This window comes from Pelodiscus sinensis, chromosome 1 (assembly GCF_049634645.1).
Source record: "Pelodiscus sinensis isolate JC-2024 chromosome 1, ASM4963464v1, whole genome shotgun sequence".
Taxonomy (NCBI): domain Eukaryota; kingdom Metazoa; phylum Chordata; order Testudines; family Trionychidae; genus Pelodiscus; species Pelodiscus sinensis.
Window position 1 is genome coordinate 148,187,092 of NC_134711.1, and position 72,089 is coordinate 148,259,180.

General features: G+C 44.1%; 1 protein-coding gene across 4 annotated transcripts; it reads left to right on the forward strand.

The window, feature by feature from the left end:
* The first annotated feature begins 15,146 nt into the window (after window positions 1–15,146).
* Window positions 15,147–42,207, forward strand: CD200R1 (CD200 receptor 1). 4 transcript variants are annotated; one of them, XM_006112221.4, is made up of 7 exons: window positions 15,148–15,446; window positions 28,254–28,370; window positions 31,158–31,475; window positions 34,309–34,548; window positions 35,179–35,293; window positions 39,034–39,085; window positions 40,839–42,207. In XM_006112221.4, the coding sequence occupies exons 1-7, from the start codon at window positions 15,359–15,361 to the stop codon at window positions 40,965–40,967; spliced, it is 1,059 nt and encodes a 352-aa protein (XP_006112283.2). In that variant the 5' UTR covers window positions 15,148–15,358; the 3' UTR covers window positions 40,968–42,207. The 4 variants fall into 4 exon arrangements, with proteins under 4 accessions (XP_014433433.2, XP_006112283.2, XP_075762990.1 ...); XM_075906860.1 differs by lacking the exon at window positions 15,148–15,446 and adding an exon at window positions 19,939–26,875; XM_014577947.3 differs by lacking the exon at window positions 28,254–28,370 and having other exon boundaries at window positions 15,147–15,446.
* The last annotated feature ends 29,882 nt before the right edge of the window (window positions 42,208–72,089 follow it).

Here is a 72,089-nt window from a genome sequence, read left to right on the forward strand (position 1 = left end):
GGTTGCACAGGCAATTGTAAGTCTGGCATTACCTACCTTTTGAGTGCTTGACTTTACAATCTTAGTAACATTCTTGTAATGATTTTGAGGTAATATGGTAATTAGTTAATGACAACATGAATAAGTATTGAGACATACTTCTTGTGAAAAAAGCTTGGGATTGCCCCTAACTTTCCTCCTACCAAAAAGGAATCGAGATCAGTAAGTTCCAAGCCTACGCCCTTCCCCCCCATGCATGCTTTAATCTAAGAGACTGCAGACATCTGACCACAGGTTCTTATTCTTTGTCATTTGGTGAAACCGTCCACCAGAATATCACAGTGTAATCCTCCCACATCCTGTGAGCATATAGGATTTCCTTAGGGTACTGTCTCCAAAAAGCTATGTGTATATTTTTTCTAGATAAGGTACTTACTTACATTACCTCCTTTCCCTATCAAAGTTCTTCAACAATCTGTAAAGTGTTTATCCTCATAACATCCCTAGGGTGGTCTCTCAGGCATCGCCAGAGTACAGGGCATCACCACAGTGTGAGGTCATGCTGCAGTGAGCACACTGTTCCATCCTTCTGGCATGGTGGTGCATGTGAGAACATGTATTACAATGGAATATCAGAGAAAACCCTCTGGTTTTATCTATTGGTCCTACACAAGGCACCAGTCTTGCAAAAGCAGGGTTTTAAACTGACAAATAGCTGCGCAAATACCATTGTGCAGTAGGGCAGTGCTATTATCCCCACTGAACAGTTGGAGAACTGATGCACAAAGAAACTGAGTGATGTGCTCAAGGTCACACATTAAGTTTGTGTCAGAGAAAATGAATAAACTCAGGTCTCCTAACTCCCAGGATTGCATCTTAACTACTTGGCCTTCCTTCCTCTTGCATTTGTGGTGTTAGTCATAGAAGACATCAGGGAAATTGTTATGAAGCACAAGGGCCTGCTTTTACATAGGGTATCTCGTGATGGCAAAGGAGGAACATAAAAATGGAACCCCAGATCTATGATTTTAGGAGGAAAAGAGTTTTCGCTCTGACCGAGCTAAAGTCTAACCTTTCAACCAGATGTTGAGTATCAAAAACTGCTTTTCAGAGTTGAGCTGTTGAGTGTAGACAGGGTTGGTAAAACACCAACTATTACTACGGTGATCTGGCACTTCCAGTTATAGCACTCTGATTTCAGTTGCTTATAACATGACCACATTTTAACAGTGTGAGCTGAAATTTTCCATGCCTGTCCCATGTTAAACGTTTCAGCCAAAATGATTCAGTTGTTTCTGAGAAGGAGGCTACATTGTTTGGCCATAAAAAATATTTGTGTCAAACTTCTCTTTGAAAAGTTATAGTTCCCACCAGGCTATAGAGCAGAGCCTTGACATTTGGCAAGGGCGTGGTCTTCATGTCAGAGGTATGCCTTTTGCCATCCCTGCACAGAGCAGCTTTAATGCTGGCATGTTCTGATCTCTCAGTGCTTGACTTTGCAACCTTAATAATGTTCTTTTAATATTTGGGAGACAATGGGGGGAATGAGTGACATTGAAATATAATTAAAATAGAAGGGGTATGTTATAAACTTCTGTCTGTTAAATAGGGCTGGGCCCTCTCTAAGGCTAGGTCTACATTACACCCCTTTGTCAGCAGAGGAATGTAAATAAAGCACGTTGAAAGTGCAAATGAAGTGGGGATTTAAATATCCCGCCCTTCTTTAGCATAATCACGTTCTGGCGTCGTTTCTAACAAGTGCCATTTCGAAACTGAAACCGCAGTTTAGATGTGATTCTGCTGACAGTGGGGTGATTTTTTTGACAGAGCCTGTACTCCTCAAAAAATGAGGAGTACAGGATCTGTCAAAAAATCACCCTGCTGTCGGCAGAACCGCCTCTAAACTGTGGTTTCAGTTTCGAAATGGCACTTGTTAGAAATGTCACCAGAACATGATTATGCAAAAGAAGGGCGGGATATTTAAATTCCTGCTTTGTTTGAACTTTTGATGTGCTTTATTTACATTCCTCTGCTGACAAAGGGGTGTAATGTAGACCTAGCCTAAGTATGGCTGAGTGAGTATGATGGGTGTTCTCTTTGTTCTTAGTTCCAACTTGATTTGGCCCTTTTAGAAGAAGTGAGATTGTCCCAGAATCGCATGTCTCAGACTACCTATGAACTCGCTGACTGGGTGAGGGTATGTCTACACTGCATTCCTCTTTCAAGAGAGGAATGCAAATGCAGACAACTGAAATTTCAAATGTAGCGCAGATTTGAATTTCCCATGCTTTATTTGCATAATCGCCGCCGGCTGCTTTTTCGAAATATCCTATTTCGAGATAAAAAACACTGTGTTGATGCGGTTATTTCGAGAAAAAAACCTTCTTTCGAAATAACCCTTAAACAAGAGTAAGGGATATTTTGAAAGAAGCAATTTTGGAAATTCAAATCCTCGCTTCATTTGAAATTTCGATTGTCTGCATTTGCATTCCTCTCTCGAAAGAGTAATGCAGTGTAGGCATACCTTAAGTGTTTAGGCTCATGGATTTTCTGGGCTCAAAGTTACTGGAATGAGAAGTTTTTCATTTGTATAAAGGTGACCTAATTGGACCCCATTTGGTGACCCTAGCCATCTCAGAAGAGGAGTGCTCCAGTCTGTTTCATCAAGAAACCCCTGAGAAGAATTCCAAAGCGGGAGGAACACACTGGGTTTCCTGATCTGTAAAATGGAGGTTAATGACACTTTCCCATTTTGCAAAGTTGAGATCTATAGATCACCACAGAATTATTATTTATTATTATTATTTACAGGGGTATTGATTAGCCCTTAGGCATATCACACACATAAACCTCTCAAAAATCTGCTCTTTAGATGGTCAGTCAGCAATGTTACTTGGGCCTGCATACAGCATTCAAATCCTATGTAGGAGAACTGGCATTAAAAATCCCCCCACCCTATGCTCACACTTTTCAATCTGCTGCTATTTGTATTCCCGGGCCTATTTATGTTCCTGCCTTTTTTCACATTCTTGCTATGGCTGAAATGACCTTCTGCTTCCTACGTACCATGCATCCTTCCTTGCCATCTCCCTTACTTTGCTTTGCACCACTGACTTTATCCTGCTCTAGAGCTGGCTGTTTCTCTCCCCTTCCTGGATCATCATCTTAATTTTTAAATTTTTAAAGTAACAGAACATGCAGCTCACCATACTTTCATCAGATGCCCCTCAGGTCTGGCCTAATGAGCTGCATCAGGACAGAGACCTGTGGGCTTGTTTCTCTGAAGCTTGTGCTGACATTTATACTAATGCAAAGCAGGTGTGAAGCACTCCCCCAAACTGGATAGTAGCATTTTACACCCACTTAACACCCATGCAAACACCAGCACAAGATGCAGAGTCACATAGAGCCAGGAGCCTGATGTGTTATGCTTTCCCATGTACAAGGTGCAAGCAGATACTTTTGGCCTGTGTTACTTATTTTAGAAGAACATGAGAGAACAAAAGTAAAGTATCCAGGAGAGAACTCATTGCTGTCCTTTGCAATGACTTTGAATGCTGAACTGAATACACAGTGGCCACCCTTCTCTTTATGCAGAGAAAACAAAAAGTGACACAGTCAAATAAGGCTAGGAGGTTTAAGGATAAAGTGTACACATTTCATGCTGAAACCTTCCTTTCTGCTTTGATCGGGGTGGCCAACCCACAGCTTGCGAGCCGCATGCGGCTCTTCTCTCCCAAAAGTGCCACTCCTGCGCCCAACCCAATGGCCCCCGCCTGCCACTCCCCTCCCCCCCACCTCCTAGGACGGCGATTCAAAATGGCACCCATGATGGTGGCCATCGACGGGAGGGAGTCTGATATGGCCAAAAAGCCTAAGCTTGTTTCTTAAAGGGGCAGCCTCCTTGATAATTCTGGGAGGCTTTCCTTTTTTTTTTTTTGCTCGACAATCCTGGAGCGGCTCTTTGCATTTTTTCTGCTGCCGTTTCGGCTCTCTTTGTTGAATGCGTTGGCCACCCCTGGCTTAGATCAACCTCAGCTATACCTACAAACGTGCACAGCAGGGGTGTTTTTCTCCTGATTAATCCCATCTGAGCAACAAAAAACAAATAAATTAGAAAATCAAGCTAGGGCCTGGAGGAGTGCACATTCAGCACTTTTTAACCAAAGTGATTGTTCCCAGATTAGGATAGAAGCCCCACGTTTTTCAAACCGCTTTATGCACGGTTGCCATCTGAGAGCGTGCCTCTCATCATTGTGTTTCCACTCACTGTACAAGACCAATGAGTGGTGAAGTACTTCTGTCTGGGGAAGGGGGTGGGGCTGGGCAAACATCATATAGGCTCTTTTCATTCTCTTTGGTCAGCAGATTATTAGTTGATTATTTTTTGTCAAGGCCCAAATTTCTTGGTCAGGGATAGTAAAGGTCCAGGCTCAGGAAAAAACAACAAAACAACAAGTAGTAGTTAAAATATAGGGGATCCCATTGAAAAGCATCTGGCAGTCCAGAGTTGACCCGCAGTCTGCTTGTCAGATTCTCTCAGCTTGTAACTTCGGTGAAGAACATGGAGTTACAGCACAGAGTGATCTGGCCCATTAAGTGGGCTATTTTTGGAAGTGCCCAGTTACGTTCTTCCTATAGGCTTTCTGCTACCTAGCTGCCTCTTTCTTTCTTTTTTCTCCTGTTATTCTCATATTTGTTCCATTCATAAGTTTATGTGGCATGCTAACAAACATGCTCATGTAACACTACAGGTGAGATTTTAGTCAGACAGTACAAATCAGGAAATGCAAAATTATGGTTGCCACAGCAACAATATCTCACCCACACCGCACATTTGGCTCATAGTTATGCTACTGTAGACCCAGAGTAATTACACTAACTACAATAGATTTACACTGATGTGATAAAGCAAAATTTGACCCTATGTACCAATTAAGTTTTATGTCTAAACAACTTGTACAAAACAAAAATTAAGAACAGAAAGTTATCCGGTTGTACTAATCTGTCTACACTGCATTACTGTAGAATTCATCTGGTCTTGCTTGCAGAGACTTAACTGTTGGATTAAGGTTCATTTCATATACCTGCTTCTGAGTGAATGGTAACAATACAACTAACACCTAAGAAACTTTGGAGAAATGAGTGAATTCTACCTGGAGCGTCTCTTTATCCCTGCCTCATAATACAGGAACAAGTAATTATAATGTAGCCACTTCAAAACAAATATAAGGAAATAACTTTTTCACTCAAAGCACAGTCGAGCTATGGAACCCTCTGCCATTTTAGGTCAGAGGCCAAAGTCTTAGCAAGATTCAAAACAGCATTGGATATGTATGTAGATATCAAGAATATTCTGAATTATAGTAGTGCAAACAAACAACTTGGAAGAGATATTATACCTTATGCATTAGGGTTTTCTTAAACCCACTTCTAGCACTTAGGGAATGAGAGGTTTCATATACTTTCCTCTGAGCATCTGGATATAGCCACTGTCAGGGACAAGATCCTGGACAACTAGATGGATCTGAAGTCTGATCCAGTCAGGTAATTCCTGTGCATGAAATTTAAACTGCCCAAGAATATGAAGAGAAAGTTCAATGGCCAGTGTAGAAATTTGACCAAGACACTAGGGAAAATACCCTTGGAAAAAGTGCCGTGAGATTTTTAGTAACCAAACTTGGTCAGGACCTTGGTATTATATCAGACCCTCTAATGTGGTATTGGCTCATCACTGAGCCAGAGAGAAGAGTACTATACCACTGCCTGTAGCACCCATGTCTTCCTTTCAAGCGCTGGCCTAACCCAATGCTCCTCAGCTGGGGAGAGTTGTTAGGATCACTGTATTAAGGCTACAGTAACCCTGTATAATTCTAGCAGGTGGCAGAGCCAAACAATTGTCTTAGATAAAGTAACTGTGACTTTTCTGACTTGTGTGTCATTAAATTCCCATCTGTTTTTCTCCTATCATCTCCCACTATTTAAAATGATGAAGCTATGTCCAAGCCACTAGGATTGTCTTCTCTGAGCTTTAATGCTGCCCTCTGGTCAAAGGCAGAAAAGAAAAGCAAGAAAAAATACATTAAGTAGTAAGAGGAGTTCAAGCCCACACCAACCAGGAAGTTTGGCAGATAAGTCTCAAGGCTAGTTTAGCCTTAGATAGTAGCATGCAGGTGCAGCACGTCATGGAAGATCACCCAAGATCCTGAGACCCCTGAATGCTCACATATAATATCATTCCATTGACTCCCTTTGAATTACAGAGTGATGAATCTGGCCCAGAATTTCTACTTTCTTCTTTGGTTGTTTCAAATTGGAGAGCATAGACCAGATTTGTATTTCAGGCAGTGCCACAGAAGTGAGTGCAGAATTTGGACCCACATTGGTATGCTTTCCTTGCAATTCATGGGGTTTTAGCCACCTGATACCCAGTTAATGTTCCTGAGAGTTGCCTGTCCAAATGTCAAGCTGGAGAGTTTCATTTTTCATAGCACAATAAAAGTTAGCTTGTCCTCACCAAGGACATAGATATGGCATATCCCCGTTGAAAGGGAATTCGTCTCAGGAGCCATCAGTTGAAGAAATCCAGATAATTCCATCAAGCAATGCATTTGTATTTCTTAAGCTGTCGCAGAGAGAACCTGAAAGATCTTCATCTTCCTTCTGCTCCTGTGAAATCAGAGCTATACATTTATTCTGGTAGGCATCTCTTGCATGACTCTCCCCGTGAACAGCGGAACAGAGCTGGCTGTATGTGTGTCAGAGACCCAATGACAGAAGCAGAGGAACTTACTAGAAATAGCACCCCACTTCGTTTCTCCCACTATCCCTTCATCTCAGCAACTCATCCAGCTTTCTCTGAGTCATTCCCACTCCTGAAAGAACTTCACTACTCAGTCATCGGGCACCTTTCTCTCCAAATTTGCTCAGACCTAGCTCTCAGTTAAGCCATTGAACTAGAAAACAGGATCACTGGGGTGGGTGCTCTGCAGGAAGTAAGAGTAGAATCATGAACTGGAAGGGACCTTCAGAGGTCATCAAGTCCAGTCCCAGCACGGCAGGACCAAGCACTGACTAGATCATCCCCGACAGGTGTCTATCTAACCTGCTCTTAAATATCTGCAGACATGGAGATTCCACAGCCCCCCTAGACAATTTATTCCAGTGTTTAACCACCCTGACAGTTAGGAAGTTTTCCCTAATGTCCAACCTAAACCTCCCCTGCTGCAATTTAAGACCGTTGATTCTTGTCCTATCCTCAGAGGCCAAAGAGAACAATTTTTCTCCCTCCTTTTTGTGACATCCTTTTAGAAACTTGAAAATTGTTCTCATGTTCCCTCTTAGTCTTCTCCTTTCCAAACTAAGCAAGCACAGTTCTTTCAGTCTTCCCTCACAGGCCTCCAGTTTTTCCACATCTTTCTTGAAATGTGGTGCCTAGAACTGGACACAGTACTCCAATTGAGGCCTAATCAGCGCATAATAGAGCAAGAGTGTCTTGCTCACAACACTCTTGTTTGCTTAGAAAGGTCCTTTGTAATTTGACCTTGTTTCCACTTTTTATACAACTCCGTTTTGATTTTAGATCATATAAGATCTCCCAGTTGATCAAAGGTGGTCTCCTGCCACACTTTCTGTCTTTCCTACATAGTGGAATAGTTTGCTTTTGAGCCCTTAATAATGTTCCTTTAAAAAACTGCCAACTTTCTTCAGTTGTTTTTCCTCTTATTCTTGCTTCCCATGGAACCTTACCTACCACCTTTGAATTTACTAAAATCTGCCTTCATTAAAATCATTGTCTCTGTTTTGCTGTTCTCCCTTCTACCATTCTTTAGAATCATGAACTCTAGGATTTCATGGTCACTTTCACCCAAGCTGCCTTCTACTTTCAAATTTTTGACCAGTTCCTCTCTATTGATTAAAATCAAATCAACAACAGCTTCCTCCCAGTGGCTTTCTTAGCCTTCTGAAATAAAAAATTGTCTCTAATGCAGTCCAAAAACTTATTGGATAATCTGTGCCTTGCTGTGCTAGTTTCTCAACAGATGTCTAGATAGTTGAAGCCCCCCATCACCACCCAATCCTGCGCTTTGGATGATTTTGTGAGTTGTTTAAAAAAAGCCTCATCCACCTTGTCTACCTGGGTAGGTGGTCTGTAGTAGACCCCTAGCATGACATCACCTTTATTTTTTACCCCTTTTAGCCTAACCCAGAGACTCTCAAGTCTGTCTTCCATGTCCATCTCCACCTCAGTCCAAGTGTGTACATTTTTAATATATAAGGCAACACCTCCTTCCTTTTTTCCTAGCCTAACCTTCCTGAGCAAGCTGTACCCTTCTATACCAATATTCCAATCATGTATTATCCCACCAAGTCTCTGTGATACCAACTATGCCAATAATTGTGTTTATTTATTAGCACTTCAAGTTCTTCCTGCTTATGCCCCATACTTCTTGCATTTGTGTACAGGCATCTAAGATACTGATATGATTTACTACTAGGGCAGAGGTCCCCAAACTGTGAGGCATGCCCATAGATGGGGAAAAGGAACATTTGGGGGTTGTGGCTGGGTCTAGGGCCAGCCCCCCCAGGGAGCTGAGAGGGAATGCCACCCAACTCCGCTCCTGGCCCCGGCTCTGGCTGCTGGCCTCAGTTGCCAGTCTCCACCTGAAGTTCTAGCAGTCAGCCTCAGGCCCCCCTCAGCCCCCAGACAAAGCTCTGCTCCCAACACCACCTCCACCCCTATCCCCACCCCCACCCCCAGCTATGGCCTCAGCCCCTTTATCTCTGCCTGCACCCTCCCTCTCCTGAAGCAGCAACCTCATTCCTGCATCTGGGGTGGGCACACATACAGGGATAAGAGGGCAGCGTGAGGTAAAAAGTTTGGGGACCACTGGACTAGCGAATCCTAGTGATCCCTTCTGGCTTTAAAATTAACTTCAAAGGAGCTATGCGAATTTACATCCATTGAGGATTTTGCCCCATACATCTTTGAGAAAGCAGGTGTATATACACACACACACACACGGGAATGTAAACCTGTACACACACACACACACACACACACACACACACACACGGGAATGTAAACCTGTACACACGCGCACACACACACACAAAAGGGAATGTAAACCTGTAGGTTCAAGTTCAGAACAATTCTGGTTCTTCATTTGGAAAGAAAAGACTATAAAGGTACCGAGTCGGGTCTCAGTAATTTCAGTTTTGATATTAAATAAAAGCATTTTTTGATATGTGCAGGTGCACTCTGACTCTGCCCCTCCTACCCTCTGGCAAGAGTCACAGAAGAAACCATATTCTCATCAGGACTTTCAGTTGTGTGGGTGTTTCCAGGAATAAACAATACCTACTAACCACAGAGCACCTACGAAGTTGCTTCAGAAACAGCCCTCACCCCTTTACAACAACATTCTCCATGTTTCACTTTATCACTCGGTTAGGGGAGCTGGCTGGTCAGAGTTTGTTGTTATTTTGCTGGCCTGAAATTATATAAAATGACCACAGTGTTACATCCTTTATAGAGCACTAACAGGTCAAGCTGAAAAGCCTCTTACTGTAGCTGCCTTCACAGCCAACTTTCAGGTTGGTTTGCAGATTTGAGTCAAACTCTTTCTAAGACTTCAGCTGGAAAACCTGGGGGGCTGAACTGAGAGGCATTGGCACAGCTGCTAGGGCTCAGAGATGGAACAAAAGGAGTGGGGGGGGGGGGCCTGCAGGTCAAGATTCAGGAGCACTGGCAGAGTTGTCTGGGAGGAGCCCAGGGCTATGAGAGTTGTAGAGCTGCCGCTCAGGAGTGAGGGGCACTGGCAGAGCTGTTTGCTGAAGTTTGTACAACCTCTGCCCACAAACAAAAATCTCTCTTATCTAAGGCTTGTGGTCATTCACTTTCATGACCACAACAACAAATCCATCAAATTCATCTTTTTTTTTTAAACTTATGGGGGGAAAGGGCTAAAAAGGAAACAAGCAAACAAGTTATTTAGTAAAATTAACAAAGGTGGGGAAATTCAATATTTTAAAATCGCCGATGCAAATCATCAAGAGATAAGAAATGGGGACTACTAGGCCTGACTCTCCAAAACTGTTATTGTTGGTCAGGGAGTTAAAGGTTCTTTAAATAGATATAGTCTGAGAAGCAGCGCACCATTCACTCGAGTGTAAGAGCAACCTTTCTGCTACATTCATAGGCAGGAAGGGACATCACTGATGGGACATCCTGTGTGTTCTGTGCAGTCTGGTGAGTGTGTCAATAGCCGCGGAGATTAGCTCCCTTGATTGATGAGACTTTTTGCATGTATCTATTAATGTCCAGTTTACTTAGACACAGCATCACTCATTGTGTCTCAGGGCCTAGGATTCTGGGATGCTAGGGTTGGCACAGGAGGTTGTCGATGTAACGATGCCCATTTACACTCACCAAGGATCTGTCAAAATAACCACTTATCAATACTGAGTCATTTTACTCCCCAAAACTTATTTTCGATCTGTACGTTAGTAGTTACAATGTATCTTCCCAAATCCCGCAGCTGCGCTGTACATTGAACAAGTTATTATAGCAAGTTCTGTTGTCAGGAAAGGCTTAAGTCTGAGCAAAACCACTTCAATCAGAGCAGATCACAGACTGTGTATCTTTCAAATAATGTTTGATAACTATGAGAGACAGTGGATCTAAAGTAACTCGTTCAAAACCACAATGGAGAGCCCACACTTCAGCTAGGAGAACAGACAAGAGCTGGCTTGAAATTGCCAATCTGACAAATCTGCATCCTATTTCAAAAAAATGATCCTCGGCTTGACTCTTTGCCATAGAGCCATAGTAAAGCCATGCAACCCCACCGAATGTGTGCAGTTTGAGATGTCTCAGGACTATTCAGTGCATGTAATTCTACTGCTGTCAGTACTGTACTGTTGTCAGAAGGGATGCTGTCAGAGGAAATCAAGCCCACACCCAGTATCCTGGCAAAATTACACACCACACCTAGGTGCCTCCGAGAAACAGTGCTTCCCCACTCATAAGTACAGCCTGAATGTAGAAAAAAAAAACTTTTAAGGGAAGAAGGAAAATCACCTGATATTAATTAGGGAAAATGCCACAAGCAGGATCATAATCAGAAAGCTCTGAGCAGGATACCCACTCCTGAGTGCACAGGGAAGTGTTCTTGAACCTCATTCTACAACAAGAAGTTCCTTTTCTTTGCCCCTCTCTGCTCCCTCCCCACATCACACTCGCAGTGGTTGTCCTCAGTCAGTGAGGACCCAGGCTAGGAGGAGCATCTGTGCGTGTTCACCTCCCACTCGGGGAAGAAGGCACCTTGCCTACTCCACCATCCGAGCACTTGTTTTTGCTTCCTGCCCTGCTAGCCAGGATTCCCGTCTGTGGGCCACTCGTTCACTCATTTGCCTCTCTGCTGTGACCTCTGCACATCGGTCTCTTAGAGCACATCGACACAGCAGGACTAACGTTGAATTAAGCTACGCCACTTGAGCTATGCCAATTGCTCTAGGTGCTGTTTGCACAGCAGAAAGTCGAGGGAGGAAAACGCTTCCTTCCACTTCCCTTATTCCTCGTAAAACGAGGGTTACCAGGAGTTGGCGTAAGAAGTCCTCCAGCTTGCCATTATGTCGAAATAACGGCTTGCTGTGGAGATGCTCTCTTTGTTCTCTCAGAATAATGTCAATTATTCAGAAATAACACCACTGTGTAGACACAGCCTGAGTGATTTTTTCAGTTCTTTGCAGACTGGGCAGAAACACAGGCCCGCCACAAGTTACTTCAGTTTCATTTGAGCACTTTAACATAACAAAAGATTCCTAATGCAGCCTCTTTCTCCTCCCATTTGTCCTCTGTTGCTGACCCTCAGGACTCAGTCCTTGTCCATCTTCTTTTCTCCCAGCTGCACTACCCAGAGGTAACCTCATGCAGTCTCATGGCTTCAGTTACTCCCTTTAGAGGAGATGGCTCTCGGGTCTACTCAGCTCCCTAGCTTTCCCCTCTTTATTCAGACTCATCTTGGATAACGCACCACCAGCTCAACCCCACGAAATTCAAATTCATCCCATTTCCCACCTGACCTTTCCTCCTTCTTCCCCATGCCCTAGCCCTAGCTCAAGTCTCTGCATTGTTTCAGGCATCACAATCTACTCCCCACTCCCACCCGTCTGGTTTCCCCACATTCCTGGTGTCAATAAATCCCCTCAATTTTCCCTTCTACATGACCTCCAAATTCCATCCATCTGCCTCCATTCACACTTAAACCAGACCCTGATCTCCTTTCACCCGGACTTCTACACCCTCCTCCTCACTGGTGGCCTAGAGGTACAGCTCTTCCCACCTCCTCTGTAAAGGAGCCCAAGCTCCTCTGGTGTAACAAATATGCCCAGTCTCTGGTTGAGAAAAGACAAGGCAGCTTCATTCTCAGGAGTGCAGCAACAAGAGAGAAAGTAGGTTCCACCCGAGTCATTTTGTGTTTGGGTTCCCAGGCCCTTTGTTGTCTTTTTATAAGAACAGAAAGCATTCCAAAGCCCAGCAGGCTCACTATGTCTAAGCTCTGTAACCTAACACCCTTGCTCTGCACTGGCTGGCCTCTCGGCCTCTCCCAGAAAAGATGAGCAAGTTCCATCACTCCTAAGTGGTAGATAAATAGTGTCTACCTCCCCTGCCAAACAAACACAGTTGCTTAACCCTGTTTCTCCTAGATAACTTGCTGCAGTCAAAACAAGGGTAGCAGGCATTCGGTCTGTCTGTCAGTTTGGGGTGGAAGCTGGAAGGGCCCCTCCCCTGAACCTCCTCCCCCACTACACATGCAGGGTCACTACATCTCACTAGACCCATCAATCCACTCAAAGAATTTCCACAAAATCACTTGTCTTGCCTGCCTTTATGTCCTTATCTAGCTTCTCTTCAAGTCCCATGGGCTTCTGCATCAAATTCAAGCTCCTTTTCCTTCATGAATAAGGCTCAGTACAACTTCTAGTTCTCTTTCCACCTTCGTCTCTTTGGGTACGTCTACGCAGCAGGGCTGAAGTCGAATTAAGCTACGCAACTTAAGTTACGCAATTGGCGTCGCTCAAGTCAAAATAGCTTAATTTGGCTTTTGGTGCGGTCTACACAGCAAGAAGTCGAAGGAAGAACACTCTCCCTTCCATTTCCCTTACTCCTCGTGAAATGAGGGTTACAGCAGTCAGAGTAAGAAGTCCTCCAGCTGGACGTTATTTAGAAATAAGGGCTTGTAGTGTAGGCGCATACTATGTTATTTCGGAATAATGTCAATTATTCCAAAATAACGCCACTGTGTAGACGTGCCCTTAATGTGTCTGCAATCAACTGCCCCTTTCCTGTTCCTCTCTCCCTCTGTGAGATAATCATGTGATCTGCTCACATGCATTGCTGGTTTCTAGAATAAAGGTAGTCCCCCTTGGGAAATGGTCCTGAACAGCAGTGGGGGAAGCTCAGTGAAAAATGCTGCTCAGTGCAGAGTGGATGTCTAAAAAGCAAACAAAATGTTCAAATGTTTTGTTCAAATGTTTAAGGAGTGGAATGGAAAATATTATAAAATACCAGTATGTCTTCCTGTGCAGTACTGTGCTCAGTTCCAATCACTCGAGGATACAGCAGAATGAGAAAGGTGTCAGAACAGATGGGTAAAATGAGTCAAGACCTATTTGTGAAGAAAGACTGGGACTGTTTACACCAAAAGGAGTTGAGTAGGGATATATAATAAAGGGACCTGTGCACAAAATAATAATAGTATAATTAGAGTGTACATGAGGTGTTCGTATTTACCTTCTCTCATAGTACTACAAGTGGCATTCAGTTAAATTACAGTTAAAACTAATAAACATTTGTTAATATAACACAGTGTACCCAAAGGAACTTATTGCCACATGATGTTATTGAGGCCAGGAACTCAGGACTAGACCTGCTTATGGGTACTGAGAATATACATCATAACATTGGACAGGACAAAAACAAATTTTAAGTGAGATAAATTGTCTTGCTTCCAAGAGTAAATTAACCCTCTCTAGCAGAGATTAGGAAGAAACTACTTCTGAGGTCAGGGTAATCTATAATTGTTCATTACGGGATTGCTTGCACCTTCTTCTGAAGCGGTTCGTACCAGATGGTATTGTGATGGTGGACTAGATGGACTAGTTTGATAACTGGACTGATCTGTTACAGCAGTTCTTATGTTTCCGGCTCTTTTCTCTATGTGAATCTGACACTTGGGACCCACTCTCTGGCCTGATCGGTCCTGCCTCTACTTCTCCTCCCTTCAATAAGCCCCCAATTTTTCCCAGGAGATCTATAAACCCTGACCCTGCTATCCAAGAGATGTGAAAATAACCACAAAAATACATACCATGCTGGCCTCTCTGCTCAGTCTGCTTTTTGTTACGTCTCCATTGCTCCCTTTTGTCTTCAAAGTCATTCTTGATTTCAGATAATTTGGGCTATGCATTTGATCACCTAGAAGCCCTGACAATTCTGCAGCACCAGAGAGTTCTGCATGTGAGAAGCAGTCAGCTTAAGAGAGAAGTATTCAACCCTGAACCTGACCTGGGAGAGTCAGTGAGAAAGAAGAGAGGTGGAGCCCTTGTCCTAGCAAACAACCAAAAATCTCTGAACCAGTGAGATGAGCCAGAAATTGAGCTAGAACGGGAAACAGTCACCAGGCTTGGAAGGGTAAAAAACTTGTGTCCAAAGATAAGTTAAAAAAAATAGGAGCAGTCTTCACACACACTAATATGTTTTTTCTCTCCTCTGAGATTTGAGTGGGCTTCTTTGTTTTAGGAGCAGGATGAAGGCCCCGATCCTAAAGGCCACCTCCTGCACAGCAGCTGTTAAAAGAGGTCTTTGTATAGACAATCTTTGAATGGAAGCCCTTTCAGGGACTGAACTTTTCTTGTCTGTAAAGCTCCGAGTGCACGCTTATTACTGCACGAACAGTATGTTAGCACCAACTCCCTGCGATTAACATGTTCATATTCCCTCTCTGACAGTAAGCCCAGGTTCGGAGAATAAGCTTCATTTTTTACTCCATTCCGAGCTCTGCTGTGGAGTTTTATCTTCACACATCAGCACTGCGAGGAGAGCCAATGAACGGAAGGCGTACCGCTCAATCTGTTTCCTCAATGTTTGCTTTGGCTCTCGGTACAGGAAGCCTCGTGCTATGAAAAGGCATAAGAAGGACTCTTCTCCACCTCCAAGGAACTAATCTGTCAGGAGCAGGCGGAGTTGGGGTGGAGAGGTGGGGAAGTGGAAGAGGGAACGGAGACACTGGCAGGCAAGGGCGCGCTGTCACAGAGGGACGCGCTGCAGCTGGGCTTGCAACACAATGGATGGGACGAGCAAGCTGTGTGAGCGATGACAGCAAAAATGGACATGAATTTTGTTGGGAAGACTTTTTGTGCCTTCATTCTGCTGACCGTCGCATTGGCCATGGTAACGAGGGGTAAGTCTGACTTCTCTTTGGGACGTAGCATGGGTAGAATGCCAGGGGGGATGTGCTAGGATGTTTCCTTCACATAAAGGCTGTATTTTTCAGTGCTGCTTTCATTCAAGGACACTGTTGATTATGTATTACTGGCACCTTTAACCTGCTCTTCATGCATCTGCCCAGGATCACCTGGCCTGTTGTCACTAGGGCTGTACCATGTATCTGATTTACCAAGCAGTCGGGACTGATTCATAGTTAATATGATCAGCTCCCAGAAGACTCTTCACCTATGTCTTTAAATTCCTGTCATCTGAGAGACTGAGTTCTTTAACAAGCTCTAGCTCACACAGAGAATGGTGCATGCAGCCCCATCTGTGCACCCAGTCTCATCCAGGGTGTCTCTTCTGGGTTTCGTTGAGAAGGCTGGTGGTAGTTCCCAGGCGGCAGGGTGAATATTGTACCTTTCATTCTGAGTGCTGGTAGGAGATCCTATGTTGGGAGTGGCGAGCAGTCCTGAGCAGTGCCCCGGAAAGTTGTTTTCTCATGCGGTCACTCAGGAGAGAGCCCAATGCCACCCAGATGAGTAGCAGAGCACCCACAACTAGATCTTTTATTTCTGCTGGTGGTGCACATTCGCACATACTTTGGTACACATCATTTATTTGGTGCATGGATGGAAAAAATCTGCGCATGGATGAAAATGGATTAGAGGGAACATTGGTTCCGAAGATCCACTCTGAGAGCTTGGGGGAGTTTTACTGCCAGGCACACCTTTCAGTATTTGATCAAAACTAGCCTCTCTAATAAAAGCCCTATCCTCTATTGCTATGCTGCCTAGCTTCTTAGGGCAGCTGTTTATATTAGCCTTTTAGCCATGCCAGCTACTGCCCACCAGCTCCCACCTCCCTGTATTTGTAGAGCTCATGGCCTTCCAATCCCCATGAGTGCAAGCTCATCCCACAGAACTCATAACTGAAGCAGGGAGAGGCAGCCTCATGCATAAGTCACAAAAGCCTGATGTGTTAATACTAAATATACATACTGGCAGTGAGCTGCTGTAATGTGCTGAGTTATTCAAATGTACACTCCATGGTTTCCCATCTCTAGTGCCTTCCACCAGAGAAGTTCCAAACACATCACAGCCATTGTTTAATTCAGCCTCAGCTCCTCGAGAGATAGGTTAATATCTTGTCCCCATTATACAGGTGAAAATACCGAGACACAGGAGTATTAAGCAGCTTGCCCAAGGTAGAATAGTAATCTCATAGAAGAGTCAGCATAAAACCCCATGGTCTCAAATAGAGCTGATCAGGAAATGGGGATATTTTTCCTAGGAGAATTTTGACATAAAAGGAAAAAAAAAAGATTTTGTTCAAATTTTGTTCAGAAATTTTCAGTTTCTGCAAATCTTGCAGCCACAACCCAAACCTTTTCAGCCAGAAGATTGTTGAATTTTTTTGACAAAAAATGAAAATTTCCATGGAAAGCAGATAACTTTTTACAAAAAACAGTTGTTTAATCAAAAGCCCAATTTTACACAGAAAAAAAAAGATGACAGAAATTTCCCACCAGTACCTACCCTGGAATGCCCTGTTTCCCAGACCAGACTGCTTCCCTCTCTACATTAAGCTGAAGGCAGGAGAGTGCACACAATAAGACCAAAGAAACTGCTCTCTAATTCCTCCATTTTGGCCTACGCTCCCAGAGGCCACAGATCTACTGGTGTAGTTGGGTCCAGGGGATCTACACCCTTTATGCTACATTTGTCCCCACAGAGTAGCAAAGTTATCGGGAGCTCAGAAAGCTTCTGGGGGTCCAGAGCGGCTGCAAAAATGAAATTATGACATTTGAAAATTCATGCATTTTGCATACTCAACTAGAGCCTAACTACATTAGTCCTTTTCTTAAAATTTCCTACCGCTGCATTATCAGCTATGTGGCTCCACTAATTTTAGTGACAACGGAAACACTAGCTTAGACAAGGCACTGGCGGTTTCACAGCTATGGTGTCTAGTCCTGCTCTGAGCTGTTTTACATGACACACAATTTTAAATGCTGGCAGCTAGAGGTGCTAAAGCAATTTGTATAGAGGGGGTGCTGAGAGCTATTGAATCAAAGCATAAACCCTGTATATAATGGAAAGCACCTAAAGCCAGGAGCTGAGGCAGATTCTCAGGACTCCTAGTTCCAGCACTTATGTTGGTGGCTGGTCTATAACAGTGATATTACCATTGCAGCCAAGAGAACTGCAATAGATTTATGGAAGGAACCTCAACAAGTCATCAAATCTAGTTTTCTGCACTCATGGCAGGACCAGGCACCATCTAGAGCATCCCTGACAGGTGTTTGTCTAACCTGCTCTTAAATATCTTCAATGGTGGAGATTCCACAACTTCCTAAGCAATGTATTCCAGTGTTTAACCACCCTGGCAGGTAGAATGTATTTCCTAATGTCCAACCTAACCCTCCCCTGCTGCAATTTAAGACCATTAATTCTTGTCCTATAATCAGAGGTTAAGGAGAATAATTTTTCTCCTTCCTCTTTGTAACACCCTTTTAAATACTTGAAAGCAGTTACCATGTCCCCTCTCAGTCTTCTCTTTTCCAAACAAGCCCAATTCTTTCAGTCTTCCCTCATAGCTCATGTTTTTTAGAAATGTTAAGAAAAGTGCCAGTGCATGGACAGTCATGCAATGTCCCCCAATGTCTGCACATGAATGTCAAGGGAAGTGTGAGCAGTGAGGGGAGGTGTTGCATGCGGAGTTCTTTTAAGGTTCATACAATGAATTTCTATCCCTACTGGACTGTAGGAATTGCCATTCTGGAAGAGATCAGCTGTCCATCTCGAACACTATGCCGTTGGCGGTGGCCAATGACAGCCAGTTCAGAGGACACTGCAAGAAACCATATTTGGCAGTTCTGGGGCCTGATTCATCACTGAGTTAACCAGTGGTGTTACACCAGAGTAAAAGTGGAGTAAAACTGTTGACTAGTGTAAAACTGGAGTAACTCAGGTGTGAATGGAGCTCATGGGGCGATCTGCCCATACTGGAGGTTTATTTACATATGCATATCTGAATCTTGACTGCAATGATTAAACTTTTTTCCTTAATACATATTGTGGATTCTTATTCTTTGATGCATGTTTTCTTGCCCTATCTAATACTTCCTATCTCCTGCCATTCTCCTAACCGCTGGCAGTCATTTATGGTGCAACTTTATGCCTGAACTTCACAGAAGGAGGGAAAATATTTTGATAAACTGCCTTTGTTTTCATCCCACTCTTGCTCGTGTGCCCCCTTTGTTTATGGCATGGATACCCTGCTGTTTATTTTAACACTGAAAAATACATATTAAAAGGGAAAAATGTTTGATTATTTTTCTTACCCAACAATTTAAATAATGTTCTTTTTTTTATTAGCTGAGACTTTTACAGCTGATTTCTTCCCCCTTCCCTCGCCACACACAAATTCTTTAAAGTCAGATACTATATTAGGACTTCAGAGTTTACATTTACAACACTCTGATCCAGGACTGTTGTGCTTGAATGACTGTCTGAAACCCCAGCAGTAAGGAGATTTGAAAACAGCCTCCTGACCACAGACAATATTGTATTTTCTGATATCTGCGTGTGGATGTACGCACTGTTGAAAACCCACAGCTGCTATTTTTGTTCATTTGTTTGGTTTTGAATATTTTGTTCACTTGTTTGTTTTTGTACATTCACATGTACAAAAAGGATCAGAAAGTCAGAGCTCTTATTTATGTTTTTCATACGGCAGATTCATTATTAGAAAAATCCAAAGAAATATTGCAAAAAACCTGAAAACCCAACTCCAAAACAATTATGACTGAGATTTTTAACTACAGTACACACAAGTGAAGATGTCAAGCATTAAGAACAGTATAGTCACCTTAACTCTCCCAAACTATACATATACATCACAACAGGTATTTCTTTAAATGATCACAGAACACAATACAGAGTCAGACATAGAAAATCCTACATTTTCATTTTTGATTCCCGGAGAAGGTGCAACTTCCCCATAAACAGAACAAAATGCATTTTAGTCCTCTTCTACTGAGGGATAAAACTGAAATTTAGATTGAGCCTATGAACATCATATAAAATGTCCAATGTCCATTTCCTCAATGAGAAAAATATGGAAGGTCCTTTGTAGCTGTTTGCTTGGTAATATGTCACATTTAATCCATGTGAGGACTCCCCTATGTGGAGAAAATACTCATTTACCTGCGTTAGTGCTCACTGCACCACTGGAATGACACTTCATGAGGACTGGAGATGTAGTCCTGTAATTCTAACTTTCTAGACGTTGATTCAAATGGCAGCCTCCATGGATTTAAAAAAAATGTTCCCTGCAAAATAAAAACACAAAAAATAATTTACCATAAAAAATGTATTTCAATAAGTCTCTCTCTCTCTCTCTCTCTCTCTCTCTCACACACACACACACACACACACACACACACACACCCTACCTTTTTATAAATGGCCAAATTTCTAAATGGAAGGAACAGAGTTCTTCAAATCTTGCAAATGGTGGGTTTTTTTCCTATACTAACATCAGAGAGATATTTGGGGCTTAATGGGAATAGTTTCTGAACATGAGCCAATACAAGTGCTATCTTAATTAGAACAATAAAGGGAATGCTGAGGGTAAAATTCATGAGACAGACTGGAGTAAAAGCAACAGAGGAGTTTGCACACTAGGACTGGTTGGGTCCCCACCTGCATTTGTCCTTGCACACTTCATCTGCGCAAAGCATCACTAAAATCAGCATTAGTGCCATAATAAAAGCATACATTCAAATTGCAAAGCCTGAAGTGGGCAGAATACAATGAGGTAGCCAAACGAGCAAATATCAGATTTATTCTTGAGTTCCGTCAGCTTGTTTGATGACATACAAAATATGGAGAGACAGACCTTGCCATATAGAGTCTACAGCTTAGGGGACAGATCCTCACCTGGTGTAAACTCTTAACTCCATTTAATTCAATTCAGTGATGATTCACCACTGAGGACCTACCCTAAGACTCATATAGAATGTACAGTCCAATCTGTGGCTTTATATGCTGTCTGTCTGAATGACTGACTTGTCTTAAATTGGGGCTCTGGTCCTTTTTTCTTTTAGGCGGTCTCTAGATTCAAACATAGCCTACCTGTTCTAGCCTAGACATTGCCTGAGTGTTGAGTTATGTGCTTCTTACATTGCTGAAGTATCATGGAAGACTCCACCTAATAAGTGAGTTTTCAGAGAGGATCCGAAGGAGAAGAGGGAGATTCTGTAAGGCCCACGCAAAAAGAGGAAATTCCAGGCATTTGGGGATGGCAGGGAAGGAGGTGTAAAGACAAGAAGAATGAGGCATGGGGAGTTGAAAGGAAATGAGACGACGGAGGAAAGAAATAAGAGCTGCGTTGGTGCAGAGCTGCATTTAGCCTTGAAGATGAAGACAAGAAGTCTGGATGTATGATTTCACATTAGTCAGGGCACCCAATACCAAACAGTACAGACAACTGAAGTCAGTCCTTGGCCTAGAGAGCTTACAAGCTAATGATAAACACGTCACGGACAGGCCACTAGAGGGAAAGCAGAAGTGGGAATGACTTAGCAATTTACCAGTAACGATGAGAAGACGCCATCTGGGGCGAGGGAGGGATGACACCAGAGGAGTGCCATGGTAACAGTGGCAGAAGCAGAAGATGATTACAAGGGAATTAAAGGGAAAGCTAGGAAATGAGACAGCAGGAAGTTTGTGTAATGGAAACAAGAGATGATTAAACTGACTAGGGTTAGCATGATGGAGATGATGTGGGAAGCATGGTCAGTTGGTGAACCTAGGGCAGAGGGAGGCAACCCTTCAACCCTGCCTCTTCCACTTGAGACCCCCGCTCCCTTCAGGGGTCAAGCCCCCACCACCACAGGGGCAGGTCTCCAGCCACCCCTTACCCCCCATAAGCCTCCCCAGCCATGGCGCATGGGGAAGTGTGCAACCCCAGCCACCCCAGCTGTGGAGGGCGGGCAGTGCGCGTCCTCAACTTCAGAGTAGCTGACGCCCAGGGGCAGCCTGGGAGCCATGCTGAAGCAGGGGGTGGAGTGTGGGAGCAGCCATGCTTGGTAGTTTGGGAAGGCAATGCCTACTCCTGCCTCTTAGCCCCGCCGCCCATGGTGGGAAGCGTGGGTTCAAAGAACCTGCCAGAGAATCAAGAACCTGGATATAGAGGTGGGAAGGGAGAGCTGCAGGGAGCACCAAGGTCTGAATCCAGACTGTCCTTATTTGTGTGCGATCCCTTCTGCAAGCAACTGAGCCCTTATCACTGTATCTACAGCGGCAGGGACCCACTCAGCAGACTAACTTGTTTTTCCTACTACAGGCTGAACCTCTCTCAACCGGGACTCCCTGGTCTGAAGGACCTTGGATGTTGCTGGACCAGAGAGACTCGGTGGAGGATCAGAGGCAGGAGCGCTGTGGGGGCTGGGAACCCAGTCAGGCTGGCTGCAGGAAGGCCAGCGGTTAGGAGTCCTTCTGCGGGAGTGTGGCTGCGGTGGTGGCAGGGTAGTTCCAGCGGGACAGTGGTCTGCTGCAGGGGGCCAGGAGCACCAGCGGTGGGACAGCAGTTTGCTGCGGTGAAGCTGAGAGCCCCAGCCATGGGACTGTGGGCTGCCATGGCAGGGCAGCAGGGTTCAATGCACGTGAGGAGCCTGCTAGGAGGCAAAGAGCCAGGTTGGGGGGGGGGGGGGAGGCAGTCCAAGGGGGGCAGAAATGACCTCAGCTGGTCCAGCAAAAATCTTCAGGACCACTCAGGTCCCCAGGGTGCAGGACCAGAGAGGTCCAACCTGTACTTACATACTTACTCTTACCACTGAAAAAATCGTGCTGGTGTTCAGAAGAGAAGTGTATTTCATAAACATTGCAGGCCATGCTCTAGGAAGAAGTGTTGTAGAAATGGATATAAGGGTCAGAGTGGACCACAAGCTAAACATGAGTCAACAGCGTGACACCAATGGAAAAAAAGCAATATCATTCTGGGATGCCGAAACAGGAGTGTTGTGAGCAAGACAAGAAATAATTCTTCTGCTCTACTCTGCACCTATTAGGCCTCACCTGGAGTACTGTGTCCTGTTCTGGGTGCCACATTTCAAGAAAGATGTGGAGAAATTGTAGAAGGTCCAGAGAAGAACAACAAAAATGATTAAAGGTCTAGAAAACATGAATTATGTGCGAAGATTGAAAGAGTTGGGTTTGCTTAGTCTGGAAGAGAGAAGACTGAGGAGACATGATAACTGCTTTCAAGAACCTAAGGATTTTACAAGGAGGAGGGAGAGAAACCTCTGAGTATAGGACAAGAAGCAATGGGCTTACCATGCAGCATGGGCGGTTTAGATTGGGCGTTAGGAAACATTTCCTGTCAAGTTGGTTAAGCACTGGAAAAAATTTCCTAATGGGGTTGTGGAATCTCCATAACTGGAGATCAGGCCTGGCCTTAGGCCGAATCGGGCCCCGGCCCTGAAGCCGGAAGTGTGCCGGGCGTGCTGTGGGAAGGGGCGTTGGCCCCCGAGGAGTGCGGCAGCTGCCTGCGCTGCAGGAGGTGTGAGTTGAGCGCAGGGTTTCCCTGTGCCGCGGGGGAGAAGGGGAAGGAACGGTGTTAGCTACCTCCGGGGTTTGGCGGGGGAGGTAGCTGGGGATTTTTTGTGGGCCTTTTTTTTTTTTTGCTCAACCAAAATTTCTGCCCCCTTCTCTTGAAACTTTTGTGTGCGTGTTTTTTTCGAATTGTTCAAATTGAGCCCCGCACTTCCTAAAGCCAGCCTTGCTAGAGATATTTAAGAGCAGGTTATACAAACATCTATCAGGGATGACCTAAATCAAGGATGCTCACAGCTCCCATTGGCTCTGGTTTGATGTTTCCAGCCAAGGGGAGTCACTAATCTTCCTCTTAACATCCCTTCTAGTCCTTGTTTTCTATGATTCTGTGATTCCTGGGGTAGCTCTATTCACTGCCATTGAGTTATACCAAGTGTGTGTCTGGACTACAGGGTTTTGTCGACAAAAGTGGACTTTTGTTGACAAAACTATACCTGTGTCTACACTGCTGCTGAGTTCAGAATTCTGTCAACATAATGTTGACAGAATTCTGCAGTTTTGTTGACAGCTATAAACTTCATTCTATGAGGAATAACGCCTTTTGTCGACAAAGTTCTGTCGTCAGAAGGCATTATTGCATTTACACTGTCCTTTGAGTCTACATTGTCATGTCGACAAAGCGGCTTGCTTTGTCGACAGAACTGGATGTTGTCTAGACGCTCTTTGTCGACAGAAGCTTTGGGGTCCATTAAGTTGTCTGGCTTTTATGTTCTCCCATTCCAGCCTAGCTCAGTATCAGAGAGACTCAGTGACATATAACAGAAACAAATAAAAAACTATGCATATTCAGCATTTTACACCTGACATCTTTCAAGCAGCACGTATTGTCCCGTTGAATTGCAACATGCTGTGACTCATGTAACATTCATTCCAGGATGCAATCAGTCAGTCATCTGCTTGCGGTATATGAATTACGAGTTTGTTACACCACTAATTTTAATGTGTTATAATCCGCTGCATGTGGGGGCCATGCACTGAAAAGTGAAGAAGGGTTGCTGCTGCAGGAAATCAGCGTACCACAGGACTATCTCTGTGCAAAATCATCAATTTCTTTAAAGGACAAAATCTTTTAAAAAGCTGCAGTTTCTTAAAGAGGCTATTAAGGAAAATTAAGTAGCCTGAAGGCATGAGACAGAAGTTTAATCATGGATGTGAAACTAAGCTTCACCAATTTGAAATCTATTCAGTATGAAAAAAGTTTAACATCTTTTCAGGTTCTATACCTGCCCCCAAGACTCCCTGTGATTTTACAATCACATTTTCCTATTTTTAAAAGTGTTTCTCTCTCCTTTTGCTGCGTGAATGATTCAAAGAAACTGGAGAAGATGACTAAATCACTGATTATATATGAGAACCAGTGAAACTGTCAAAGTACTGTCAAATGCACAATGTAAACAAATGAAAAAAGGAGAAAAAATATTTTTCCCCCAATCATTTTCATTTACAGTAATCTTAGGTTTTGCATGGGGCAGCTGACAGATTTTTAAGACACATACATGACTTCTAAATTGACTGTGTTTCTTTGAGGGAAAAAACCAAAGAGAAGAGAAAATGGCCTATTTTAAACAAGAAAAGGTGTAAAGAGTGGTGTGCCTCTAAGACCTATACTAGGACCAATGCTACTAAACCTTGTTAAACATTTAATGGCACTGTTTGTTGTTATTAATGACTGGCATATAGTTGAGCAGAGACGTGGCAACATTTAGAGATGATACAGAATTATTCAGGTAAGTGAAAGCATGGAAAATATTGAGGAACTTGAGAGGTTTGGAGATTAGGGCTCGGCCTGGGTTGGAGGGGAAGTGGTAGTACTCTTCCAAGCACCATCCATAACATAAGCTTCACCCACCCATGTCCATAATGAAACACTTAGTGGACTAGATTTTGTGTAGCTCAAAATATGATTGGGCTCCTTGAGCTTGACTTGACCTCAGTGGGGCCCTTACAGGCTCTGCTAAATTCCTGGCGTTGGGCTCCTTCTGACTGAAGACAAAAAACTTAGCGACAATATCTCCAAAACGTCACGGACATGTGGTAGAAAAGTGAGAAACGATTCACCATAAAATGACCCCGGCTCCATTCTTACTAAGGGAATGAAATAGCTAACATTCAAATGATCACCCCTGAGTGAATGCCTCACTGAGATGAACAGGCCACTTCACACCTCTCAGACATCATGGCTCCCTGCAGACATCTTTATATTGATTACGCACAGGAAGCTCTTCTCCCTCCCACTCACTGCCTATTGCACGCTAGAAGTCCAGCAGTGCTGCAGGGCTATGGCAGGCTTCCTACACCTGTCCTGGTTCTGCACCACTCCCAGAAGCAGCCAACATGTCTCTGTGGCCCCTGAGGGGGAGCCAGGGATCTCCATGCACTTCTCCTGCCCCAAGCACCGACTCTGCAGCTCACATTGGCCAGGAAGTGAGGCCAATAGGAGCTGCAGGGCCAATGACTGAGGGAAAGGGCAGCATGCAGAGACCCCTCTGGCCCCACTGCCTACGAGCCACTGCTAGAAGGATATACTAGTCACTTTCAGGAGCCACCTGAGGTAAGTACCACCTGGCCAGAGCCTGTACCCTGCACTATCTCCTACACCCCAATTCCCTGCCCCAACCCAGAGGTGGGATTTTGCACCCAAACGCCCTCCCAATGCCCGCAGAGGCCTTTAATAGCAAACACATTATTACATTTACTCCCAATTTAAAGTCCCTACTAGAGTGGTGTAAATTGGTCTAAGGGTGCATGAGATTCATGTCCAGAATGTTTTAGATTCCTGCTTAAACTACCTTGCCCACCTGATATCCTACTCATTAAAGCAGGACAAGAGAAGTTCAGCACTCGTCTTACAACATTACTGCAAACCTACAAAAAAAGATTTTACACAAACATTATTCAGCAGCTTCCAAGCTGACTGATGGGGCTTGTGGACTGTGAGTGACTTGTACCTGACTCATTCCTGGCTATTTGTGATAGAAGCTGATGGAAAGGTGTAGCAAAAAGCACCAGTCACCACTTCTTCCTTTCTTGCTGCTGGCAAAGAACAGCCATTATGTTGGGGGAAACTACTATATCATGGGTGGTTACTTAGGAAAGGAGGGTCCAGTAGGCCAGTAAACTGGTGTCCCACTTATTTGTCAAGAAAGGTGCACACAATTATTACGGTCAGGCAGTGCAAAGCAGCCCAGCCATCACCATCCACCTGCACCTGTTGACATGCTTAGTCATGTTTAGAGGAGGCCAGTGGAATGGATGACGTGGCCCAACACACCGATGGGCCTGACAAAGATAAGTCAGACAAGGAAGCTCTTTGTACTCCAATTCATTTTAAGAGACTTTCACAGAACACATCATGAGACATTCAGTCGCTCTCGTTTCCTCTTCTGGTGACTTTGAATTAGAAACAACCACTCCAGAAGTGTTTTTTTTTCTTGAAATTCACTTACTCAGAACAATTCACATATATTTCAAAATAAAATGAAAAACAACCATCACCTCCCCTCTCATTTTTACTACAGTGTTTGTGTAGTCAGAATGTTGTAGTCGGTTTCATAAAATGGGCAAAGATTTGTCAGAGGGATTTTTTTCATATATTTTAAAAATACTATAAAATGGGTACCAGAAAATGTTATATTTTGGATTTTCATCTTCAAAATACTTTTAAACACAAACTAATTAATCCTAACATCTCTCCTTAGAGGGGAGATAAAAATTATCCTCTTTTGTCAGTAAAGGAGACATATGGGAAGTTCCAAAGAAATACTTAAACTACCCTGCCCAGGTAAGGCACCAGTAAAACCTGTGAGAGTTACATATTTGTTTGTCACTGTCTGAGCTGAAGCAACAAGGTAATGTTATAAGCAGGGTGCAGTTGCAATTGTATCTGTCCCCAGGACTGGCAGGCTGTGGTTTTATCTTGGGAATTTTCTGTTCTGCACCTTCAGGTTATATATTAGGACTCTTCTCCAAACACTGAGAAAAGGCACAAATGCACAGGTAAATGTGTGTAAAATCAGATAAAAATTGAATGAATTGTATTCACTTTGCAAGTTACAAATCATTCCCAGAGGATTTTGGTTTAAGAAAAAGAAAAAAAAGTGGTCCTAATTAGATAGCTTATTTTTCTGATTCTTTAAGCACAAAAACATTGACTTTGAACAGCATTACATAGGATAAAGACAAGTGTTTAGCCATATAGGTGAAGTCAGCTACAGCTGTTCCTACAGTCTGATGATAATGGTTTAATAGAACGAGTCATACTTTGCATTGATTTATCTTTTTGTTCTAACCCTGCCTGCCCCATCATGACCATTGATGAATTAAGCTAAACAACATCCTGTGGAGATGAGTATTATCCCTATTTTACGGCCACAGCTGTGCTAAGGGGACTATAGTCATACAGCTATAGTGCCATAGCTGCAGCAGCATAACGTCACAGGGTAGATGCAGCTTACAGCAACAGAAGGGGTTTTTCCATAGCTGTGGGAACACCGCTTACCTGAGCAAAGGTGGTTAGGTTGACAATTTTTCTGCCGACCTAGCAGCATCTACACAAGTTTTGGTTTGACATTACTACAGCACTGAAGATTTTTCTGCTTCAAGTTAAGTGTAGCCCAGGCCTAAGCAACAGAGAAAGTGATACATAAAAGGAGTAAAGGATGTGCCTGGGCCAGTGTTTCTTAAACTTTAAGACCAAGGAACACCAAACAATTTTTTTTAATTTTTTTATGAGGAACACCAAAGATTTTTTGTTGAGAGGAAAAAACCAGAGAGTTCAGGGGGAAAGTTATTGAGGAAAAAAAAGGGCTGGGAGGGAAGTTATTGAGCCCTTTAAGGGCGGCCATTTTGAATTCTATTGTTCTCTGTGTCACACCTCCAACTGGAACACAGTTTAAGAAACACTGTCCTAGGCTCAGAGAGGAAATCTTTCCCACAGTCAGGATTAGCACCCCCAGAGTCATGCCTCCTGGTCCTTTGCATGCGGTCACATTCCCACTCAGCTGTCCCAACGTGCTGGGCATGAAGCACCTCTTGGTCATTTTGAACAAATTGTGAAGAGGTGGATTGTCAGAACCAACTGGGCAGAGATTCTTTTTGTTTCCCCACTGAGTTAGCGAGCTGATTTGAAAGAGATACTCCAATTTTTTTCTTATAAAAAGGTTCTCAGGCAAGAAATTCCACTGGAGCTGATACTAAATGCTGTCAAGGATACAATTCAAGTATTGACAAGAAGGAAGATACCCAGAATTTGGTACAATGGACAAGCCTCCCTAACGGTAATGTACTTCCTGATCAAATGGCCATCACTAAATGGTTAAGAAAGAGCAGATGGCCTGGTGCCAGGCAGAGCACTGAGACATCCCTCGCCCTTTGAGAGACTGGGAAGAACAGCTAACCCTGTACTTGGGGCTGAATCCTCTCATCCTACCCAAAGTCTCATTATTACTAATTATCTGTATTATAGTAGCACTCCAGTGCCCTTGTCATGGATCAGGGCATCATTGTGCTAGACACTGTACAAACACAGAACAAAGAGCTAGTTGCTGCTCCCAATAAGTTTAAAATCTAAGCGAATAGTTTTGCACAGAGACGCTTCATGGGTGAGAGAATGGGATCTGTAGGTTTTAATGCTCTGTGGGTAGCACTACAGCCTATGGGTTGTAGCAGCATCAAGGCATGCTGTACAAGGGATACGTTTACCTCTAACTCATACCTAACATCCCCTGGCACAGAGTTTAGTATGCTGCGAACATCCTCCCAAGGCACGCTTTCCCTAGAACAGTGGAACTACACGAGTTCCTCTGCCTCTCAGGGGATGTGCATCCATCAATGGAAAAAAATTGCCTCTGGCTGCTATATGGAAACCAAGAGCACTGGGGAGACTGAAACATGCCATTGCCCTTGTGCTGCCAGGGGTTGCACTGCATTACCCCCAAATGACAGTGATTGTCAGGCCCCTAGGGGACAAACAGAAGCGACCAGGGTTTAACCTGGGGATTAGTGCCACTTTGTCACAAGTCCAGACTGAAGAGATTTTCCTCATTCATGTAGGTAGGGAAGGTCATCAAGTCAGTGTCCTGATACCAGACTCCTGTCAGCAAGAAATCGTAGACTCAGAGTTACAAGGGCCTCAAGGATCATCTAGGCTAACCCCCTGCCAAGATGCAGGATTTATTGTGTCTAAAATCATACAAAATAATTGGCTATCCAGCCTCCTTTGGAAAACCTCAAATCACGCAGCTTATTTCAAGTGTATTTCAAAATAGAGCGCTATTTCAAAACATCCCTTAATCTTCGTGGTACAAAGTTTACAGGGATGTGGGAACAGCGAGCCCATTATTTCAAAATAAAGGGCTTATTTGGGATCCTGGAAGTATTCCAAAATAGCACTGCAGTGTAGACATACCCACAGTGTCACTTCAGGTGGTAATGTAACAGCAAGAAATATACAAGAAAAACCTGTAGATTCGATAAAGCCTAAATATTGTGCAGCTCACAGAGGATCCAGAATAAAAGTTTCATCTCTAGAAATGCAGTAAATGCACCCAGAAGGGTAATTTTAGTGACCTAAACAGGTTGAAATTGTCCTTTTAAATCAGCTTTGAAGTTTTTATGATGGACTCATGTGGACATAATATTTATAGTCTAGTACATACGATGTTACTTAATAATGGTGTGGATGATTCAGTCATGAAAATTAATTGTACTGGACTTCATATGGATTTTGTATCCAGAATGGAGAGGAGGGAGTTTCCTATTGGTTCTCAACAATTGCAGGACAAATTTGCTCAATTTACCATCAAACGATTTTTCTAATTACCAGCTCAATAAACTTCACCTAAAATCTAAGAATGCAGCTGGGTTCTTTATTTCCTCTTACTCCACCATCGTTAGTAAAGAGTATTAATTGGAACTTAATGAGAGTCAGTGCTTAGTGAGGGAGAATAAGCTACAGATCACATCTCTCTCTCCCCCAGTATGTGTCAGGGCTCTGCAGATATAACTGCAGAAAAAATGCATTCTTGTCAGAATAGTGACCAGATAAATACCAAATACACACATTCACATTTAGCTTTCAGTAATAAATCTGAGGAAGTGGGTTGTGCCCATGAAAGCTCATGATATCATCTACATGTTTGGTTAGTCTTTAAGGTGCTATTAGGCTATTTGTTGATTTTAAGTTTTTCCTGTTACAGACTAACTCGGCTACCCCTCTGAAATAATATCAATGTAAATCTATCATAATGCTGCTAAAATCAAAGGCACTTATTCAGATTTACTCCAGTGTTGTAGGGCAGAATTTGGCCTTGAGAGTTTAGAGGCAGAAAGATATGCTGAACAGAGACTCTTTTCAAAGTAGAATGTTTTTCCAGGATATCTTCATCCCTGTTAAGGCTTATACTGGCACAGAAATGTTGGTAAAAAAAATAAAAATCACACCCCTATTTGACACAGCTACACCAGTATACATTTTACATGTAGACCAAGCCTTAGCATGTAGCCCCTTTTAAGGATTTTCTGACCCTGCTGGGTTCCAGCTATTCCACTGTGGATGGAGCACCAGGAAGTGGCTCTGAAATGTTGACTTTTCCTGGTTTGTGCTTCCCTTAGAGTCAGTACAGAACCAAGACCCTGCTAATGTTACTGCCTCCTCATGATTCATTTTTCTTGCAATTGCTGACAAATTAAAAAAAAAAAAAAAAAAAAGCTTATACCAGGAGCTCCTCCAGTATAGCTGTGCCCTGAATCTCAGTCAGGTTCCAATACACAATAGTGCCTTTGTAGTGGAACTGGGAAATGATTGTGATAAGGACGAGGTTCTGCAGGTTATGGGAGTAGAGAGGCTAATCCTATGGTGTGAAGGCAAAGTCAAATATCAAGTTATCTGTCACTGTTTAAAGGTGCAGATATAATGAGATGGGTCTAGTTTCTACAGAGGTGAACTCTTACTATGGAAGACTGTGTAATACCAGGGTTCTGACCCCCTGGTGAAACAGGTCTCTATGGTTATCATGACATTCTAGGTGACCTTTTTAAGTGTTCTCTTCCTGCATCTTTTCTAGGTAACACCAATGTGCATGGAATAGCTGGTGACAGTGTGAATTTGATCTGTGTGAACACTTCAAGTTTGGTTGATATAACATCAGTAATATGGAAGATAATACCAAAGACTGGGGAACCCTGCACACTGGCATACAGAACTGATAAGAACAAGACAGACAGAATAAACTGCAGTGAGAGAATAGATTGGAAGTCTAGCCCTGATATTGACACTGCACTTCAGATACAGAATGTGATTCTCTCAGATGAGGGAATTTACATCTGTGAATTTGTAAGCGCTGAAGGAAATTTCAATCAAAACTACACTCTGATTGTACTAGGTAAGTAACAAGTTGTGACCTTCTAAATTGTCTACAGCAGAAGTACTCGAACTTCATTGCACCACTACCTGCTGCTGACCAAAAAAACATCCTACACAACTCCAGGAGCAGGGACTGAAACCTGAGTCCACTCATGTTCCACTGCCCTAAGTCGGTGCAGTAGAGGGGCAAAGCCCAAGCCCCACTGCTCTGGGCAGTGGGGCCAAAGCTGAAGCTCAAGGGCTTCAGCCTGAGGCAAGGGGCCTTTAACCTGAATCTTGTTACCTCAGGCTGAAGCCCTCTGGCTTTGGTTTTGACTCTGGGCAGAGGGGTCCAGACTTCCACCTCGGGCCCCAGAAAGTGTAAGTGACCTCATTCAAGGGGGTTGTGACCCACTGTTTGAAAACCACTAGTCTATAGGGTCAGATTCATGCCTGGCACTTAACCCTGTCCTCCTCTTATAATGTTGAGAGTATAGGCTCAGAAAACTTTAAAAACTAAGAGTTTAAGAGGTCTGATGGGTTAATCCCTTATGTGAATGTATTATGGTCTTTCCTCCAATCCATCTTTAAATTCTGCCTCCCTGGTCCTCTACAAACCTTCCTCCTGATTTCTAAGGCTGGAAAGATTGCTTTTGAGCTACTTTTCTACTTGACATTAACATCAATGTTTTGCTATTTGGTAGAGGGGCTTCTGAACAAAAGCCCCCAGCCATTCGTCCATGAACATTTAAAAAGTTCATTTAGGCCCAAAACCTGGAAAAAGTATTTAGACTCCCAATTTCCACTGATTTCAATGGAGGTTAGGAACTTTTGAGGATATAAGTGTTTGTGCTTGTAAGAAACAAGCTCTCTCAGAGTTCCAGAGAAGCCTGAGTAACTTTCAGTTTTTGAGGGCCCCTAGCCATAGCAAAAATGACAGCATATGAAAACAAAATAAGGCACCCCCCCCAAAAAAAAAGTTAAACATAATTTGAACTTTTTTTTATGTAACAAAGGCCAAAAAAAATTAACTAGTGGCTAAATTTGAGGCTCCCTTTGAGCTTGAGGCCCAGGCCAAATGGCCCTTCTGGTATTTCCCCCTCTCATCTTCACTAATTAGCCCTGGTGAGAAATTCTAGCATGACACTTCTGGAGACTGACAAGTCAAAGCACCTTAAACCCTACTTATTGATGCCCATTTTTACAAATAAGGATAATTCAGTGCCCTTGTGTTCAATTGTTCCTTGGTCTTTCTCCTGGGACTGGATGCCCATTGGCAAGTATAAACCAAGTCTGTTAACACTGGGACAGAGGTCAGCTCAATTAATCTACAGCAGATAGCAATGACTTTCTATTACTGCAAACCTGATCTGGTTTAGAACCAATGTGCTACAAGTAAAAGGCTAATATAGATCCTATTACCAACCTCCTCAAATATCCAGTACCTGCTATTCTATCCCTGTAACATTTCTGCCTCAAGCGTAAAGAGGCTATTTGCTAGAAATATGATTAGTGCATTATCTTGTGCACCAAAATGGAAGATGACTGTGGTGACCTACCCAACACTAGGATAATAACTAAGGGTGTGTCTAGACTACAGGGTTTTGTCGACAAACGTGGACTTTTGTCGACAAAGCTATACTTGCATCTACACTGCCGCTGAGTTCTGTCGACATAACGTCGACAGAACTCCTCAGTTTTGTCGACGGCAGTAAACCTCATTCTACGAGGAATAACGCTTTTTGTTGACAGAGTTCTGTTGCCAGAAGACATTATTGCATCTATACTGTCATTTGTGTCCACACGGTCATGTCGACAAAGCGGCTTGCTTTGTCGACAGAACTGGATGTCGTCTAGATGCTCTTTGTCAACAGAAGCTTTGTCAACAGTATCTGTCGACAAAACTTCTGTCGATAAAAGCCTGTAGTCTAGACATACCCTAAATCAGAATACTAAAAGTTGCTCAAAGAGAATTTATTATTCAACTAAAATAGAGGAGAAGACCGGTTTCAGAGAGATAGCCATGTTTGTCTGTTTCAGCAAAAACAACAGAGACTCCAGTGGCACCTTAAAAGCTAACAGGTATAGAAGGGTAGAGACGCATTAGGGATAAGAAATATACACAGACCTCTGTGTCAACTACTACTGGAGATCAGCAGGAGATGATACAAAATGTAGGTCAAGATCCACAGCTGAATGTTTTGGACATGGGGCTGTGGATTCTGGCCCATTTTTAGACATCATCTCTGAAAAAACTGACAAGAATGGATGAGTGTGTTAGGAGTCATGACAAGACAACACAGCGGAACCTGGGTGATAAATGAGTGCTTGGTTCCAGCCATTCAGTTTGTGGGATAGAACTGGGAAACTTGATCAGTCAAGGAAAGGACCTCTTCCTACAGGGATGTACCTTTGCTTATTGTGGCTCCCAGCCTTCCTTTCTGTTTTTTCATAGTTCCCACATTAGCCCTCACCATTCTCCAGTTCTTAAGTGAATACAGGTTCTTTTCTTGGTTTTGGGTTTCAACTTGACAGCAGACAGAGAAGGAGAACGTGTGTGTCTCATACTGAACCAGGATAAATTGCAATGTGACGAGAGGGTACTTCATTTCTCCAAAGCCAAGTCTTGGGATATTGTCTATGGTAATGCAAATCATATGCCTATGGTTTTTACTTACTCTCTCGTCCTGTTTCAGAGCTGTAAGGACTCCCTGTTATCTATTTTGCTGTAGCAGGTGTTTACTATTTATTGCAGTATTGTCTACACTCCCATTCTCCTCTTTCTGCTATGCTCTTTTGTAGTAATCAAGAAGTTGCCATCCCACATGCAGCAAACTCAACTTCAATGCTTTCCCCTATCTCTTGCCCTGCAGTCCCCCCTGAAATGAACTTGATATGTGACAGTAACAGGGATGCTGTGTGCAAGGCAGCTGCAGGGAAACCAGCTGCACAGATCTTTTGGGCCCCAAGAGGAGATTCCAAGAATGAGACTGAAAATCATCCCAACGGGACAGTGACTGTGCTCAGTACATACAGCTTCAATAAGACAGGTGTTACCTGCACAGTCTCTCATCCAGCTTGGAATATGAACCAATCCAAAGAATGCAAACCAGGTAACGGCACACATCTCTTTTCACTCTTCTTTCATAACTGATAAATCCACGTGCTGCTCTGTTCTCCAGTGCCAGCAAATACTAGTGTGACTGGTGAGGGTGCGGCAGGGAGCTGGTCAATTCAGCTGACCTTCTCAGTTTGCTTCATAACATGTCTAGAGAGGGAAATCTGTAAAAGTGACAAATACTGTGAAAGGAGAAGGGGCAGAAAGCACATTCTAATGGGCCCCCAGAAGATGGCTAATGGTCTCATAATCTGAATGGTAAATGGCTGTCATCCGGCTTCTTTTATTCATTTGCTTGCTTTTTTGCTTTGAGGTGATATAGGAGATGGCTTGCAACATTCTGAGCTCCTTCAGAGCAACATGATCTAGTGGTTATAGTACACAACTGACCACTGGGAGCTATGGTTTCCATTTCCAGGCTGAAATCTTCAGGCATGACCTTGGGCAAGCTATTTAATGTCTTTGCCTCAGTTTCCCCTTCTGTCAAGTGGAAATATTATTTAGTTTGGAGACAAGCTGTGAGGCTGAATTAATGTTTAAAGCACTTTGTGATCCTCAGGTGGACACAATAAAAGGAACTGATCAGTGAGGAAATATAACTGAAATGGTGATACTCTCTATTTAGAACCTTCCCTCCCATTACACGTATGGACAATTTGGCTTTGTGCCATCGCTGCTGGTATTCTGGGCATCCTCTTCATTCTTACTTCCATTTTCCTCTGGAAGCTCCACCATGGCAGGTATGTATAATATGGCGCTATGATATCAGTTTGTCCAGAATGGAGTGGAAAGGAAAGGTGTTATCCTATGATCTGACAAAGTATCTCTGATTCTGTCACATTCACGCAAGATGTGGACAATGTTCCCCTTGAACATTTTCTATCCTTGGGCGGGGTCATAATCAGGAGTGCTGACCAGCACTGGTGACTAAGGGTTTAACTAATGTCACCTAGCCAAGGCATCAAGGGGTCAGCCAATAACAATTCAGGTAAAAATTAAAAACAGGAAAGGGTTTTTTTTCTCTCTCATAGGCTTTAAGGTCAGAAGGGACCATTATGATCATCTAGTCTGATCCCCTGCACAGTGCAGGCCACAGAATCTCACCCACCCACTCTTGGAATAATCCTCTCACATATATCTCAGATATTGAAGTCCTCAAATGGTTTAAAGACCCCAAGATGCAGAGAATCCTCCAGCAAGTGATCTGTGCCCCATTCTACAGAGGAAGGCGAAAAACCTCTAGGGACTCTGCCAATCTACCCTGGAGGAAAATTCCTTCCTGACCCCAAATATGGCGATCAGCTAAACCCTGAGCATGTGGGCATGACTCACCAGCCAGACACCCAGAAAGTTCTCTATAGTAACTCCTATCATCTCTCCATTAGCCTATTTCCCACTGATAATGAATGGTCAATTAGTTACCAAGATCCTGTTATCTCATCAAACCATCCCCTTCATAAACCCATCTAGCTTAATCTTAAAGCCAGATAGGTCTTTTGCCCCCACTACTTCCCTCTCTCTTCTTTGAGAGGCAGGGCAGTTTCTCCCAGCTATTGAGGGAGATGGGAGACGCTTCTCTCCCCAAAAATGGACTTCTTAAAATGTGTAAGTAGGGAAAAGTTTAGATAGTCCACCAGTGTTTATTGTTTTCCTTGTTTGGGGGTTTGGAAATAATGTCTGAGCTTGTTAATTGTTTTTTTCTCTTTCGTAATTAAGCCTTCAGCCCGGGGACTTTCCCTGAGTATCTATATGCATGGTGGCTCTTTCCATCTAGCCAATTTACTATGCTTGCAACTGTAGTTTTGTTTTGATAATAAAATATTGTTTCTTCTTCTAATTAACCGGTATTGGTTGATGGTTGTGACCTTAGGACTCAGTGCCCAGTTACAAGGGCAGAGCCATTGTTGTCTGTGGATTCCCTCTGTTTTTCCCAACTCCAAGCAAAACAGAGGTTGGGGCAGGAGGGAGAGTTTTACCTTAGGGAGAGGATTTCCAAAGTGATCTCTTCCCTGATTTTCTTCAAATTACTTGGATGGTGGCAGCGGGTCGTCCCCCCCAAATCTGGGTACAGTATTAGGATTTTGTGGAGGGAAGTTTTTGTACTATAGCCTGTAGAAGAAAGGTTTTGGAGTGCTCTTGCTGGCCCCCAACTTCTGCATTTGTTGTGCCAGAGTGAGGAACAGCCTTGACAGGCGGGTTGAATTTTCTTTTGGGTGCGTTGAAATTTCTGATGCGCACCACCAATATTGAGGTATGTGGATGTGCACCACCAATACACACACACACACACACACACACACACACACACACACACACACACACTTTTAAGCAGCCCATAGGTGTGGACGAAAATATATTAAACAAGGAGCAATGTTTATGATATTTAATATGAAATTAAATAAAAAAGAAAATTAACACTACCCTTGGAGTACATGTATCAACCTTTCTAACAGCTCAAGCTAGTACTTGCTACTTCCGACTCATAAAAGCCAGAACTCTACCAAATAGCAAAGATCTGGTCTTAATGCAATACAATTTACCATGTATTAATTAGTAACAGATTTTTTTAAATCATTAAATTCAGTGTTTTAGATATCTGCAACACTCCAAAAACATTCTGTTAAAAGAATCTCTCTCTTTCTTAAGCCATTAACACCTTATGCAAACTTTGTTTGAAATGCAATCATGCAGATGTCCTGGCACACACACTTCCCTTGCAGCCTACTCTCCTCCTCAACCCAGCCAGTCACAGAGGACTACAGCTAGTCTGACATCCCAGACAAACTGCCCCTTGCCTCCACCTCACTGCACAGATGCCAGCACCAGCCCTCTCTTTCCCCCACCAACCCCATACAGTCAGCCCCTTGTCTCCCCCTTCCCAGGAGGCTTGAGAGTATTGAGTCTGCCTCTCCTCCTGCAGAGGGATGCTGGAAACACACCTTTCTTCTGACTCCTCCTTAGCCAATTACTTACTAACTCCCTCCCTCCCATTCTCCCCAGCCATGAATTTTCTCCTTAGCTCCCTTTTTACTAGCTCTAAGAGCTCCTCAGTTCAAGCAGGCAGCTAGCTCCATTTAGCTGCTTGCTCCGTAAAATGCCCCTTTCCCCACTAATCAGCTGAGTTCCCAGCCCAGATGGGAGCTTTGAACTTCTGAGCAGAGCTCAGAAAACTGCTGGGCGAGCACACAGGTGCGCAGCGTACAGGGAACCTTAGAAGTGGCATAATACAGCACGAAGACACAAAATGCATCTCTGTGAATGATAGACTAGTGGAATGGTACGGTATGGGACCCATAAGATAACTCCTGCTCTGTCCAGGGAACATAGTCCAGTCAACATGGAGAGCTGGCAAAGTAAAAGTTGTTCTCCACATATTACAGAGTCTCTCAATTAGCTTCTCCGTGCCAGCACTTTGAGGGGTTGAACACAGAGGATGGAGCGGGACTGTCCTGTCATGTTAATAAAGCTGCATCAAGCAGCAGAATCTTGACTGTATGAGGAACACTGCTGGCTGGAGCTGCCTTTCAGGTCCATCAGACCTTGCTTAAACAAGTTAGAGGGATGCAGTTCCTGGATAAAACAACAGTATTTAAATACTTTATAGCCAATTCGTAACAGGGATGTTCTTTGGTATTTGAGGAGAACATCTCATTCAGCTCCTCTCCCCAAGCTCCAGCTTCTTAGTGCCAAGTCTTCCTCCTCCCCCAGAAGGGGATTAATTCATGTAGAGCAGTTGTTCTTAACCTGGGGTGCACCCCTCCCCCCACTGGGGGTGCGAGACATGCCAGATTTTTATGATACATTTTAGGTTTAAAGAACTGACCTACTTCAACAATTTTTATTAAGGGGCGTGAGAACATATTTTGAGAACCAAACGGGTGCAGGCTGCAGTAAGGTTAAAAACCACTGGTGTAGAGTAAAGCTTACTCAGGGCAAAGCTCTTGTCCATCTAGGGGACCTGGTCTCTGCTATTCTGCTCCCCAATGGACTCAGGATTCCCACAAACAGAAATAGTGACTTCACTAACCCATGTTCCCTGTAAGCTTGTGTGGCTGCTCAGAAGAGTCAAAAGTCACCCAGATGATTAGCAGAGCACCCAGAATCAAATTTTGTTTCTACTGGCGCTGCACATTTGCACATGCCTAGGTACACATAAAAATGTATTCTGCACATGGATGGAAAAATCTACAGAGGGATGGAAACAATTAGAGAGCACGTTGTTACAAATATAGAGTCAGTAGATCAAAACATCAGAGTCAGGAGCCACCAATTCAAGAGGACTCTGCTGGATGATCTTTTGCCTCCTGCTTGATGACTTGAGGAAGAAGGAGTTCATTACTTGTGCACTATAGCCTCTTTCAAAAGCAGAGTCCTCCAGCCCCAAGATGTGTGGTCTCAATAGCCCAACCTAACACTGAAGGTAGAAGTGGCTACATTTTTCAGTCTTTTTCTCTTTCCCGCCCCCTTTTCCCTTCTACAGACTGGGTTATAAATCCGAACGCCCTGAGACTGCTCCCACACACAACGTGCAGGTAAGGAAGAGAGTGTAAGCGAACATGTCACTAAATGAGAAATGTACTTCCAAAGTAACTCAGAAAAGTTTTCTATATTAAGGAAGCTGCCAGATTTTGTCTCTCCCTTCCTTCTGTGAGCACAATTGTGTTCTCCAAACTGTTGCTTGACACAATGCAGGAATGAATCCATCTGCACTTCAAATACCAAAATTCTGACCTGTAACCCAGGCCTGTAGCACACTGCCACTGACACAACTCAGACTAGCATTCTTGTGATTCTAAAAGCAGCAGCTCTGATAATTCTCCAGGATCATGCCAGGAAGACTATGCAGAGCACAGCTATGATACAGGAGATTTTACAGCGAAGTGGTGGGGATAGAGGGAGGGTAGTTTTAAAAGTGTTTCCTTATTACTCGGTGGCTGCGTCTAGACTGGCATGATTTTGCGCAAATACTTTTAACGGAAAAGTTTTTCCTTTAAAAGTATTTGCGCAAGAGAGAGTCTATACTGGCATGTGCCTTTGCGCAAAAAATTTGCTTTTGCGCAAAAGCATCCGTGCCAGTGTAGACGCTCTCTTGCGCAAGAAAGCTCCGATGGCCATTTTAGCCATTGGGGTTTCTTGCGCAAGAAATTGAGGTTACCTGTCTACACTGGCCTCTTGCACAAGAACACTTGCGCAAGAGGACTTATCCCTGAGCGGGAGCATCAGAGTATTTGCACAAGAAGCACTGATTTTGTACATTACGATGTCAGTGTTCTTGTGCAAATACTCGCGGCCAGTGTAGACAGGCGGCAAGATTTTGCGCAAAAGCACTTGCTTTTGCGCAAAATCTTACCAATGTAGACACAGCCTAAATGAGAAGCAACTCTTTAAAAATGTATAAAAGGAAAGCTATCATGTAACAAAATCTGAAAAAGGCACTATGTTCTGAATGGCCAGAACTGTAATTTACATACCCTTTAAGGCTCCTTTATGGCCATAGCATCAGCCAAAATGTGAGTCAGATCCACAAATTAACAAGAGTTAACTCTACTGCAATCTAATCATGTTACAATATAGGTGAGATGACTAACAAAAACAGGGAAGGAAAACAGGTCAGTGGTTAGAGTGCTAGCCAAGGGCTCTCCTCAGTTTGTCTGTCTACCACAGACTTCTTGTGGTAACTCTGCCCCATTTCTGCCCTCAATGTTGCAAAATCTAACAGGAGCGCGTACGTCTCATTTTGAAAAGGCATTTGGGTGCTTAGGAGCCTAAATACGATTGATTGTGCTCACTGCCACATCAGGAAATCCTCATTAACACAGACTGGAACTCAACGTTATTCTGAAGTTTTAGCTCAGTTTATTATTATTTATCACCTCTAGGCATCAAAATGTGATCAAGGCTGCATTTTCCTAGGTACTAGGTAGGTAGGAGACAGAAATGGATGATGAGCAAACAGAGGTGAAGTAATGGTTTCCAATTCACACAACAGATCAGTGTCAGAACCAGACATAGATCCCAGTTTTCTTCCTGCTTCTTTGTGCAGGGCAGTAGACCATGCTGCCTCATGATGGCTGTATTAGTAAGGGAAACATGCCATCAACTGTTTCAATAGCATCAGTCCGTTATTGTTCATATAGCACACCCAGGAACAGTGGAAGCACTGCTCCCTGTGTTTCTTAAAACGGGGAGGGAAAACATGTTGCTCACTTCAAACTTTAAGAGTCAAGAAGGAACTTGCTACCCAAACAAACATGGTGCTCATGGTTCTTCCCTTTGATTTACTAGGATAGTAATGAGCAGCATGAGTTGGAGCCCTATGCCAGTTATGTGCAGAAGGAAAACACGATCTATAGCACAATGTATGAAGTTGTAGAGTGTGAACACCCCCCACCAAGGCTCCAGTCAGCAACATGAGAATCCAGCTGGGCCCGACTCACTATCTGTGTGAAGAAGGGGAACAGGTTCCAGGGAAGATTAATGACACTGGATTCCTTCCAGAAGAGGATCTCCATCACCAAATACTTTCTTCCTGGGATTCTGGGAAGCAAGGATATGCATAACCACTGAGTGCCTCCAAATGTATCTGCTTGCTGATCAGTTTCTCTTCTTTCCCTTTTCCCTCCTGCCCCCGTCCCCAACCTGGGAATTGAGTAGCACTGTGAAGGACAGAATGACCAGCTGCCATTGTTTCACCATGGACAGCTCTTGTGCTCACAGGTCCACACTAGCTGTCCTGACCTTTGCAATCCAAAAATCTGATATTTGCTTTTAGGCATTAGTTCTGTGTCACTTTGTTGGGGGGGGGGGGGGAAGAAGGGGAGGGAGGAACACCCACTGACCAACAGCAAGTCTATCATAACAGTAATGGTGCTGGTCATTAGAAGACAGATTAGCTGGGATGGGGCATCAAGAGAGTATTTTGTTATCCACCCAATCCTGGGAAGACACACTATGTATAGAGGAAGTGCATCGGGTAGGAGGATGGTTCACAGACATGCTGAATAACTTGTCAGGTCCCCCACTGAACACAAAATGTTTTCTATAGTCTGTATTTACAAGTCATCCTCATGACTCTTCCCATGGTGGAATCTCCTCCTCCTAAGAGCATTAACATACTGCAGCAGAAAAATGGTCCAGCTATTCCATTAACCTGTTACTAACAGCGAGCAATGCCAAACGCTTCAGGAAAAGAAGCAACACACCAATAAAGTGCCTATAGGAATTGTGCAATAATGGACTGAGCAGGGGGTAATTTCTTCCTGACCTCAGCAGGTACTCAATTTGACTTGAAGCATAAAGCTTGCTGGTCCTTGTAATATTTATTTTAGCTGATGTTAAAGGCAGAAGGTAGTTTCAAGAAGGTGCTGAAACCTGTCCTGGACTCTTATTAAGCGGTTTTGTCTAAGCATAACTGCAGCACAAGGTTAATTTACTTCATATAAAAATGAGTGTCTCCATTTCAAATGTGTTATTCTGTTATCTCATCCAAGTGGGATGAGGACAGAAGTAAATAGGACAAAGCAGTTGTCCTCTCTGCCAGTGTTTCTCAGGCTTTTTGGGCTGGTGAGCCCAAATATGAAGTCACAATTTTTGTCATGATGACCTCCTTACTTCACTGTAAAAATAAGAATAAAAAAAATGAATGCAAAGCCTATATGATCTGTTTGCGTGTACTTTTTGAGAAGCTGAGAGAGGCTGCCTGACCTTAAGGACAAAGGGGTGCAGGACACAGGAGAGTGAGATTTTCTTTGCTTTAGATTGCAATATAATTATCAACATAGTGAAACTCTGATAGCCTTTCGTGAGTCTCCTGATTGAGGGAAACATGCAATCTAATGGTCTCTGTTTGTATATATATATATATATATCGCCCTAGATACACACCTTTCCTGCTATGGAAGAGCAACCCAACCCTCGATCTAAACACAACTTTCCCCTTCTCCATTGCTGATCCATCCTTTTTGCATGGAGCTAGACGCTAATCAAGGTGAGGAAATAGGTCGGCCTTGGAATTTCCCAGGAACCCAAAGATTTAGCACCCAGCTCCCAATGGGTTATGGCCATCTAGCTCCATTGGGTTTCTGAGCACCTAAGACACAAGATGCTAGATTACTATTCATGCACTTTAAATACCATTATTCTTTATTTGTATTGTTGCAGTGCTTACTAAGTAGCCCTGGTGGGTTTCTTAGCAACATCATTTATTTTTTCTGTATTTAGTTATGTTCAGGAATTACAGTGGTCCCTTTGATTTCATACCATCAGCTTTCCAAAGTGACACACATGCCTAGATTGTCTCCCAATGTTATCTATTCACTTATCTCCTGGTCCTGACGTTCTCATTTGTAATTATACTACCATACCTAGCAGATGGCATGATCTGATTTATCTGCTCTGAAGCACAGACCAGCTTGCCTCCAACTACTAGTTGAAATTATTTCAATTCTCCTACCACAACCATTTAGATTTATATTGCTAGCATGGAGACTGAAGTCAGAGGAATTTTCCATGACTCTTCACTTCAGTAAAGCCAAGTTTGCGACAGAGGGTTTCGTGCCCCTGTATTCCCTTTGCATGAATATTCTAGGAAACGAGTGAATTGGCATGAATGTGAAGTGAAACAGCAAAGATTAGAGAACACGAATAAAAAAGTTTGAATTTTTAAACTCTGAAGATGCACAGCAGGAACCCGATTCTAAGAGTTATGTTTACTCGGTAAGAAAAAGAACAGTAACTCTATAGGATAGATGCTGTCATAACAGAAAATTAAATGCCAAGTGCTCACGTAAATAGCCCAGGCACGCTAGAGTCACAGAAAGCATTTGGCAAAGAATTGAGAAGAGTGAATTAATTTAAAATAAGCAACCACTTACAAAGTACCTACCCCTCTCCCACCAACCATTTCTCATTCATAGTGGAGAGGCCATCTCGTCTTCACTAGGCTCACGAACAAGTACCTTTGTGCTTTTTCTCATGCTGCCCCTCACACCTGGAAGAAAATCCCCATAAACATCCACAAAAGTAACTCATTAGCCTGCTTTACAGCCATCCTTAAGATTTTCCTTTGTTTTGATGCCAACAGAAAAATTGACATTGGGTAGGCTTCTGGTATGCTTAGATAACTGCTTATGTCGACCAGTATTGTCTCATTTTCCCGTAGTGCCCCCTCTGTCCAGATCCACTGATTATCTTGTCTTATATTGAGAGTGCAGGCTCTTTGGGGGAAGGGACTGCCTTTTTCTGTATTTGTACAGCACCTAGCACAACGGGGTCTTGATCCATTGGTAGGCCTCTCTGGCATCACTGTTAATACAAACAAATAAGATGATGATGCTCAGGCACCATTCACAAACAGACCGAGAGGTTAACTTTGTCAGGTACGTTATTCACTGTCAATTATTCCATTTGCTCCAGTAGAGTCGCTGTTCTGAACCTGATCTCCCTGGCCTTACTGTCTAATGAAAATAAACACCGCTGCACTAGAAACAGAGACTCTGCAGTGGCTTCTGTCTAGAAGGCATTGTGCATGGAACTCAGATCATTTCACATGCCTTGGAAAGCAGTGTGTTTCCATACAGAAAAAGCAACACTTAGAATGACCGAACAGGGAAAAACATTCCCTAGCACCTCGCTGATGCCAATAATGTGGCCTTGCTGCCTGTCAAGCATTTAGCTCTCTTGTTCTGTGTATCAGTCACATTCTCCTCAGTTTGTACTCACTGATTTCCTAGGCACCTTGATGTGCCTTCCATCTTAAATGCCCAGGTAGCTGAGAGACATCAGCCTACAGGGGAAGAAGGCTAGCAGAAAAGGGTGTGTGTGGGGGGGGGGGGGGGGAGGGGGGGACAGTTCTAGTGCCCATACACAACTTCCTGTATCCTGTGAGCACCAGATGCTGAGCTGGTGTGGAAGAAGTATCTGACCCTCAAGATACAGACATCTAGGCCAAAGTCAGCCCAGAAAAGTAAGATGTGTGGGCCTCTCAGGGTGTATATATAATCCCCTGGGATTGATTACAAGTAGGTTAGTCCTGCCTGAACAACAAGAGACATCTGCAAGTGACTTGAAGTAAAATTCAGCATGCATCCTATTCTGAAAGCTGCTTTCAGTTACGCCTTATACTTACTCCCTGGAGTTAATGACATGGCACAGGTGCAACAGCAGCATCTGAGCATGTGAGAATAAACGGAAGCAAATTTTACCTCCTGGGATAGCGTGTAGTTGGTTTTTTTAAACGGTTTTAAGGGACATTTGTATCTTAGGCTGCTTTTAAAGCATTGGTGTCACATTATTTAAATGTGCCAAGATTCTTCTTCTTTTGAAGTCACATATTAGCTTAGTTTTCAACCTGCTGAAATTCAGTAGGCTTGAAGTTCACACCGCACTGTAATAAGCAAAGTGGAGGAAAAGGAGTTCACAACTCTGCTGCTGCTATTTAGCTTCAGAGCAGTCTGCAAGGGCAGGATTACAGCAGCCGATGGGTTAGGATCCTACCAAATTCATAGCCATGAAAATCACATCTCATTCCATAAAATCTTATCTCCCCCGTGAAACCTACCTGCTGTAGGGGAGAACAGGTTTCACAGAGTTGGGTGGCCAGAGAGCGAAGGCTGTGAGCTGGGAGTTTAGCTCTGAAAACAAAGTCCAGAAGCGAGGTGGCATCACTTTTGGGGAGGGCAGAGCTGGCTTTATGGGTGGGCAAGTGGAAACCCCACAAAGCATGTGGTCACCCCCTACGCATGCACCCAATGCCCCCTGAGCCCCCAAACCCTGAGGTTCAGCTGCTCATCCTGAAGGGGCTGGGAAGGGACAGGACTTCCTCTGCACTGGCCATTCTTGAGACCAGGTCAGACCCATCTCTGGGCATGTCCCCTGACTGAAGTGCTACACCTTCTGGGTGAGCGTGCAGCTCTGAAGGCCACCCTAACTGTTGTGTTGCTGCTGGCAGTGGTGCTACCTCAGAGCTGGGTGACTGGCTTGTACCTGACCTCTGGCTGCCCAGCTCTGAGGGTAGCAGCACAGAAAGAAGGGTGGGTCTACTGTCACCCTCATGCAATTGCCTGGCAACCCCCTCCCAACTCTGTTTTGGGTTAGGTCCGCTGCAGTTACACTACTGTGACATTTCAGATTGAAATATCTGAAATTTGTTATTTTTAAAATCCTATGACCATAAAAGTGGTCAACATGGACCATGAATTTGTTAGGGCCCTACCTATGGGGAGCAGGGGAGAAGAGAAAGGATATGCTTCATTTTCATGTCTAAAGGTAGCTTCAAAACTTTTTCCTCTCCACCCCCAAAAAGATGGGCTCCCCTCCTCATTTTATTCTCTTACTTGTAGACAATGTGGCAGGGGAATAAAGTGCTTCCCAACCATCCTCTTGTGGTGAAAATAGTTTTTCCTCATTAAGATCTAGCAAGAGGCACTAGATGGCGTTTCAACCTCACACCATTGCTAACGCAGACAGTTAACGTCATGCTGTGGAGGAATGTGCATTATAGCCCCTTTAACACCCTCCATCACAGTGCTAGCAGCCAGTGGCTGATTTCCCTCACATTATGCTCCACTTAAGGGATCATCATATGTCCTCCTGTCCTAGCCTCCCTGTCCCAAATCCACATCTCTCCTGAGACAACTAGAGCATTTAATTACTTCATAAGAGAATATTAGGTCAGTATTAAGGAGCAAGGACAGAAATCAAGTCACTCTAATGAAAGACTCCTAACAACCAGACTCTCCTGCTCCTAATAGCCCTCCAATAACCCCGACATTCGCTTCTACAGGCCACAAAATTGGAGTTTTCTTGGGGGTTAACATGGTAGTTATTCCCTTCTCCTTTCCAGCCATCCTGGCTTCCTTTTTTCTGGAGATGTCAATGGGGTCACTGCCTCCCAGTTCCACAGGAGCAGTCACCAAAATCCTGCCCACCACATTCCTTTCCTGCATTAAACAGGCCTGGGGAGGCTGGCAGACTGAAGGGACTGAAATCAGGCCTGGCTTTTTATAGTTGGGCCAGGGAACGCTCACCCTGCAATGGGTAGGTTTTCCCTGTTTCGAGAAATCCCTACAAAACACAGGGAAATATTCCTCAGCAGAAAGCAACACAGCATTCCAGGGGATGAGGTTTCCTTGACCAACCCCTCCACTTTACTGCTTCCCCCCTTCCCTGACCATGACAATCATGGCCCCTAACAATCACCCCTTGCCTCTACTACAACCATACACCTGAAGACCTCTCTCACATTATCCTCTAGAAAATGGCCCTCCATCCATTTCATTTCTACTCACCTAAGAAACAACATGCTCCCCAACACACACACACACACACACACACACACACACACTTCTCCCCTGCCTCCTTTCAAAAAGGACCTTTGGCATTTTCCAGCTGAGTCATCCAAATGTCTCTTTAGGATTATTATCAACTATATATTTGAGAATGTGTGCCAGAGCGTCCATCCATCTGTCAGTATGTCCGTCCGTCCATGAGTGTGTCCCTCAGTTCGACTGTTCATTCGACTCCTAAATGTTAATAGTTAGGACCACCAATTTGGAATACAGCTTCCTCTTCTCATAACTTAAAGCAATGTATGGAGTTGATTGTGCCAAGAAAATGGGATGTGCCTGCAGTGGAATTGATTCTCATAAATCCATACAGAAAAGAGATGGAATCGCTAGGCAGGTGAAAGAGGCTGGCTGGGACACACCCCTCACTGCTCTGGGATTGCCCCAACCCAAAACTCCCACCTCCCAAGTGCTGAAGCTTCCTCCTCTCTCCCCTGATTCATACAAGGTTCATGTATGTTCCCCTTCATGTTTCATTTCATGTCTAAAGGAAGCAATGGGAAAGACGACAATTTGCTGCATCCCTCACTCTGGCTGGGGAATGCAGAGGGTTGTTGAATCTGGACCTGTCCCAGCCTGGGGACATGATCCCTTCCCTGGCTGTGTGTGCTGGAATTGCAGCAACCATGGAGAGCTGCATCTCACCTGGCCCCAAGCTGCTATGGTGAGAGAGGGCTGGAGCAGTCCTCTCTTTGCAGGGCAGCCTGCATACCGATCCCCTCATCCCCAGCCCTACCGCTGCCCCAGCCCTAATTGAGTTAAGGATCTGAGCAACGCCAGGTCAATCTTCTAGTTCTATCATAAGATGAAAGAATCCAATAGTGGCAATAATACTCTTTTGCCTGTCAGTAGCACTTACCAACAGCAACACCTCTAGTCTCACTAACCCTTGGCAAAGCAAGAACACAGTCGCTGTATTTTACAGATGGGGAAAAATGAGGCTTGAGAGAGTTTGTGTCCCAAGCTCACATTGGGAACCTGTGGCACAGCCAGGAATGGCCTTCAGAGAAACTAGGTAAAAAATTTCCACAAGTGCAATTTCAGAGGATTCAACTGTTAAAAAAAAATAAAAAATAAAAAAAAAAGGTTGGAAAAAGTGTAAACTCCCCTCTCCCATCACTCCTCTCAGAAGCCTGTAACTCTCTTCACAAATGAGAAAGGAGCAGAAAGGAGGCTATGATTACAATTTAAAGAAGAAAATCATTTGCAGGTTATCTTTTAGAGTGTGCTTTCTTTTGTAAATTGACCAGTGGAGTCTCCACGGGCCCCTTGACAAAGGGGGAAAGGAGAGCCAATTCCGTGCTCCTGGAAGGGGTGAGGCTGAGGACAGCTGGCTCTCAGTACTGCCCAGAGCATGCCCCTCCTCCCTCTTCCATTAACGCTGCACTAGCGCTCTGGTGTGGCTCTCTGGCAGTGATTTAAAGGGCCCGGGCCACCACTGATGCGACTGCAGCAGCAGCTGGGGCCCCAGGTCCCTTTGAATCACCAGGACCCAAGGAAGTTACCTCCTGTCTTCCCTATTGGAAGGGTCTGAAATGAGCTTTAACTTTAAAATGAAAAGACAGTTTTACACTTATGCAGTGTTTCATCCTGAAGAATCCAAACTGGTGTAGATACAAGAACCTCAGTCATTACTCCAAAGCAGCCATCTCCGAGGCTGAATACTGCATCTGTATAAAACTGCTCCCCAATTCAAGCATTTTACAATTAAAAAGTGAAAAATGGTGACATCATATAAAAAATCATGAGGTGGCTTTCACACTGGGCACGATGCCATTAAATCCTGTGTTTGAACAGAGGTGGGAAGCTGGAGAGAACACCCGCACAAAGAATGACATAATGTCTTTAAGGGGTGTATGTTATACGTGCATTCATATTTGATGAAAGAGGTCACTTCCCACCACAGAACTAATGCCCCCAGCATTGTGCTGACGTGAGGGAGATGTACCATCTATTAAACAACAGTACACTTGGTTTTCTTTCAAGGTCTCATCCAAATGCTGATCAGACCCAGTTCTGCTTTGGGAGATCTGATGAGATGACATGCTGAAGCTCATAAGCAAGACTGAACTGCTAATATTCCCTAGACTAAAAGCCTACAAGCACTGCCACATGTCTGCAATAAGAATACAAAGGCGTTTCAAAATATTAATAGAAGCAACATAGAAGCTGTCAACTTAGAAGCTGACTAAGGAACTGTGTTGTGCAGTCAGCATTTGCTACTTCAAGTTCTTCAACTATATGGCTCTGGTTGCAGCAAAATATTATTTTGCCTTATAAAAACCTTCATTATGTACCTTGGAATGAGAAAACCACAAAATCACTTACAGATCTTCTATCTGAGAAGGAGGGAGATGTGCCAAGATATTAGCTCTAGAAGGTGCAATAAAGACGACAAATTAGAATAGGAAGAGTTCTTAAATAGCAATTCAGAGAGAAATATTTTTCTCCTTTGCTCCCTCCTGCCCTACCTCAAAAAAAATCAAGAAATGAACAACAGCCATACTGGAGCTGGAGGAAAGAGAGAACATTTGCAACATTTTCCATTGTCGCCTTTAAATTTATAACCAGATTCCATTAGTCGCAGTCATCCCATTAAGGGAGCAAAGTCTCAAGTCACACACAGTCTGCTATACACTTGCTTAATTGCTTTTAATGGTAGAGGATCATATTCCCAGTATCATGGCAAGGTTAGGGATTAAAAGAAACCAAGCCAGGTCGGAGTTGGATGTGGAACCTAACGTCGTCGGTGCCAAGCTGAGCTTTTTTTTTCCCTCCCAGATTTCCATCCAAAACATGCTTACTTTGGCAGCCCAGCCAGAGGACTGTGAAATCATAGTAAACATACTGTCCAAGTCTTACCTCTGCAGGACAGTAGACCAAATGTAAGCAGCTGTTCTTATGAAAATTGTTTTGCCAGACTAGAGAAAACAGGGGTTTTTTTTCCCCCCTTTTCGGGTTGTCCTCAGCTCCTACATGGGCTGCACAAATAGATTACTCCTGGGAGTTTTGCTGTTATTTTGCTGATACTTACTTACTTTCAATTTTGTGAAGTTTTTTATATGGTGGAGTAAGGTGATGTGTGTGGTAGGGGGGATGGGAGGGGGTTAAGAGTTTCCTTTCAGCAAGCTGAATCCTTGGCTCAAAAGGGACTGGTAATAGGAGATGGGGCTCTTCACCCCTATCTTGTGGGTCAAATTTACTTGGAGGTTGGAATTGACTGAAGGTTGCTGGTCACTCTATTATTACTCATACTGGTTATGGTATTACCTTGGGTCTGGCCAACAATGGGGCTCCATTGTGCTAACACAGAGAAGCAGACAATCCCTGTTGCAAAATGCTTATAATCGAAATAGGCAGGATAGATACAAGGATGGGAGGTAGAACATCATAATTTGGCTGCTGCTTGGTTCTCAGCCTTCCATCCCCAACAATGAGATTCCAGGCATCAGGCTAGTCAAAAGGCAGGCTTTGCAAATGCACCCAAGACAGTTAGATGCACAAGCCCCTGTGAGAGTCAGTGGAATTTGTGTTTCCTCAGATTCTTTTGAAAATTCTACCAAGTTCTTAATTCTAATGGTTGGAGAGCAAGGCCCTGGAGTAACACACATACATACTGTTTTAAATGCAACACCTTCTGGAGTTCAGTGGTGAAACCCTGGCTGCACTGAAATCAATGGTAAAATTCCCATGGAGTGAGGCTAGACTTTCATGCCAGAGATCTGGGACCTGATTCTGAATTTAGATACACCTGTACCAACCTCAAGTAATTCCAATAAACTCACAGACTGTAATAATAGCTTCTGTGTAGCAGTTTTCATTTGTAGCTCTTTAAAGCACCACCGAAAGGTGGATGAGCGCCATTATGCTCATTTCACAGATGGAAAAACTGAGGCACAGAAATGGGAGAGGAACTAGGGTGATCCAGGTATTCTGGATTTAAACTGGTGTCATTAAGATCAAAGTCAAGTCCATGAGTTTCAAACAGGTCTAGACAATAGGCTATATGCTATCATAAATATACCATCTAGAGAGAATGGAAGATATTGTCTTTGCTTATAAGAGTGGTCTTAGCTCTGATAGTCCTCAGCTCTTTGAGGGGAAAAGGTTCATTTATCCAAAGTTATACTGAGGCACAATGGCAGGATGGTATGAGGTAGCTTGCAAAAGCTCTTGTAGCAATTATGTGGATCAGAACCCCATGTCCTACACCTATTAATGCAGCATCCTTCGCTGACATTACATTCACTTTTAGAAATGTCACATTCCAGTCTCTATAGTTCAGCTGCACACTAACAGATGACTAATGTATATATTGCATTCCTCCCTCTGATCTCTAATACAAAGGAACACGTATGCCTGAACAATGTGAGAATTTAATCCCAGAAGATAAATCAAGGGCAGATTAGCTAAAATTTAAAACAAAACAAATAAAATTCCCTCAAGAATCGTATCTGGCAGCTTATTAAGGAATCTCAGCAATGTAAATATTTACAATTGGATGCACAAGGATTTCTCCGAAACATGAGCTGGTTTTCATTTGGAATACTTTCAGTTCCACTTTAAAGGCCTATGATTTTCTTTTGAAATCTAACCTACCCTTTACTAGTTATGTCCCTTATACACAAACACTCTTACTTTTTCAGCCTTCCCCTGCCCATCTGTGCCCCCATTCAGTTGCTGTCTCCAGAATGTGTTACACTGTAAATCCCATCCATGTGATTTTAACTGTTCCCAAAGTAAGAACCATCTTGTGGACAAAGAAGCAGTGTATGTTGTTTACAAAGCATTCGCGCACACAGTACATATGATTTCCTTGTTATTGTTTAGTTATATTCCAGGAGCACCTAGACAGCCTGGATGAGATCAAAACCCCCATTGTGCTAGGTGGTGTACATATCTATGGTAAGTGACAGAGACAGGACGGGAGACAGGAAGTAACAACATGACAGATGTGTACTCCACTAATCCCAAATCCTTTTTGCCCTAATCCCACCTACACTCCCACCAGAGAATTACTGGTAATAATGCTGGTAATAATTACTGGTAATAATGCTGCATCCACTGGCAGTTTCTGATTCAAAATACTGTAGCATGGATACAGTTCAAAGACATTGTCTGCAGTGGCATAGCACTGGGGCAGTGCACAGGGACGAGGGCTTTCTAGGGGCGTGATTGCATCAGAAAAGCAAATATCTATCAGACAGATCAACCTTAAACCCCTTAGTGTTAATTAGGGCAGGACAAACAACTCAGGGAGCCAAATAAGCTTTTAAATCAGCAATACTCAGACTTCAGTGGTTCAGGAGACAAAATCAGTGATCAATATTACCCTAAAGAGCCACAGTAGTGTGAATTCATTATTTCATTTACTATAGTAATATATTTTCATATTTAGTTTTACATGCATTATTCTTACTGGCCAAGTATTATTTTAATCAATTACAATTGGTTAATAATACAGTAAAAGCATCCTGATCAGTTAATAACTTCCATTGGTTAGTAATTAAATCACACTTTTAATATGTGCTGCAAAGAGCGGCAGAAGAAACATTAAAAAGCTGCTTGCGGCTTCTGAGTCTCAGTCTGAGTATCGCTGCTTTAAATGTTCAGATTTTACTTGGGCCTCAGCTGAATTATCCAAATCTCTAGGGTCTACAAACTTTGCAAGAGGCGGCTTCTCGTGGTCACTTGTCATTCCCCTATTCAATGCCAAGATTGCTTTAAAATATGTTTTAAAATGCGAAACAACTTCTTCCCCCTTCCAAGATGGTTCCCTTTAAATCTGCAGTGAGGATTAATTTAGATGGAGGAAAAGAGGAGCTTTTATTGTGTCTGAAGCATTTTGCCCCTTGCGGGGAAGCTATTAAGAGCTCGCACATTGGGGATTATTGCTTTCTTGGGAGGATATACATGTAACTTCCATTGACATCACTAGTTCTTGTCTCTCAGGGTATGTCTACACTACAAAGTTAATTCGAACTAACGGACGTTAGTTCGAATTAATTTTGATAGGTGCTACACTAGCGCTCCGCTAGTTGGAACTTAATTCGAACTAGCGGAGCGCTTAGTTCGAACTAGGTAAACCTCATTCTATGAGGACTAAGCCTAGTTCGAACTTACTAGTTCAAATTAAGGGGTGTGTAGCCCCTTAATTCGAACTAGTGGGAGGCTAGCCCTCCCCAGCTTTCCCTGGTGGCCACTCTGGCCAACACCAGGGAAACTCGTCTGCCCCCCTCCCGGCCCCAGACCTCTTAAAGGGGCACAGGCTGGCTACAATGCCCATGCCAGGTGCAAGCCTGCCAGCACCCAGCCAGCAGACCCTGCACCTGGCACGGCTCGAGCCAGCCACCCGATGCCCCCCAGCCCTCCCCCTCTTCCCGTGACCAGGCTGGTGGCTCCCGGGAGCTTGCCCGGGACCGCAAGAGGCGGGCACCCGCCTGGTCTAGTGCGGACATCGTGGACCTCGTCCACGACCTCCGCACTAGGCACAGGAAAGTGGCTGTCTAGGGCAGGAGAGCTGCCAGCCTGGCCACCCAGGAGCAGGTGTGCATGAAAATCAAGGTGGTCCACTGAGACCCCTGACCCTGAGCTTACAATGGCTGTACTGGGTCAGACCAAAGGTCCATCTAGCCCAGTAGCCTGTCTGCCAACAGCGGCCAACCCTAGGGACCCTGGAGAGGATGGACCAAAGACAGTGACCAAGCCATTTGTCTCGTGCCATCCCTCTCCAGCCTTCCACAAACTTCGGGCAGGGACACCACTCCTACTCCCTGGCTAATACCACTCCATGGAACCAACCTCCATGACTTTATCTCACTTCTCTTTAAACTCTGTTCTAGTTCTAGCCTTCACAGCCTCCTGCAGCAAGGAGTTCCACAGGTTGACTATTTGCTTTGTGAAGAAGAACTTTCTGTTACTACTTTGAAGCCTGCTACCCATTCCTTTCCTTTGGTGTCCTCTAGTCCTTCTATTATGGGAACTAATGAAGAACTTTTCTGTATGCACCCTCTCCACCCCACTCATGCTTTTATAGACCTCTATCCTATCCCCCCTCAGTCTCCTCTTTTCTAAACTGAAAAGTCCCAGTCTCTTTAGCCTCTCTTCATATGGGACCTCTTCCAAACCTCTGATCATTTTAGTTGCCCTCCCCTCTCCCACCCTCTCTCTTCCCCTCTCCCACCTCCTTTTCCCAGTCTCCCCCAGTTTTGTTCAATAAAGAGAGATTCTGTTTTTGACCATACGTTTTCTTTATTTTGTACATCAGGAAGGGGGGCTAGTGAAGGGTAAGTGGAAGGAGGTGAGGGAGGAATGGGGTACGAGCCCCCGATGGGGAGGACTGGGCTGGCTCTGCGGGCTTCTGGGGGTGGAAGCTCTCCTGCAGCCCCCCAATTGCCCCCTCTCCCCAGATGGCAGCCTGCGGCAAGTGCAGCCGGTCTGATGGCCGAGTGCTGTGATGTGCCCAGTGTGGGCACTCAGGGCACTCCAAGACATGACTGCTTTGCAAGCGGGGCACCCCTGAGAACTGTCTGTCCGGGGTGGGGGGTCGGGTCCCTTTAAGCACAGCCCTCGGCTAGCCTGAGACAGCAGCTCCACGCTCTAAGTCCTCATTGGATGCCCTGCCGGCACTGCTTCCGGCCAGCCTTAACCCCGGTTCAGGGTCCACTTAATGTGGACATGCTAGTTCAAATTAGCAAAACGCTAATTCGAACTAGTTTTTTAGTCTGGATGCGTTAGTTCGAATTAGCTTAGTTCGAATTAACTAATTCGAACTAAGTTAGTTCGAATTAGCGCTGTAGTGTAGACATATCCCCTGTGGGAAAAGGGGGCCTCTAAGTTGATTGTCATAATAAGTAGGTTCCAACACAAAAAATGGGAACTTTTGTGGCACTTAGTTCCTCACTGGACCAGTAACAGGACTACCAGACTTACCTCAGACTAGAATGGCAGAGCCCAAAAGCTGTCGCTATCTGTTGGCAGTTGTCCAACTCACAGTTCCATTGATGCTAACTGGACCCCTCACTGGTAATCATTTCTCAGGAGCCACAGATTAAACAGGCAGCCAGTTAAAAGACCACTTCCCCCTCACCCTAACAAGTGGTCCCTTTATGTCAGAGTTGAGATGCATTGACAGGACACAGTGCGAGGGAAAACATTTCCCAGCTACTTGCCTGTGAATAAAGCGACGGCTTCAGTCTCATCTGGGCTATCAAAGCAACACGTTTCATCCGCACTGCAGAGGAAACAATGGTGCCACCAGGCCTAGACAACTACATCCCAGAGTGTAAGCCGAGCTAACGCTGTCCTGCCAGCTGAGCACCCACTCAGCGTACTGGGCAAGATGATTTAGACAACAGCTAGTTCTGTGTCAACAGTGCACATGAAACACAATCCTCAGTGACTAGTTAGATCTAAATCTATAGCGTGTTCAGTCAGATCTGCATACTTCAGCTATTAGGATGCAGGGGGGTTTTGGAAGGAGGGTGAGGGGGGCAACAGAATAATTGCTTAATAGGATTAATATCCCCAGATGGCTCATTTCATTGAAGGACTTAAGGAAAACTCTTTTTTCCCCCCCACAAAACATCAAGGGGCCAGGAAGATAATTTAAAAAAAAATATGAATCTCCAGATTGTGTTTAAGGAATCATTTCATTCAGAGCAGCTCTCAGCAGTCTGCCCCCCTGAGCCCTCTGAATGTACAGTAGTGAGTGTGTCAGAGCCAAGCAGCTAAATGTCAAAGGCCCACTTCCTCAGGGCAGTATTAGGATCAGTAGCTGAGCCTCTGGCAGGACAGAACTAATCATTAAGCAAAACCTAGGACTGCCCAGGAAAGGATTCCCTGGGATGGAGGACAGGAGCATGTGCCCAAAGCCTCTTCTTGACTCTCAATGCCGGAGCAGAGCAGTACCTCGCACAATGGGATCCTCATTCATGACTGGGGCTTCTAGGCACTACAAATATTACCAATATAAATATAAGGATCGAAGTCCCCAGTGTACTAGATTGGTTGCTCAGTTAATCACCACCAATAGGGCACAGTCCGTCAGCATGAGAGCATGACTCGTCTGGAGGCATTCACACCAGACGCTGCAGAATGCAGGCCGCTCCCTTTTGGAGAGGCAGTGAGAAAGCTGCGGAGTACAGTGCTTCCCAGCCTGCATGAGCCATTCTAACAAGTAAAAGAGCTCTGGGCCTTTTCACTTGGCTGCCAGTTCTGTGCACATGCCTCACGTAGAACTGTACTCCTAGAATTCCACGCCGACACGGCACGCATCACCTCTCCTCTCCAAAGTAAAATCCCTCAGATGTGATTGCAGCTTGGATGGAGTTTAGAGTCAACAGAATCTTATAAGATGCTGATGTCAATAAAGTCCGTTGACCATAAAACAGATGCAGGGCGGAAGATAAAACTCTGCACCTGAAACATCTTTGTTTCAGAATGTGAACATGGATCCAAATTTTAAAGCTGGCATAAATCTCTACAATGGATCTAACCCAAACCTTGTCCAGATCCTTACATCATGGGCGACAGCCCTTCTCTCATGAGTAGGGAACATAGCAGGGGGAAAAGGGGCATGGTTGGGTTATCTTTTTACATAGTGACAAGGCTCAGCAGGCATAGGGACCGTTGCCAGCCAAAGGAAGAGAGCACAATTTTCAGATGACTGTCTTAAGGCAGGGAATGAGCTAACACTGGGTCAGACACAACAGTAACTTGGAGTCCCATTTGCCTTCACACCTCTATGAACTTGTGCCTCATGGAGGTCAGTCTGGCTGGAAAACCTGGGCCAGATCGTGCAGCACAAACCCACACTGTAGTTTCAGCTGTTAGGCACACACATTCTTGGAGGCACAAAAGGAAAAGACACAGCAATATCTTTCAACAGCAGCAAGTTTTATACCCAACATTTACTGCCTCATCTCAGGAAATAGCCTGAAGGTGAAACAGCATCAGTCTGTTTGTTTTTATCTCCTGGGAGCATTTATGTGATATTAGCAAAATAAATCAATTTTAAACAACAGTGTGGGAGCTTACAACAGACCAATTCTTTCCAGCATCCCTCAGGGACATTGCACAGTTCTCCATCATTATGAATGAATGAATGGGCTTCAGTTGTGCTGCGACAGAGTAATTTGTTTTAATAATGTCTGAATGCACACTGAGGTAATACCAGTCCAACCCCGATAGTGTTCCCAGGGCAGGAATTCACATTCTGAGAGAACAGTATTGAGTTCCATTTAAAAGGCAGTTACAGATAAAAGAGAGACTTGCACAAAAGGTATTGGGAAGGTCCATATTTATTCTCTTTCTGTGACTCCACATCAGATTTATTCAGCCTACAAGCCCAAAGGTGATTTTTCTAACAGCCAGGTCAAGAAACTCCAGCTGGGATTTGAAGAGTCCCTCTGGGCCTTCTCCAGTTCTTACATTATCAGTACGAAGCTGGATTTAGAGGAGGACCCCTGGGGTACATCTAGACTACATGGCTCCGTCGACGGAGCCATGTAGATTTGTTTATTTGGCAAAGGGAAATGAAGCCGCGATTTAAATAATCGCGGCTTCATTTAAATTTAAATGGCTGCAACGCTCTGCCGATCAGCTGTTTGTCGGCAGATCGGGGCAGTCTGGACGCTCTCCTGTCGACCTTAAAGCCCTTTGTCAACCTCCCTGGTAAACCTCATCCCATGAGGATAAGGGGGAGGTCGACAAAGGGCTTTCAGGTCGGCGCGGGAGCGTCCAGACTGCCCCGATCTGCTGACAAACAGCTGATCATCAGCTGGTCGGCAGAGCACGGCAGCCATTTAAATTTAAATGAAGCTGCGATTATTTAAATCGCGGCTTCATTTCCCTCTGCTGATCAGCCTAATCTACATGGCTCCATCGACGGAGCCATGTAGTTTAGACGCACCCCTGAAGAGAGCATCAGAAGAATGAAGATGTCTGCAATCTGGATAGCATCATCCAAATCCTTTCCCGATAAACCCTACTTTCTCTCTGAGGCACTCCTACTTTCAGTGAGGGAATATAAGCCACACACACATTATAGGGTGTCACAGAAGTGCAACATATTAGCAGCTTGAGCAATCATCTCATGTCCATGCCCTAAGAAATTCTTTCTTCCATGACATGTACTAAGGCAGTGATAAAGTACCCCTTTACAAAAAATTATAAGTACCCCCAGTACCTAGTTTTCAGACACACAATTTTTTTCTACTGTTGCAATACATTTGCTTAAACAACTTAATTGTAGCCAGGAAGGTAGTGAAATTTTTGGCTGTAAAAAGTACAAAAACAATAAAGCTCTTAAAACTTAAAACAAAAATTCAGTTCTTCAAATTTCAGTTGTGTTGACATACCCCCCAGACTTCTTTCGAGTACCCCAAAGGGTATTCGTATCACTGGTTGAGAAACACTCCACTAAGGCATATAAAAGAAGGAGGCCATGCTGTGCACTTTAAATGATTTTCTAATGTTGTTTTGGGGACGACTGGCTGGGGTGGGTGTGTGTGTCAGAATAAGATCAAGAGTGGGACATCCATGCTTGCCCATGTGTGTGTGTCTCCATGACTAAGCAAAAGCAATGTCTCTTCTCGCTCCAGTACTAAATTACTCGGTACATACGTCCTGTCTTAACAGATCTCTGTAGAAACTGCAGTCATGTAAATGTCCTTTCAAATTATGAAAACTCCAGAGGAATGCAAATTCAGCTTCCACAAAGGACACTAAAAAAAAAAAAAAAAAAAAAAAAGATGAAATCTTGTTAACTACAAAACTACAAAACCACAAAAGCGACGAGGAGTCCTGTGGCACTTTATAGACTAACTGAAGTGTAGGAGCATAAGCTTTCGTGGGCAAAGACCCACTTCGTCAGATGCATGTCATATGCATCTGACGAAGTGGGTCTTTGCCCACGAAAGCTTATGCTCCTACACTTCAGTTAGTCTATAAGGTGCCACAGGACTCCTCGTTGCTTTTGCAGATTCAGACTAACACGGCTACCCCTCTGATACAAAACCACAGAAAACTATATTGTGCTTGGCCAAAGTTGAAGGCCAAAAAAAACCTGTTGATAGTCAACATATTCATAGCCATTTGATAGAGGCTAACCAGCATCCGCCACTGGCAGGACATCTTGTTCTGACACACTGTTTTTGAGACCTAATAAAACAAGTTAGTTGCTAGTTTAATACAATATACATATTCTTCGAACTGAACAGGTTGGAGAACTCTTGCTTACCACATGACCTTCCCCAAGGCCATCTGCTTAGTAGGTCTAAGTTATGTTTCTCTTGATGCAGGATCCAACATGTTTTTGTTTAAATAGCTCACTGACTAAGAGGTTTGCCTCTTGCTGCTGCTCCTCTATTGCTACTTTAACAGGAGTGGAGATCATGACAGCACTGCAAAAGCATGATGCTGTCGATGAAGTTGCAATGGAAGTCTACTGCTGTGAATGGAAATAACTTTCTCCACCCCCCATCAGAAATGAAATCCATTCTGGGCAGCAGCTTCTGATGTTTGGCTTCGTCTCAGAAGCAAATGTTTTTCTTTGGAAAGTTTGAGTGTAATCATTTGGCCGTCTTGGTGATAACAGATGACAAATGGTTTTGCTCACGTCCGTTAAAAACATTGTGGAGCCCAAAGGATCAGAGGCATTGTTCCAATACTCTGCACACCTTATCTTTCGCTCTGTGCTATTATGCTTTATTTGTTTGTGGACCCAGAATCCCCTGAGAAATTGAATAAAACCAAAATGCCCGATCTTGCTTTGGGATAGCATCCCAGGGCAGATGACTTCATACTCCTGCTTTCATTCTGAATCTGACAGGTCTGTTAAAGCTGCTGACGTGGGGAGGAGTTTTGCTTCAGTAAGGAACGTGAAACTGGGTCCTTGGAGCAATTAGCTGCAAGGCCTTAACTGTGAGGCAGAAGCTGACTATGGAAGTCCAACATCCCGTATAAGCTATTTAACTTCTTGTCTATTTACAATGAAAGCTCCATGAAAAAAACAATACAGTAGAAATTCACTAATACAGAATGGCTGACAGTGTAAATAACCATTTTTTCCCCAAAGTATAAATGAACAAAGAATAATAAAAGCAAGGCTCACTCATCACAAAATGAACTTTGGTCCTTCGACCATTGCAGTTATTTTATTAGCAGAAATATGGTCCCGTGGCTGAGGTATAAGCCTATGACCTGGGATCAATTCCCTGCTCTGCCACAGACTTCCTGTGGAATCTGCTTACTTCTTCCGTGCCTCAGTTTCCCCTCTGTGATGGGGGGGGGGGAGGGGAAAGGGGTAACAGCATTTCCCTACCTTGTGGGTGAATTTTGAGGGTAAAACCTGAGAGGTGCTCAGATACTGCAGCGTTGGGAGCCAGATAAATCCTTAAGATACAATACGTCTGAAAATGCTAGTAAATGTTCTAGAGTTCATAAAAATGAAACTCATAGTAATTTCAGGCCTTGCTACTGAACTCTGGCCCTAACTCAGCAAAAAAACTCACATACCCTTAAGTCCATCCCTATTCAGGAAAGCACTGAAAGTTTATGCAGAAGTTGAAGAGCATACTTAACTCGCATGTTAGCAGAGGCCACCATTATGCTGGGTCTTCTATAAACAGTACACCTTAATGACACATCGCCGTGTTTAGATTTTTTTTAATTCCCTCTAACCCACAACCACTAAAAAAATATACAAGCACTAAAAATTCCCAAACAATTTGTGCTTTCATGAACAAAAATGGCATGTGAACTGGTTTTTTTGTTTGTTTGTTTTTTAAGTGCTAAGGTAATGAAGCACAGATTGCTAGATGCCTGTCACTAACTTAATTTTGTGAGGCATAGGGTCACATCCTCCTCTTTAGGGCACCCCATTATGTGTAGACAGTGTATTGCAGGGAGTCCTCAGCTCTCCATCAGATGTACAGTGATCCTTCTCAGCCTGCTTCTTCTCATCTCCCACTCTGAGTATTCTGGGACTTAGCCCACTGCCAAGATCATGTAAAAGTCTAAGCCTCAAAATTCCACAAATTATAAAAATCCAAACAAATCTTCAAACAAATAGCTCTTCCACCAACCCAGCCTTCAGTCTCCTTTTAGCCCTACCTCATGGCTTCCATGCAGTGATTCTTCCTTCATTGTTACTTATCTGTAAAACCTTAACATAGGGCTTCTCCCCCAGGGAGACCCGTCTCCTTTACAATTTCTCCCTCAACTGAGGGAGCTCAATCTATTTATACAATATGCATCACCCTCCTCTGGTGATGGAGACAAGTAGTCCATCACTCCATTTCCAGTGCAGAGTGTGACTCATTGTGGTACTTGGGGGTTAAATCACATGAAGTTCCAGTCAAAGAGAACCTGACCCAAGTTACCATTTTTGTAGAGGCCAGTATCACACAAATAGTTAATCTGCTGAAAAGAAAAAACCATCCCACTTAAATTTTTCCCGGAAGTCAGTTTTTCAGCCATCATTGTACCAGACAGAGTTACCCATACTGCCTTGTTCTCTGATTATGCTTTAGCGTGGTCACCAAAAATGCCTGGTTTCAGACCTGCCATTGCAGAAGGACCTTGGAGGAATGATGCAGCAAGTATTCTTGAGGGATCCAAATAATAAAAACAGCCAAAGTAGTTGTCTCAAAAAACAGTCAGTTATAAGGTACATATTTCCTTCATATGGAGAAATGAATGAAAGCCATCAAGCTAGCTGTAGATGGCTTGTCCTAACTAAAGGGTGTTTTTAATACTCCTCAAAGTCAAAATGGTGACCTTCACAAGTTCCTAGGAGAATCATAATTCTGACTTTGCTGACATTTGTGTAACTACAATTCTGTCCCTTAACACAGCCATATTGGTACAATGTTATTGTAATTATTACTCTTGTTTTTAGAGTAATACATTTGTGTTGCATTTGATTTTAAGCATGTGTGCTTGTCCTTTCCTGCTTTTCAAAGAAAAAGCAAATTAAGGCATACAAATGAGACCGAGTCTTCAGCTGCTTTTCACCAGTAATGTTTGTTGCCGTACTGTCAAATACATCAGCGCTCAGGATCTGAGCCAAAGTAAACTGAAATGAATGGGAGATTTTTTTTTATTGATTGCGAAGAGCTTCAGATTGGACCACCAGCAAGGATCATTTGCTGTTGCTATGGGCAGATGATATAAAGAGCTGACTAGAACCCAAATAAAAACTTAATGGATGCACTTACAGAAAGTGCTGTGAAATCTGGCAGAGGCTGGGATAAGGAAGCTTTTCTTCAAAGCAAGAAAAAAAAGTTCCTTAACATTAAATTTTAAAAATCCACATTATTTAGCATTAGAGTGACCAGATGTCCTATTTTGAAAGGGGCAGTCCCATATTTAAGCCCTCCTGCAGGTGTCCTGATTTTTTCTTAAAAATGGGCAAATTGCCGCATATTTTCCTGTCTCTTTCATCCCATTAGTACTGGTGGTCTTACTGCTGGCCAGATCCTTGCTCGCCAGCCACCCACCCACCCAGCAGCAGTGAGTGGGGGGGTATCCAGTGGCTGACAATGGGGGTGGATGTGCAAGGCTGGTGATCAGGCAAAGCTGCTGTTTTGCAAGGCTGTCTGCTCTCCCTTTTGGTCCGTCTGTGCAGTCCCTGCTATGTGCTGGCTCTTGGCTAGCAAGCCCTCCTCTTGCCCCATTTCCAGCCGGCACTGGCTGCTTGCTGCGAGGCCTGGTGAAAGAAGGCAGGCGGCGGCTGGTTACATGTCACCTCTGCTGCCCACCCATCAACACTTTAAATGCTTCCCCTCTCGCTGTCTTCTCCCTGCTGTGCCTATTCACCCCCCCACCCAGCACCACTGCTTCTCCAGATGCCTTCTCCACCTTGCCCTGGAACTTCCCCGGGTACACTCTGCTCCCAGAACTGTGCATGCAGCCAGCCTCTGGTCAGGTTCCTTCCTTCTCCCACTGCCTCTGGCTTGGCCAGTACCCTACTTAGTATTTCTTGTTAAGAGAGGGGTTGCCAGGTGGCTTCAAAAAAATACCACACACTTGATCTCAGATGGGGGGCAGGGACCAGCTGGGAGGGGAGTGGGGTTGGCCGGGAGAGATGAGGGGGCAGGGAAAAATCGGCTGGCAGGAAGCAGGGCTGGCCGGGAGAGATCAGGAGGAGGAGAACTGGCCGGTGGGAAGCAGGGCTGGCTGGGAGGGGGGAGCAGAGCTGGCCGGGGGAGATCGGAAGGAGAGGGGGAGAGGGAGAACCGGCCGGCAGGAAGCAGGACTGGGGGCTGACCAGGGGAGATCGGGGGGGGGGGGGGGAACGACTGGCCGGCAGGAAGCAGGGCTGGCTGGGAGGGGGGAGCAGAGCTGGCCGGGGGAGATCGGAAGGAGAGGGGGAGAGGGAGAACCGGCCGGCAGGAAGCAGGACTGGGGGCTGACCAGGGGAGATCGGGGGGGGGGGGGGGGAACGACTGGCCGGCAGGAAGCAGGGCTGGCTGGGAGGAGGTCACGGGCAGCAGGGGGAGAAAATCAGCCGGTGGAGAGCAGGACTGCCCCAGGCACACACAGATCCTGGGGCGCTGCCTGTCCCATGCACGGTCCCAGCAAAGCACAAGCAAGTCCAGCCCCAGGGATTCCCTCCTGCCCCAGCCCCCCCCCCCCCAGCCCCGTCGCGTAGTTGCATACTGCCTGGCTGGTAGACACACTCACACAGTATGCAACTACGTACTGATACTCCTAATAATAATAAATCTTACCTAATTAGAAAATACCAGACATTTTATATGTCTGTTTTTTTCTCAATTTGTTTCCTGGACAGAACCCTCAAATACTGGACTGTCCGGTTCAAAACCGGACACCTGGCAACCCTGGTCAACTCGGTGTTAATTTGAATGTTTGTATCACATAATTCTGATTGCCATTTAATTCATTTGACTACAAGTAATTATTCCAGGAGTCCCAAATTCAGCATAGGAGGAAAAAAATGGTCACCTATTTAGCATATCTTTTTTTTTTTTAAGGGGGAAAAAAAAAAGATTATTTACCCTCTGCTACGATGAACTGTCAGCAGCAACTGCATCCCCTTGGGGGCACTGACTCTGCAATAGCTACCTCGCTCTCCCACATCTGGCAATGGCACGGAGTTGTTTCATGCATACACAGAGAACAGCCTGTGCTGCAAGCTCCTGACAGAAACATCCCCATAATGTTTTTTGGGACAGGGACTATATGGAGTTGGGCTTTTTGGTCAGCTCTACCGTTAGTAAAGCCATTTCAATAGGTTTATTCTAAAAGTCAAAGTCTAGAATACATTTTGCATTTTCCAGCCTATCGCCCAGGTACCAATTACAAATATTTTTGTTTAGGCTAAAATTGGCGTTGTGGTTTATTTACCTTTGGTTTTTTGGGTCCAATCAGGTCAGCAGCAAGTAGGAGGTTTCCTGACTTAATTTTCACATGCAGGATAGAAAATTTAGTCCTGGGGGATTTACTGAGTATCAGTGGGCCAAATGCTTCCTCCCCTTCAAAAACGCCATCTCCTTATTTTTAAGCAGAACTCAGTTGGCAGGGCAGTGATAATGTATCACAGCTAGTGTTTGAAAAAAAAATCAATTATTAAGGATAGCAATATTCAGTAATAAAAACCACTTGTTTATATTACTGCTAAATTCCAAGGATTTACCAGAGCTGCAGTTTCCAAACTTTTCCCAACGTTCAGGATTATTTGGGATTAGAAGTTTAGTTTGAGTTCATTGCTCTGAAAACATGCTGGGCAAAACCATAGTGTATGTAATGACAGCCCTGTGTGTTTGGTTTTGTATATTGCACGTTTAAATCTAAGGACTCTGCTCTTAAAGGCAGATGCAGCCATTTTGTATTTGACCTAATACCGAATGATGGAGGAGATACATACAACATGTTTTTGTAAGGAGACAAAACAAGCACAAAGATGATGAGGAAAGCACTGTAAAAAAGTAAAACATAATGGCTATGTCTACACTCGCAGCTTCTTGCATCAGAAATATGCAAATGAGGCTAAGTGTGGAATATCGCCGAGCCTCATTTGCATACCTAATGAGCTGCCATTTTTGCAGAAGAGGCTCTTGCGCCAGAAGGCGCTGTCTACACTGCTCCTTGCGCAAGAAAACCCCTCTTGTGCAATGCGGTTACTCCGATTATTTTTCAGGAAAAACGGCATTTTGCTAGAGAGTTTTTGTTGTGCAAGAAGCGGCAGTGTAGACAGCGCCTTCTGGCGCAAGAGCCTCTTCTGCAAAAATGGCAGCTCATTGGGTATGCAAATGAGGCTCGGCTATATTCCACGCTTAGCCTCATTTGCAGATTTCTGGCACAAGAAGCCGCGAGTGTAGACAATAGCCAATAAATAGGAGCAAAGGGGTTTTCTAGTTAAAAAGAGAACTAGGAAAGACAAAACATTCACTTATAGAAATATGGAAGAGTTCCAGTTTACTAGTGAAGCAAAACAATTTGAAATATACTTGCATAGGTATAATGGTTCCTATTAATGCACCAAACCAGCCTCAAGTTTCATATGAAAATGCAATTTCTTCCACAAAAGCCTGCACTTTTTTCCACACCAGCTCTAATAAAATGGATTTCCCAACTAGATCTGCATAGAATCATAGAAATATAGACTGGAAGTTACCTCATCTAGTTCAGCCTCCTGCACTGAGGCAAGACTAAGTATTGTCTAGACCATAGCTGACAGGTATTTTAAAAACTTCCAACAGAGATCCCAAGGTACGTTGTTCCAATGCTTAATTAGCTCAACAGTTAGGAAACTTTTCCTAATGACTATCCTAAATCTTCCTTGCAGCAATTTAAACCCTTTATTCCTTATGCTGTCCTCACTGTCTAAGGAGAACAATTTATCATTCTCCTCTTTAAAACAACCGTTTACATTCTTAAAGGCTGTTATATCCCACCTCAGTTTTCTCTTCTCCAGTCTAAACAAACATTTTTTTCCCCAATCTTTCCTTGTAAGTCATGTTTCCCAGGGCTTTAATCACGTGTGTTGCTTTTCTCGGGGCTTTCCAGTAGTCCATACTTTAGGAAATGGTGGTGCCCAGAATAGGACAATATTCCTGCTGATGCCTTAACAGTGCTAATTAATTAGAGTTGAGGAATTACTCCTCTTGTCTTGCTCACAACATAGCCACTGCCTCCTCCTTCAAGCCCTTTCCCCACTTCCTTGTGATGCATGGACATGAAGAGGTACCAAGTTAAGGACTGTGAGGTATATAGGTGTAGCCAACATTCATTCATTCATTCATTTTTAAAACAGAATCTATACAATTCTATGTGAAGTAGAGAGAAGTTTCACAGCTTTGATTGTATCCTTCATATCCCACAGATGCTGATTGTTATCTTAGCCCCAGATTGTGCAAACTGTTCGCCACATGCAGACCCCCATACTCCCAGAACCGCACTGACTTCAGAGGAGCTTTGTAGGTGAGCTGGGGCTCACCTGGATGGTAGCAATTGCAGGACTGAGGCCTGACACAGTAAACTCTTCAAAACAGCAACTGTGCATTTCTAATCTGAACAGAAAACTAAAGCACTTAGCGTAACAGGGCCCTAATATTGACTGGGGCATCTGAGTGTTAATTACCTCCCATACGTCTCAGTGTCTTGCTGTACTTGTGCCGTTAATTCCCGAGGTGTCACCAGGCCCAAGAACTATCAATGGACACTGAATCCACTGCAGGACTAGAATTCTAGCTTTGCAGCATTTAGGAACTCTGCAGCAGTAGAGCCTCTCATTGCTCAGCCAGGTGGAGCTCTTACACGAAATAGGATTTTAGTTGCCAAGCCAGTGGGCCTGGAGACTGCGCATCACTTTGGGAGCAAGCCCAGTAGGCTTGGAAATCTGTTGTCAAGCTTACCCAAAAACCTTTCGATTATTAGCGTTGTACATTAACAGAGAGCCAAATCCTCCAAGCCCCTTTTAGGCAAGACTACGTTCAAGTCAATTCCATTGATTCATTAGCTCAGGTCAACTGATTTTTATCATGCGGACTTGTCCTAAGTTACATCAGCATACAACCACTGCAGGGCCGGCCCACAGCATTTTGGCACCTGAGGCAGGGAGCTCAAATGACGCCCCATACTCCCTCGCTTGGGCCAAAACTTTGAAAGGTCTCAATTCTGCCTTCTTCCTGTTCTACTCCTCTCATGGCACTCCACCATCTCTGTGCATCTAGAGCAGAGAGAATACATCTGCATCAGCAGCAGACAATTTTCTACACTCTGGGTCCTAGTGGCGCCCCCTCCCCCCCCAGTCTGGCACGTGAGGTGGCTGCCTCACTTCACCTCATGGTAAGGCCAGCCCTGAGCCACTGCAGAAATTAAATCACTTTTGCATGGCCACACTACTTTCCTTGTGTCGGCGGTGAGCACTCTCCCCAGGAGCACATGCATGAACTTCACTGTCAGCGGGGGGCATGGCAGGATGCCTCCTGAAAGGCAGTAACAGTCAATGTTAGCCATGCAGTGTCTACACTGACACTATACCAATAGAACTACATTGACCTAAGTGCTACACCTCTTGCAGAGGTGAAGTTAAGTGGGTGCAGTGAACAAGTTACATCAGGGGGAACTACATTTTAGTTTTGACACTTACAGAGTTAGGTCGACATAAGCTGCCTTACGTCAACTTTAACTCTCCAGGGTAGATCACAGCTCAGTTTTCATTTGTTATGGGAACCTTGCCAGAAGAAAGTCAATTTCATCCTAGGGATTGTCAGACAAAGATTTGCTGTTGATTATAGCCTCTCCCTGCCAGAGCATAGGGGAGAGGCTGTCTCAGGGCACGTCTACACAGCAGGGCAGTAGGTGAATTAAGTTACGCAACTTGAGCTACGTCAATTGCATTGCTTAAGTTGAAATAGCTTAACTTGGTTTTTGGCACTGTCTACATAGCAGGCAGTCCAAGAAAGAGCACTCTTCCTTCAACTTCCCTTACTCCTCGTAAAATGAGGGTTACAGGAGTCAGAATAAGAAGTCCTCCAGCTTGACAGTATTTTGACTTTATGTCAAAGTAACTGCCTGCTGTGTAGACATGGACTATGTTATTTTGGAATATGTCAGTTATTAAAGTTTTAAAGTCAAAAGCAGCATCTAATTATTGCTCAGATCAACTACAAATGCAAGATGTTTGCTTGCTTAATAGATTTCTCTAAACGGTCTCAGCAGCAGGTAGAAGCTTACTCATTGTTTATTTCCTGCCTTAGCTGGCCTGTTCTAAATAACCAGTCACGCACGTAAGTATTAAGCAGGCTTGCTGGAGCTCTCGAGAGTGTATACACTCTTTGCCTCATAAGGGAAAAATACTCATGATTTTTAGATGCTTTAGCCTGCTCAGGTTAACACACCAAAAGCACACCAATGCCATCCTTCGTCCAGCAACAAGTCAAGGAAATGGAGGTTTCAGAGTGAAACATGGCTCACCTGTCTGTGGCTTAATAAAGTGGAGGACTTATTCAACCCTAAGGTAAACAAAAGTGGTAGGAAAGCAAATGGGAGGCACTCCAGAACTTGCCAGGAAAGAAAGGCTATAACATTTTAGGTGTCCAGTATTTTCTGTATTTTTTTACCGGACAGGAGGCAAAAATACCAGACTGTTCGGGTCAATACTGGACACTTGGCAACCCTATGAGTGTTCTGTGTCACCATAGCTGGGAGCCTACAGCAACCAGAGCCACACACATTCAGCAGCCAGAGATGAAATGGCATTGGCCAGTTCAAAGGCTGCCCCCAGAAGGTAAGACTGAAAGAGGGGGGAAGTTGTTAAAAAATGGTGCAGGCCGACATGGGGGCGGAAAATGAGGGCCACACAAAGGCCTGTGTGAATCCTTCCAAGAGATTGCCATGCTAGTAGAGGGGAACAGGTGCAATGGACCAGGAGGTGTTGCCAGGGATGGAAGAGGGAGAATACAGAAAGTGAGGGGCAGAAACAGGCCTGGATCAGTGAGGCTACACTCCAGCTCCAGACTGCCCCATATGGGTAAAAACAGGGATAAAGATAACAGAATTGCCTGCCTCAGAGACCAAGGTGCCCAAGCCCACAACAGAAGCCACTTCAGCAAATTCACAGGGAAAGCCCTTAACCCCATCCCCTCAAGAGAACGGTCTTCAACTGATGTACATTAAAGGGAACCAGGACTCTGGGACATGGGCAGAGAAAGCTCCATGGAGCACAGGAATTGGAGCTAATCAGAATAAATGCTGCCCTACCCCCAAGGGGATTTTCAGCACCTACAGGTATTACTGACCTGGGATGGAGGAGTAGGGCTGAGACCACAGGTGTGAAGAGGTCACCCTTCCAATCCTTCGTCTCAGCCCTGCCCCTTCCTCACAGCTCAGAAATGTGTGATCTCAGGCCATGTTGATTTGTTCCTCCAGGTCATCCCTTGGAGCAGTAAGACAGAGCAACAATTGTCTTAATGCCCTAACACAGTCCTAGAGGCCTGCAGCCGCTCAGGACTAAACAGAAGATGTACCGAAAGCTCACTGAACCTCTGCAACACCAGTCCCGTGTAATATGCCCTCCAATACAGAATTCACCAAGGCTATGTCTACACTCGCGGCTTCTTGTGTGAGTAATATGCAAATGAGGCTAAGCGTGGAATATCGCCGAGCCTCATTTGCATTCCTAATGAGCCACCATTTTTTTCAGAAGAGGCTCTTGTGCAAGGAGCGTCTACACTGCCCCTTCTTGCGCAAGAAAAACCCTCTTGCACAATGCCGTTCTTCCTGAAAAGTAATAGGTGTAACGGCATTGCGCAAGAGGGTTTTTCTTGCGCAAGAAGGGGCAGTGTAGACGCTCCTCCTTGCACAAGAGCCTCTTCTGAAAAAAATGATGGCTCATTAGGTATGCAATGAGGCTCGGCGATATTCCACGCTATCAGATTGGTTTGACATGATTTGTTCTTTACAAATCCATGCTGGCTGTTCCCTATCACCTTGCCACCTTCCAAGTGTTTACAGATGATTTCCTTAATTACTTACTCCATTATCTTCACTGGCATAGAAGTTAAACTGACTGGTCTGTAGTTTCCTGGGTTGTTCTTATTTCCCTTTTTATAGATGGGCACTATATTTGCCCTTTTCCAGTCCTCTGGAATCTCTCCTCTCCCCCATGATTTTCCAAAGATGATAGCTAGAGGCTCAGATACCTCCTATCAGTTCCTTGAGTATTCTAAGATGCATTTCATCAGGCCCTGGTGACTTGCAGGCATCTAACTTTTCTAGGTAATTTTTAACTTGTTCTTTTTTTATTTTACCTTCTAAAACTACCCCCTTTCCACTTTGCCAATGAGTAAAATTGGTTTCCTATCCTTGCAATGGGTATATGGTGCAATTGTTTGCTTCATCCAATGCTTTTCAGCAGATGGAACTGTATCTGGACTCTGAAGAGAAGCCCAAAGTATCCAAAGTTTTTTTTTTTTTAAATGGAAAAGAGGGCTGTTCTCCCCCACCTCTTGTTCATCACAATTACGATTCTAAGGATGTTTAGTTACATCCTCTCTCAAAAGTTCAAGTGAATTGACTCAGCATAATGCTTGCGATTCCATTTCTTCCTAAATACAAAGCATTTTGAACACACAGGGCAGCTACATTACTGGAAGTGCAGATTTATTTGATGTGATCTCCAAGTGGAGCGTGGAGGGAAAGCAGGATACTGTATCTGACAGCAACTCTGTGGCAATCATGCAAAGTAAACTCTTGGTTTGTTTGTAATCTCATTGTTGGCTTAGCCTTGCTTTGATTTAAGTTGTGGAAAAAGCCATCACACATTTTCATGTGAAGTTAGAGTTGGAGCTTATTAGTCATGGCAATTTGCTTCTCATGAGAGTCTCAGGCAGAGAACATGATGTGCTGAATGGGCAAAATTCAGAAGTGATGTGAATAGACTCGCTTAGACTTATTTATCCTCACTAAGACAGTCTCATTTGATGCAGCACTCCAAAGTAGGAGGAAGCTGAAGTACAGAGCGGCTTCTATAAACACACATACTTGTTACTGGCTTTTCTTGCTACTTCCTTTTTGGTTCAGTCTAGGTAACACATTGCCCTCAGTGAACAAGAGACTACAGGTTGGACCTCCCTGGTCCGGCACCTCTCAGCACCTGCCTGCTCCTAGATGAGGGATTGTGCCAGACCAGGGGAGGTAATTTCTAGTCCCTCTGTTGTTAGCCCCATTCCCTGCCTTGGTTCCTGCCCACAGGCTTCCTACAGCTCAGGGAGCTTCCTGGCTCCCTGCCCTCCAGTCCCAGCCCAGCTGGGCTGCATGTCACCCCCACGCCAGGACTCTCTGACCCTGAAATATCTGTAGTCCCGCTGGTCCATGGATCCTCTCAAAATGGTGTCAGTCCTTTCCCACCAGCTCATTCTATGGTGGATAGAGAAGAGTCCAACAACAAGCCAACAGGTTTATTACAATAGACTCAGCTAGAGAGTAAAGAAATAAATAAAATTAATGTCTCCCTGTTAGCTGTGTAATTGTAATGCGCTCTTGTGACTGAGAAGGATAATACCATGGTGAGTAGGTTTTGGAAGCTGTCCAATGACATGAGCTCTTCCAGTAGTCATGGTTTTTGGTTACCAGTCATTTGAATCAGATTCAGTTTGGTGGCTTGGAACTATCCATGTTGTCCACGAATTTGGTCAGGTTCAACTCCAAGAGCATCAGACTCCAAGAGTGAGTTCTATTTGCAGGCCTGCTGTAATAGCTGTTGATTCCAGTGGTCCTTATTATTAGAGTTACCATATTTGAACACATTAATACAATGTGAGTTGGTTGATACTGATACAGATACATTCCCTCTCAGGAGTGTCCTTTTTTGAAAGGTCAAATATGTTAACCCTATTATTATCCTTCTCATTGAGCTAATTTAACTAACAAAATCAAGGAAATTTGTGACAAAATAGCGTCTTGCTGTGCATTGCACTGTGATTTCAACAGTTCTTAAGTCCAGCCTACCCGTTTGCTTTGGCTACTGCAGAAGGAAATGGAAAAGCATACAAAAGTGATTTGTGGGCGGGGGGGAGGGGGGACCACATGAGGGCTATTGTGGGATCTGTGAGTCCTAGACAATTAAAGTCAGCAAGGAGAGAAGGACAGAAATAAAATTTCAGGAGTTTATTACCTTATTCTGTGCATCTGAATTTAAAGCAACATAAGAAGTAAATTA

What these genes read in the sequence shown, in the direction of transcription:
- CD200R1 (XM_006112221.4), top strand. Translation starts at nt 15,359, where the DNA reads ATGACAGCAAAAATGGACATGAATTTTGTTGGGAAGACTTTTTGTGCC. An exon ending in ATGGACAAGCCTCCCTAACG is followed by an intron (nt 28,371 to 31,157) that starts GTAATGTACTTC and finishes CATCTTTTCTAG; the next exon opens with GTAACACCAATGTGCATGGA. An exon ending in CTCCCACACACAACGTGCAG is followed by an intron (nt 39,086 to 40,838) that starts GTAAGGAAGAGA and finishes TTGATTTACTAG; the next exon opens with GATAGTAATGAGCAGCATGA.